Source organism: Denticeps clupeoides, chromosome 7, assembly GCF_900700375.1.
Source record: "Denticeps clupeoides chromosome 7, fDenClu1.1, whole genome shotgun sequence".
Taxonomy (NCBI): domain Eukaryota; kingdom Metazoa; phylum Chordata; class Actinopteri; order Clupeiformes; family Denticipitidae; genus Denticeps; species Denticeps clupeoides.
Window position 1 is genome coordinate 5,233,912 of NC_041713.1, and position 72,089 is coordinate 5,306,000.

Consider the following 72,089-nt stretch of genomic DNA (forward strand, 5'->3'; position numbering starts at 1 on the left):
TGGTACATAGGCGAGTGTGTTACACACTAAGCTGCTACCACCTCAGTGTGTTTGTGTGTGTTTCAGGCTGCTTTATGAGGCCAGGAACCAGAAGAAGGAAGCAAAGGAGCTTGCTGTGATCCAAGCGATAAAGAGTCGGGAGGAGGAGAAGGCCAAAGAGCGAACGCAGGCTGTGGCGTAGGACACCGAGACACACCCTCACCTTCCCAAATGGAGATTTCAGAGACTGACTAACCCCTACAGACACACACAAACAAACTCTTGTACTGCAATGATGGGTGGCCAGTATGAAGGGAAGTGAAAACTTTCATCCAAAAGGACACTGATTCACTCAGGTTTATGACAGGAGAGTGCATGGACACACACACACAGAATGGCAATGCTTCTGTATACCCAAGTGAAAAAAAGTATAAATTCAATGGTAAATACCAGATTATAATTTAATGGGCACATTTGTACCTAAATAGAAAAAAAACATTTGCATATCTGGGGCCAAGGGACAGCCACAATGGCAAATAGCACACCTTTTGTATATTCCCAGCTGTATAGTCCAGGTCAGGTAACGCACTGACCAGTGATCTCTCCAAATCATGATGCCTCCCAACATACACATACTCATTTGGTGAAGCGTGCTCAATATCCTTCTTTTTTTTGCGATGTGCGATGCACTGTGCTTAACAGAAATTACTTGAGCCCACTTTTTTGGTGTGTTTTTTGGACAGTCGAGGTCCATGACCTCAGAAGGTCTCACACTGCCAGTAGCATCAATGCTAAGAAGAGGTTGTATACGGGCTGGACTGTACAGCTGGGCTAGGGCTCGGTTGACATTCTGGCTTGCAAACTTATTTGTATGAAACATTTATTTTGGTCTTTACCTTTGAAGTGGACACGTTTGGGTTTACAATGAAGGAATGGAAATGGAAAGAGTACAATTTATTGCATCTAAACCCATCTAAACACCTTTTGACCTGCAAAGTTGAATTTGAAACCATGCAAAAGCACACCAATATCAGTTGACCCAAAAGAAGCCTCGGACCTTAATTTTTAAATACTTTCACTGTTTTATGTATGCCTTTTCTTGAAGCTAGCAGATGCTAACAAATAACGAGAAATTGTCTTTAAATGCAACAAATGTGTTTACTTTAAAATCTGGTGTGTGTTTGTGTGTGTCTGTGTGTACGTTTGTTAGACCAGTATTCTGATTCTATACACATGGCTATACAATTCTGATTCTATACAAGTGGCCCGTGTGTGTGTGTGTGTGTGTGTGTGTGTGTGTGTGTGTGTGTGTGTGTGTGTGTGTGTGTGTGTGTGTGTGTATATATATATATATATATATATATATATATATATATATATACACACACAACTGGACTGTAGTGTTGATCAACTCCATAGATGAAGTGTTTCTCTTGGTGTGTTTCCTCGTTCTTCCTGGGACCAATGGCATCCACTGGAGGAGACAAAAAAAATCAAGATATCCTAAACGAGCACAAGAGGGTGCTAGTTATTCAGATAAAAAAAAAATACATCTCACTGACGATATTGCACTGAATACCATCATGTCTGATTAGCACTGATGAATTGGCTTCTGCGAAATGCTTGGCTGTAGAGCAGGGTTTCCTAGCCCTGTTCCAGGAGACCCCCCTCCCCAGCCAGAAGGTTCTTCTCTCCAGCTGATTAAGAACTTTTAGTGCTGCGTGTGGCAGGCTGGAAGCACAGAAGGTTGGAATAACGAAATGCCAAATGGGAACATTCGGCATTTATTGCAGTGGCGAAATGATGCTGTTTTTTTTAGACCTAGCAATCATGTTCCTGGACACCCCCCCTTCCTTTTCCAACCATTGTCAGGTTATTGTCAACAGCCTAATGATGTACAAGGCAGGTTGAAAGCTCAGCAGGTTGGCCTCCAGGAACAGGACTGGGAGCCAAGCGTTCCTCAGACCTCAATTTGCTGCTGTGGATCAAATATAGATTACGTGGACATATGGGTCAGAGCAGATGAGAGTAGAAATATTTTGCCTTGAAATATGACCCAATTGAACTGAGATGCCTGCAATGCCAACAGTAGGTGGCATTTGCCTGGTCCACCTGGATCATTCTGGATGTGTAGACTTCAGGCAGCTTCTACCATGTGCCTGCCATGTTTATTTATAGCATTCGTTTTATGCACAGGTGTCAATGTTATAGATGGCATATCGGACCACTTTTTAGCCTTCTCCATCTGAAAAGCTGTGGGTAATATTTAAGAGCTCTTTTTTTTTATTTACAGAAATAATAATAGATTATATATTTCTCAAGAACAACAGAAGCATTGGTCAAAACCAGTGTGGAATAAAAAAATCAGTGTTCATCTAAAGTGTGTTTAAAACAATATGTATCTGATTGCTTTTTCATTTTTTCACTTTTTTGCAGCCTTTTTTATACCTTTCCCAGCAAGAGAAACATTTTCATGTATGCTCACAAAAGCCACAAATTACCAAGGACACAACTACTGGCCTGTTGTAAACGCTGTATAGATCTTGTTTTTCTTATGTTGTAGATGAATGTAAAATGAATTTTAAACTCATTAACCTCAATTTAAAAAATCTAATGGAAGCTTTTGCGGAGTACCCCTCTCTCCTTTAAGCTCAACTTGATGGCGTGCAGATGCAAGTGAAATGGCGGTTTTAATTGCAGTGTTAGAAAATGTTTTAACTGTCAAAGAAAAAAAAATGTGAGGACGCACTGGGTGTTTTGTTGCACTGTGTAACATGACTGTCATTTTAAGTGGCTAAACTCTGGGGTAATAAAAAAATCAACTGACTTGTCTGAGTTCCTCTAAAATTACATAACAAAAAAACAATTGAGCAAGAATGCAGCGGTGTAATAATTTCAAGTTCAAGTTGAGCTCTACTGTTATTTCAGCTACATACACGATAGACAGTACATAGTGAAACCTGGTGCTCCATGTAACAATTCAACAAAGTTACATACCGACATAAAGTGTACGTGTGTGACAGACAAACCAGCTACTTAAAGTGCGAACAGAGGACACAGGCAGTGCTAAAAATGTGGTCACGAAGGTGCAGAGTAACAATGTGCAAATAATGTAATAGAGTTTCAATTCAGTGAATTCACTGTATCCTTCGTTAGCCTTCAGCAATTTGTAAAAGTCTTTGACCTTGAACTTGTTTTGGTCTTTGTTTTGACTAGTCGCCCCTCTTGTTTTGTCTGCAGTCTTTATTTAAATTTAATTGATGCCTGTTTGGCGTGATGCTCGTATAATCTTTGCGTTTTGTCCCTTTTGGCTCTCATCATTGCCTGTCTAGGTTACTTAGTCTCCTTGGCTGCTTTATTTGGGATCCTCGTTTGGACCTGTTTGTCTCTGCTGCTCGTTATTTGTTGGAATTCTGCCTTTTGGAACCCACCTCATGTGTTTGTGTCCCCCCTCAAACGTCTCCATCTGTGGAACTTTCCCACATTTATGTGGTCATGCACAGCTCAATAATAAATAAATAAGCCGCCAAATATTGGCAACCACTAACGAAGCATTATTATTTTTTAATACATTTTGAATTGTTTGATTGAGGCTACAATTTAATTAAGGGTTCTTGGAAACATCTATGTATGGACTTAATGTGAAGATGTTTTGGCTCAGTATGCATACAGAGAAACTGCATAATCATCTTCATAATCTCTGTAGAACATCTTCATGTCAGACACTTTTCTGAATTGGCAGTTCAGATGTCCTTCCCGCTGAGCCTGCATTTTATTTTGGACGTAAGTAAAGTTAACGTGTCTGACATCACTCGCACTCCTGGGAAAGGCATCTGAAGGCAGTGAATATTTGCAGCACAAATAATTCAACCTTGTTCATCGCATTTCTGCATACTCACTCTTTCTGGTCAAAAAAGTACATACTACATGTCCCCATATGTAATTTGCCATTATCCATCCATCCATTTCGTCCCTGCTTGACACAGGCAGAAAGACTAACGTATCATCATCAACTAATATGTAGGTTTTTGGTCTGAGTGAAGCTCCATATGAACAAATGGCAAGTATGTTCTTGTTAAAACACCCAGTCTAAAACCTTGCGCTCCACCATATCAAAACGTCAGCATTAAACCATTGGTTACCTTCAAATAAGTCATCAACATTTTCAATACCATAATGTACTATGCTATAAGAAGCGTGTTGGAAGGATAAAATGCTGTGCTTACTGACTCCTTCCTCTGCAGGTATTATTTATCTTCTAATCTAATCTACATCTTCAAATGCAAATGGGGACCATAAGGGATCCTCGTACCTGAAACAATGGGATGAAATTAAGATGTGAAACGTGTAAAATGTAACTTTTACAGCTAATCTTGTCTGAATTTATTTAGTCCACTGGACTGCAGGAGACTGGATTTGAATCGAACCTCATTATGAAGACCAGCGAACAGAAGCATTTCCGTTCACATTCAATCCAGAGCAATTTACAGTTTGTAGTTACAGGGGCAGTCCTGCTGGAGACACTCAGGGTTAAGCGTCTTGCTCTGGGACACAATGGTAGTAAGTGGGGTTTGAACGTGAGACTTTGTGTTCTTCTGGTTCATAGGCGAGTGTCTTACCCACTAGGCCACTGGGCATTTCACGGATGTCCACCACTAGCCTCTCAGGGAGGGTGGTGAGAGATAAAGGAACGTGCTGGTTCACACTTCTGGCTTTGTGGGTTTTTGGTTGCATGGCTGAGTCTGTCAATAGTAGATCAAACAGTGAGGAGAACAGTGTGAGGAAATCGGGGATTTAAACTGAAACTCAAACCAGCAAAGGGAATCCAAAATACCAGGTCCTTCATTTAAAAACTTTTCATTAGAACAACAATAAAAGCGTGTACGTAGACCATATAGACAATATCTGTCATTATAAATGATATGGCGATGTTAAAAAGCTCAAACCATGTGTTAAGCCATATGCTTGTCTGGTTTGTGCACATTCTGATATTGCAGTTGCAGAAAGTAGAAGTTCGACTGAATCATCTGGATTGGCTAATTGGCAATTACCTGGATTCTTCTGCTAGAAGCTGCTGTGCGGTGGCAGCTGGCAGCAGAAGTAAAAAATTATCTTCAAAAGTAATCAGCATCTGCAGACATCGGGTTCTGCTGCAGCTTTGGCTGTTTCTGTGCGTTTATGATGCAACACAGGTGCACCGGTGACCTTCAACCTCACACTGGTGCCTGGCGATGAGTGGTGGCGCTCGGCGGGAGGGCCGCCCTGTGTGCGAAATGACTCTGCTGGCATTTCCAGTTCAGTCAGAGCTGTGGGTCTGTTCACAGGAAGGAGCGTCGATTAGCACATCCAGTTCTCAGACGGTTGTGTTTTCACGCGGTCATTTTGAGGGACGTCAGGTGACATTGTATTGATTGACTGTTGAGGGTTCATTTTACTGTTTTCAAACTTTTTACTTCATTTTATTTTCCCAATACCTTGGGGCGTCAGAGCTCCAATTAAAATCTCTGGCCTTTCTCACTCTACGTGAGCTCTTTGAAGACCTCCATGCAGCTCATCTCCGCCCTGGTCCGGCTCATTTAACAGCCACTGCAGTCCTCACACGGAGTGACGGTGACGAGAAAAGAAGTGTGACACTGGCCGAAATGTGAGTGTTCTTCAGCTTGGAACGACACAGGCTGCAGCAGCACAGTTCTGAATGAATTATGTTAAAGTTTAAAGTACTAGCAGCTTGCAGTGAGGGTCTTTTCCTGGATCAGAAATTGGAAGCCCACACCAGGATTTTATGTCAACCATAAAAAGTTAATCATAGACCCACTGCCCGGCTTTTTTGTGTCCAAATTATGCAAATTAGGCAACCACTGGATTTGTCGGGAATGCCAATTTCTGTCTATTTCGCTTGTGAGCAAAGGTGTAAATGGGCGTCACTGCTGTTTGTCATTTGGCTTAATTTTAACACAACAATGCTGGGATTTTGATGATGAAAAATCGAGTGAAATATCATGACAATGTGCCTCAGAGCATGGAGCACGTGCATTTCTTTCAAATGGGTCTTGAAAGAAAGGTCTGTTGTTGGTCACAAATTGCTATTTCACTCATTCATGCCTGTCTCACTTTCTCCCTCAAACACGCACACAGCCAGTTCTGCAGAGTACACCAGCTTGGGGGCCATGGGTACATTTATTCAACTTCTTTCTATAGATGATTTTTTTTTCTCTTTCTAAGAAAAATAACTCTATGTCATGTAGTGTTAATAATTCACAGATGGCTCATACCTACACACACAGATGTGCGTGAAGAAAATGACTCACTCCAAGAAATCCAAGTGAAAGAAAGCCAGTGTTTGCATTTAAATGTCTTTTCTGTGAATGTGTTAGTAGTTATGGTGAAATGATGACAGAAAGCGACAGAGATAAACGGATATAATTTTATGGACACAGGACTCTGCAACACACAGCTCAAACATTCCCTATTTCTATCAATTATAGAATCATTTTTTTCAGTTCTTTGACTTGTTTTTAAATCTGTAATATTTGTAATATGTGTTGCTGTTCTTAATTAATTTTTGATCATGCTGCTGGAGTTACTGTAGAGGGGAGCCTTCCCAAATCTCAACACACACCTGTACCACACTGAAAAATGCATGCTCTCGATCTGCCTGCTGGCTTCGGGTTCCACCTGCTCTATGAATAATGTCTGCGTCCTGAAGTTTCAGGTGGAATTAAAACAGCGAGAAAGTTCTCACACTTTATCCTCCCTCCCTCTGCCATCTCTCTCTGGTGCCTGTTGCAAGCATCTATCTATCTTTCTGAGTTAATATGGTAAAATTGAGTAAATCCGATCCTTACAAGGAAACTGACCACTGGTAAGCTGATGAAACTGGATTGCATTTCATTCCATCTGAATGTTTTCTAATTATTCATGCCCTCATAGGAAACAGTGGAATATTCATTCAACTTCAATTCTAAATTAATATCAATCATCATTTTATTTGGAACTGCCATTATATTCATATGTCGTTATCTATATGTCGGATGGTATCATGCAGGGGGATGAATCAGATGGCTGAAATATTGATGAACGGACCATCTAAGTCCCTGTGCCCTGTCTCCATAGTTTGAAAATGAGATAAAATGAATGAGTAAATAAGGGGGATCGGATTGTGGAATATAGAATTCATTGTTCCTTGGTGTAATGTGTGCAACTTGCGGCCTGTCCTGATCTACCGCTCTGCCTCGGGCGGATGATGAGAAGGAAGGAACTCGGGGTGAGATGGGGCCTGCGGGGCAGTCATAGCTGCTCACACCTGCAAATGGGATACGCCAGAGATGGGAAATAAAACTCGGCTACGTGTTACTCCCCCAGGCCTGGCTGGGACTCCCACACACACCCACACATTTAATTTTTCTTATTTATCCGGCGGGTCCTGTGGTATCTGTCCAGGAAAAAAAATATTGCACACAGACTCACAAGTGGTGTGATGTCATTTCATGAATCCTAATTAATTTTACCGGGTAGATAGAGCAGCCTGTGAGGGAGCAGCACAACACACCGGACGAAGGTCGCCCTGGTCTGTAATTAGTGCGGATCTGTATACGGCAGCGGCCAGAGGGAGCCGAGGAGGCGGCTTTAACCGCCATGTTAATTAGACTCATTTGGGCGGTTATGTGTCAGTATGTGAGTCACCGGCGGTGCCTCGGGATCGAGGGGGGAAGGCTGAACGCCAACTGCGTGCTGGGGGTAATTATTGCTCAGTTTGTCCACGTAATTAACTGTCGTGGGTGTCTTTCATCTCAGAAAATGACGGAAAAGTAGCCAGTTGTGCGTTGATTCTATGCAGCTATTCCATGTATTTCCTGAGTAACATAGAAAAGCTTTGACATTTGTTTCTGTGCTATGACATTTCATGGCCATGAGGGCCATAACATTATGACCCACGTGATGTGAATTATATTGAAAGTGAAATGATTGTCATTGTGATACAGTGCAGCACAGGACAGCTTTTAACCATCACCCTTGGTGAGCAGTGGGCAGTGTCACATCCCCATCCAGGGGTTGGGAAACATGACAACAAACAAGGGGAGTGTGTGACAGGGAGCTTTGCTCAGTGGCACCTCAGGATTCGAACCGGCAACCTTCTGATTATGGGGCAAATTCCTTAACCGCTAGGCCACTAGACTGATTTAATTTTAGGTGAGATAAATTAGGCAACAAGCGTACGGATGAAAAGGCTTGAGAACACACAGTTGTGACTGGAGCTGCCTAGCCACAGGCCAGTCATGGTGCCCTGCCTGCAAAAACCTTGGCTATAAACCAGAAGAGCACAAAGTCCCAGTTTTAGACCCCACTAAGTACCATTGTGTACCTGAGAAAGACACTTAACCCAGATTGTCTCTGGGGGGGACTGTCCCTGTCACTACTGATTATGCAGTGTGGGAAGATGCAGTGTGGGGTGAAGACACTTTAGGACTTGCAGTCATGTGGATTTTACTTTGATACAAAGCACCTTCCTAAACACTGTTGCACTGGTACAAATGACCAAAGCAGTACCTACTCAATGTTAGGCAAGTGGTCATTCTGTTATGGTCAATATGCACCATTCAGGAGGAGAGCGGTGTTAAGACCACACACTTGTAAGCAGAAATTTTTGTCATGAGGAGAAAATGTTGGGAGGGGTGACAGAACTTCCCAACATTTTCTCCTCATTTTTGTTGCGACTGCCACAATGTAGCTGACATTTTTTTTTATGTGGGTTTTATTTTATTTCTTCATTTATGTATATTGCTCTTGTCTTGTGTTTTGGCATGTAAGTGCAATAATTGCATAAGCAACTTAATTAATAAAGTTTTCTGAATCTGAAGATTTTGTATTTTTGTGTTTTAATCACATCATCAGAAATTCATTCATTTACAAACATGTGAACTGTACATCCATGCGTCTGAACACACAGCCTTCACATTGACCTTGACCTCCCCATTTAAAGTGATTATACAGAGTTATGAGGTGGAACCAGACAGGTGATATGTAGGGACGGACCAATCAGATCAGCGAAGCCCAACTCTGTTAAAGAGCCACCCTGTCCAAACCGGCAACCCTTCCTCAAAGCACAGATACGTCACCAATAAAAAACACTACAGGTTACAACACAATCTGGTCGGTGGCCACGATTGGGAGATCGACAAGCGTTCATTATTCTGCAGGGCTTCATGCGCTGCTGTCACAGTCCCGAGAGTCCAGCGAGAGGAAGATGTGGCCCGTGCACAGAACCAGCCCAACATCGTCCTTCAGCAGCTCGCAGCTCTGCAGGTCTGGAGATACGTCTCTGATGCAGACTGACTGAAAACAAGCAACACAATTCCTTTCCTGTTATATATATATTATATATATATAAAACCCTAACACATAGAACACACATGTAAATATATAATTACATATATAAATATAATTTGCAACAAACAATTTTGTTTTGGCCCAATAATGAGTGTGTGAACAAGTGAATTATATTATGCAACAGTTGTGAAAAAACAGCATACAGTAAACGTCCTGAGCCCATTTTACTATACGCTTATCAGGCTGTTTTGACCCAGCTTTATGAATATTTGAAATACTAAAGAAATGTTAGTCACAATAATTTTATGCAATACTGTGTATTAACTTAATATTATTTCAATCCAATCCACTTACTTTAGAATTATAAACTAGCGTTGTTGAAGAACGTACTTTAATTTTTTCAATTACATTTATTATTAATTTAGCATATTACATATACTTAAGCCTAAAAAAGTTTGATAAAACAATGCCAAATAGTTTATTTTTTTCTTTTTAATATTCTACAGAAATATTTGCAATTGAACTGTATTGAAATCTGGAGGTGCTGAACGGACAGCTCCGCTCCTCCACCCAACCTGCTGAAAGCCTCACCGCGCTCCTGAGCTCCTTCCCCACCAGGTTCTCCGCGGACCCGTCAGACTCCGGCGACGTGCGTCGGGCGTGGGGAGACCTCCGCAGCCCGGACAGCAAGCCCGACGCCCGGCCGACGGAGTGGAAGCTGGGGCCGGTCCCCTGCTTGTACCACGCCTCGGCGGGGCTGGAGGTGGACAGCAGCGCGGAGAGGAGCCAGAGCAGCAGAGCCGGCGACCTGACGGATGCGTGCATGACGGAGGGCGCCTGGAGACACGCTTTCCCCCGTCCTGCGGTCCCCCTTTTTATAAGCAGCGGGGGCTCCGGCGTTGCCAGGTGTCGACAGAACTCCCCCGCACATATCAAAGAAATGTGGATTTGCATCATGAGTCACATCATTTATTGTACGTGCATGCGCCAAACTTTTAAGTTGGACACAACTTGTCACAACTCTGACGTATCAAAATCAGGTAATAAATTAACCAAACTGATGCAAAAATAAGTAAGTAAATAAATTCTCAATAAACAACGCTACGTAAAATATTGACGATATTAAATTAAAAAAATCTCGTGAGGATTTGCATGGATTTTTGGAGGTGATTTTGAATTCAGATCCAAAATTGCGCCCCCGGGTGGTGTTTTTTTCAAAACTAGCAGTTTATTTCTTTTCATTTCATTTTGCTGCATCAGACCATCCCACACTTGTAAACGAACTTTTAATAATGATTTTGAAGGTGACTAAGATATACAATTTTAAAGTTTGGGTTTCATTACATCCCACATACTTAGTTGGAAGCTAAAGTGACTCACTCACTCACTCAGTGTGATGGGTTAAATGCAGAGGACAAATTTCACTGTGTGCTGTGCTGCTATGACAAGTGACACTCACTTCACTTTATGAGTAAAAACAAGGGCAGAAAAATCACAGGGCAGCTCAAATATGTTTTAACCACTTCCATTTACATTTACAGCATTTACCAGACGCCCTTATCCAGAGCGACTTACAATCAGTAGTTACAGGGACAGTCCCCCCCTGGAGCAACTTAGGGTTAAGTGTCTTGCTCAGGGACACAATGGTAGTAAGTGGGATTTGAACCTGGGGCTTCTGGTTCATAGGCGAGTGTGTTACCCACAAGGCTACTACCACCCTACACACCACCTTAAACTGACTAGTTTTCCATTAGCTGCTCTCTTACCGGTGGTCGGGTGATGTGCAGCAGCGTTGGTGGCCCACCCAGCCCATTAATCTGAGTTTGCTTCGTTGCTGCTGCCCGGACCAAAGTTCGCGGTGAAAACACCACTCCTTAAAATCAATGTTTGGTCCTACACAAGGACCCAGGGTACGTCGCTGCTGTGCCGATACAGAGTCGTACAGATGAGATCTCATGTGGCAACACTTTGTCCGAGGACTTAGATCAATGGAATTGAACGTGCCTCTAAAAAAAAAAAAAAAAAAAGGGCTAACATTTGCTCATTTTGTTCTTTGTTAAGATTTCTTTCAGATTCGTCTGCCAGTCACTGTGGTGTTGACGGCACCGAATCATCCAGGGAGCGAGAAAGCTTTCACCGGCTTTGCTGATGTAAGCTATGCTGCCCTTTGACCCCAATTGTGTGTACCAGAATGCCTGAGCTCCCCACATGATTCACACCTCGAGCGTTCAGTGATTCTTATACACAGCATTTACCAGATGCCCTTATCCAGAGTGACTTACAATCAGTAAGATTGTGGGGACAGTCCCCACCCTGGAGCAATTTAGGGTTAAGCGTCTTGCTCAGGGACACAATGGTAGTAAGTGGGGTTTGAACCTGGGTCTTCTGCTTCACAGGCGAGTGTGTTACCCACTAGGCCACTCCCACACAGTTTCTACGTTTCACGGACACATCCGATCGCTAAGGCCCAGAGGGCTTCGGTGGGAACATGTCCCCTCTCTGCTGAGTCACAGTGACCGAAGAGAAAGTATTTTACTCCGGTATCCCCCCACCGGGAAGTCCCCCCCATGTGCAGCTTATCTGGATCAACCTGGCCAAGACGCTGTTATTCCTGCAGCAAATGCTGAGCAAGCCACAGCGGCACCGTATCAATAAAGTAAGTAGGAGGGTCACCGCTGAGTAGAGATGTTTTAATGACAAGAATCAGCATTGGAATTCCCTGAAACTTTCAGTTCCTCCTGTTCGATGTCACAAGGCTTCATTCGGACTAAAGGTCACCGTGCAGCTGCTTTATAGCTGCGTAGTAATTTTATTTTTTATTTTATTTTACTTCACTGGTGATTGGCCCAACTTTATCCTGTTGAGGTATTTGAGTTGTGCGCAGTAACAAGTGCATCGGACAACAGCGCCCGGGTCCGATTTATTCATGCAATTTGACAAAATGCGAGTGCAAGAAAACAAAAAAACAAAAAAACTTTGATCCATCCGGAGATTAGGGTGCGCCCGGCAGCCCGGGTCCCCCCGCTCGGCTCGGTGTCGCCCGCAGCCCGGAGAACGCCCATTTCCAGGGAAACGAAACGAAACGAGCACCGCAACTCGTCTTCCTTCCGCGTCGGAACACGGGCGGCGGCGGCGGGCAGCGGCGGGGTCGCTTCCACGGCGGGCCGGGCTCGGTACTCACGGCATGGGACCCGGCTGACTTCCTGTCAACAGACGCCAGGTGAAGTGCGAAACACCGCGCCTCGGTTATGGCGTTTTGTACTTTGTCATCTAACGGCGGGCGTGTGGAAGTGTGGCTGCTTTCCGTGTTTTTGCGTGGCGTTCGAAACGCACACGCACCAATATATCTAAATATGTGTAAATGTATTTTTTTTATTGCACAGTGTTGGGCCAACTCGACACAAACGCTGCGGCTAGCGCGCTAACGGCGATGCCCGCCAGATCTCGCGAGACTACGGATAGAAACGGGCTTCTGGGGGGGGGCAAAGTATACATTTTCATGTCACTTCTCGCTGAAAAAGTGACGTGTGGCGACGCTGACCTTTCATCCTGTCCGAGGATAATATTCCAACTTCCATAGTCGCCTGGCGCGCTAATAACACTTTAACAACACTTTCGCGCGGCTTTTACTGCGGCTGCGTGACTCGCGTCGGGCGAATGTTTAAACCCAGTTTACAGCCCACACGAAGGGAATCGCCCGGAGCTTCCCGGTTATGTCCCGCCCTTCTCCGCCATTGGTCAATGGTCCAGCAGGCGGACTCTGATTGGTCGAAGTCCTAAATCGATTACAAATTTCAATGTCGATAAAGTGTGTGTGTGTGTGTGTTTTGGTCACGTGTCTTGCGCCGTGTGCGGTCAGCATTCGTTTTTTTAAACAGGTCTTGTGGTTTTTTTTTAACCTCAGTTTGTCTCGAAAGAGTTTCGTTCTCTATTCGCTGCGAATAGAAAGGGAAAGCATGCGGGGTGGTTTCCGCTGTCATGACTCCACGCCCCACCTGAACCGACACTGGGAAACGAGTTGATGTTCTCTCGTTTTCTTCGCAGACGACGGTGAAGGCTGCAGGATGAAGTGCAATGGCTGTGGCCACCGATGTGTGGAGAAGAAGGCCAAGTTTTGCAGCAACTGTGGTGGAAAGCTGCAGGATCCCACCACACACACTGCCGGTAAATACTCGAAATCGCCTCCTATTGCACAAATATGTGTTGTAGTAGTCAGTTAGTAAGTGCATTGATCAGTTCTACTGTGTGCATGGCCACAATTTTCACTTTTCCCAGGCTCTGATGTGTCAACGCAATCAATGACATCAAAAGAAGAGATCTCGGGAGTGATAAGTGACTCGTCACTGGATAACCAGCAGACTGTCACGTCTCCGAAACGTCCCCATGAGGAGAATAGCTCCATCCCAAAGAAAAAGGTGCATATTTCTGCTATGCATTTTGAGGTATGATAACCGAAGGGGCAATGAGTGAAAGGCCATTTAACCTTTACGGGAGGAATGAGTCAAATAATCTAAGTTGTTTAAACGATTGTCTTGTAATATATGCAGAAGAAAAAGTTTAGTTTGGCATATGTATACTTACATTTACATTTACAGCATTTATCAGACGCCCTTATCCAGAGCGACTTACAATCAGTAGTTACAGGGACAGTCCCCCTGGAGCAACTTAGGGTTAAGTGTCTTGCTCAGGGACACAATGGTAGTAAGCGGGATTTGAACCTTCTGGTTCTTAGGCGAGTGTTTTACCCACTAGGCTACTACCACCCTGACATATACTAATTTAATCATTTGTGCCCCCTTGGTTTGTCCTCCCTAGTTATACATTACAGGCCAAAAGTTTGGACACACCTTCTCATTCAATGTGTTTCTTTTATTATCATGACCAGTTATATTGGTAGATTCTCACTGAAGGCATCAAAACTATGAATGTGGAGTTATTTACTTAACAAAAAAGTGAAAACTGAAAACATGTTTTATATTCTAGTTTCTTTGCTCTGATTACTGCTTTGCACACTCTTGGCATTCTCTCGATGAGCTTCAAGAGGTCGTCACCTGAAATGGTTTTCCAACAGTCTTGAAGGAGTTCCCAGAGGTGTTTAGCACTTGTTGGCCCCTTTGCCTTCACTCTGCGGTCCAGCTCACCCCAAACCATCTGGACTGGGTTCAGGTCCGGTGACTGTGGAGGCCAGGTCTCCACTTTTTGTTAAGAACATAACTCCACATGTGTTCATTCATAGTTTTGATACCTTCAGTGAGAATCTACCAACGTAAATGGTCACGAAAATAAAGAAAACACATTGAATGGGAAGGTGTGTCCAAACTTTTGGCCTGTACTGTATGTGTATTGATTTCATCTTGGTTTATCCTCCCTAGATATATGTCTGATCAGAAAATTTGCTAAAAAGCTGTATGGCTACTGACTCTCAACATTCTCTCCTATGCAGAGAAAAAGTCGAAAAAAAAGGAAGAAGAAGGGGGACAAGATTGGTGGGGCTCAGTCGCTGACCTCTGACCTGTCAGACATTTCCTTAAATGACAATCAGGTAACACAGTCTGGCGACGGCGGGGATGCTGACGATGACTCGGACAGTGAGGATTCAGGGATGGATGAGGCGCCCGACCCTGTCCCTGACAGAGGTGACGTTTCTGAGAAAATAGACCTTCGTAATGTCGAAGACACTAAAGTCCAATCTGTGTCTGACACAACAGAAGGGAACATGGTGGATGATCCACCGTCCAATATCACCGAAGATCCTGTCGTCCAGTCCCAGGTGGAGATGGATGATGTTGAACAAACCAATGTAAATTTGGGTGCAGGCCCTGCTCCTTTGGACACAAAAACAACCACCAATGACAAAGGCAAGAAGCGTCCCTTGTCAAACCGCTCGGAAAAAATTGCACCCCAGGCTGCTCAAGCTTCGAAGGGACACTCCCAGAGTCTGCCAGAGCAGCAACAGCAGCCAAAGGGCTCCAAGGACAAGAAAGATGATTCAGACAAAACCCAAGAATCTGTGGATCTTGCCAAACCTACAGAAAATCCAGCCGCAAAGGTAGAGAGCAATAAAGCAAAACCTACTGAAAATCCAGAACATGCCACAAAGGGAGAGAAGAATAAAACAAACTCCCAAATGGTTTTCGGGCCACAAAGCCAACCTGCAGCACATCAAAAAACGTCGGACACAAAGGTGCTCAAGTGTATTGTGTTACTTTCATACTGCGTTGATGTCGTAGATGTAAACACTCACTTTCCCCCTTCCACTTTTACCAGCCATCCGCAGCAGGACAGGCCCAGAGCCAGCAAACTAAGCATCCCAAGACCACCAAGGGCACGAAAGACCCCTCAGAAAACTCCCAAGCACCAGTAGACCAGAACGCCAACCTTACAGAAACCGAGCAGCAGCAAAAATCAACGAGAACGAGCCCAGAGGTGCAGTACATTTACAACATTTACCAGACGCCCTTATCCAGAGTGACTTACAATCAGTAGTTACAGGGACAGTCCCCCTGGAGACACTCAGGGTTACGTGTCTTGCTCAGGGACACAATGGTAATAGGTGGGATTTGAACCTGGGTCTTCCAATTCATAGGCAAGTGTGTTAGGCTACTACCACCCTATGAATTTATTTGGAGTGTGTGACTGTCCTTCACCTGTACTGGGTGCAGCAGTAAATGGGCTAAAGCGTTAGAGGTACCTAATAAAATGGCCATTGCATGCTGCATCATATGAGGTAGGGGCAATAGCTGCTGCTGAGTTGTTTTGTTTGAGCGTAGGGGTGTGACTTGTGCATTGGGGCAGTGGTGGCCTAGCGGGTAAGGAAGCGGCTTCGTAATCAGAAGGTTGCCGGTTCGAATCTTGAATCGCCAAGGGGCCACTGAGCGAAGCACCGTCCCCACACACTGCTCCCGGGGCGCCTGTCATGGCAGCCCACTGCTCACCAAGGGTGGTGGTTTAAATGTAGAGGACACATTTCAGTGTTTCACAATGACAATCACTTCACTTTCACTGGCTGGTGTCTTTTTTTTTTTTAGATGGTCAGCAAGAGCACCAGCATAGATCCTGAAGGCGGGGCGAAGGTTAAGAATGAGGTGCAGCGGTCTGACCAAGTTGGAGGAGATGGTCTTGCAGGCTCCTTAAAGAAAGTGGAAAAACCTACAACTGGAGGTGACAAAACACAGAAAGAAACCCCCCCTTCACAGCGGTGAGCTTGTTTTTTCTCCCCTTTTTCGTCAACGCTACCTCTGCCCCCTTCCCGAGCGATTTTAATTGATCGGAGCCCTTCGTAACTTCAACTTCAACGCAGGCTTCCTACACGCAGCCAGAAGATCAAGGCAGAGGACAGACTGACCATCTACTTCCACGCTGTTCTGTCTAAGGACTTCAAAGTGTCCCCAGAGGAAGACAGAATTTTCATCCGCGCCGGAGGATGCCTTGGCGGTTGGGATTCCGATCTCGCAGAGGTTTTCATCTCTCGGTGAGTTTGCAGTGTGCAGCAATGTGCTGTGGTTTAAAGATTTTCATTTGTGTCTTTTCACGGTGACAATACAGTTGAAGTTTGACCTTTTTTCTCACGCAGAGATCTGGGGAAAGATGGATTCCTGGTTGAGGGTAAATTTGTGACCACTAAGGCCTCAGCATCAGAGTCCATACCTTACAAATACGTGGTGTACAAGATGAAGAACGATGAATACAAATATGAATACATCTATAAACTGGACTCGCAGAAAACCACAAACAGGTGCCTCTTTATCAAACCGCATCTGCTGAATGAGGAAGGTGAGAGCTGAAATAATTGAACATTGTGATTGCTTGCATCTATTATCTATTTATACCCTGATTAGCCCTGAAATTAGCACCATTTACAGGTAAAATGAATTTTATTGCTTATCTTGATACAATGGTGCTTGGCAGTGGGTTGAAAATGTAACATTTGGTCCTCAAAGTTGATGTGTTGATGTGATCAAGTTAAATGTAAATGATTTCTAAACCTCAAAATTTTTTTATTTTCACTCTACCTTAAATGATGACACATTGCATTCCCTCCCCAGGAGAATGGCATCAATACGATGATATAATCTGTGCTGAACCTTCCAAAGGCATAATGAAAAAAATAATGGACAGAGTTTGGCCTGAACCCAGGAAGAATGTAATTGAGGGCCGAGACATAGCAGCCCAATTCATGCTGCAGATCATCTTTGACCTCTTAAGGGACTGGACTGAGGTCAACCTGAAGAACTTCTTGAATCAACTCCGACAGTTCTACCAGATCTACGCAAATCCGTTTGTGTATGAAGAAAAACAAGAGAAGTGGATGGCTTTAGGCTATGATGAAAAACACGTGAGTTAAAAGGATTTCGGTCTTAAATTCAAATCGTAATTTCATGTTACATGTTACCATTATTTTAGAATAAGTCTAATCATAGATTGATAATACACATACATGCCCACAGCCATTCTGTTATGTTTCTACCCTATATTGCTAGAAATAGTAAATAATCACGTTTATACGGAAAATCTGAATCTTGCAGGTAAGCAGACTACTGAAGAGGTTCATGCTGGACTTTGTGACCCCTGAGCTGCGGAAGGAGGGAGAAGGGAAGAGAGAATTCATCAAGGACCACAGGAAGGCTGCAACAATCATGTTGTATGTCTGGAAGAAGCACGACCTGAAGCTGGACCATGGGGAGCTTTGCAGGCTCTGCACGGCTCTCTGCTTCCCAAAGCTGCCCAAAGAAGAGTTCCTGTCCTACTGGGACGACTTCCAGCGATCATTCTTGTGCCTTAAAGAGTGAGTGGGTTTTCTGTACAGAACACAATGACATGCACTTCAGTCATACAATCACTTTAGGGTAGTAAATGTCCCAGTATTATCCCCTGTTATGCAAACTTTTTCTCAAATGTCAAGGGGACTATATTTATTCCTGTGCTTTTTTAAATGTAAAGATTTAATTTTTGGACTTAACAATCTCAATTTGTCACCTTTGACATATAATGTTGATGTTCTAGTCTTTCTCCTGTGGTTATTTTTTTGTCCCCAGGCTGCCAGATTTGGTGCAGAATCTAATCAGCACAGTAAAAGGAGAGAAGATGCCTCACTGGGTCCTTGTCCTGCCCATGTTTCACCTTCTGCATAACCTGTCCAAACCATTTGAGCCCATTGATTTCACCGTCAGCCATAATAATAATGAACAATCCTGGGCTGGACTAAGCAGCCTGAAGTTTGGAAATACATTGTACTACTTTGAGCAGGATCGAAGGTAATTTGAGCCGTTCTGTCCCCTTAGTGTACATGATTTTTTTTAATGCCAACATTTCTGTATTATTTCTTTTCATTTGGCTCATTCATATTTATATATCATATTTATACCATAATTTAAAAGCACATCATATTTGTATCATAATTTATTACTCAAATATTACAAATTGTAGCAGCTTACGGCTAAGGAATGTTCTCAAAGGCTTTTTTGTGTCTGTGTTTTTTCACTTTAGAGCTGTTTTAAACTTAGTGAAGAACCATGACTACCTGGTGCAGGTGGACCGATTGCTTTCAAGATCAGTGATGTGGCTTCTGGATTTGGAAGAACTTGTTGATAGCAGCTCCATCCTCCAAGCTGAACTGGGTGACATTTTACATGTCTTCACCTTGAAAATTCGGGAAGCACTGGAAAAAATGGGAAGATGCATGAATTATGACGTAAGACAAACACAGACTTGTTTTGCGATCTCACTCATACCTGTTACTCAGATGCTCTTTGTCTTTCTCAACAGTGTGTGGCTAATACCCTGGCGCACATTCAGAGCAAGCTCCTCCAACAAGAATACAGGTAACATACTTGTGTTTTACATGTTCAATACTTAGCAATAGTGACTTTGTAATACTGGACTTTCAAAATAGGTTCTGTCCATTTGGTAGAAAGCAAAGATACATACTGAAAGATAATTAATGCATACATTAAGAATGCAGTAGTATTTCAATGCAACAATCTTTTACACATCCTGCTTCCTCATTCTGGAAAGTTAAATTCCAATTGAATTGTTATTCAAGATACATGAATGTTTCAGCCCACAGTCACACAAATGCACAAACACACACACAAAATTGCTGAAATGATCTGAAGTGCTCAGATTGCTTAACTTTATGTTAATGTTTGGGTACTTTCTCAACAAGCAATATTTCCATATATTTTTTCCAAATATTAAATTTAGACCTTACAACATGCTAATCCAACACACCCAGCTTTGTCGTATATAGCGTGCTGATTAGATTGTTGTTCTGACGTGAATCGAGTGACGTGATGCTAATGACCCCAATGCTTATTATTGCAGATGTTTTTCTGAAGCATATGGAGCTGAGTGTTTAGCCACATCTGTGAAGCTGCTGAAGAACATTTGTAAAGGAGTTCAGAATGCCTACATAGGGAATGACTTCACAGAGCTTCCTGTTACTTGCATGAATGTGGTTGCAGCTGTTTCAGACTTCAGCATTTGTTCCAGTCCAGAAGTGAGTTGAAATATTACAGCATTTTAACTCTTGAAGCTTGAACGTGATCCAAAAAATCAAGCAATGCCTATTGGCAATGCCTATTTAAATATTTTAAATGAAATATCTCTTGTCTTTGAAGTTTGTAGTTTGAAGTTATTGAAATATTATATTTATTTATTTGCTTCTGTTCTAGCCATACCACTATTTAGCTGATCAATGAGTCACAAACCCAGTCTAAATCCATTCTTGGAGAAAAACTGTGATTTATGGTCTGTGATTTGGTACTTTTTTTAACCCCAGAATATAATCTGTATCATGTAATTTATGAATTATTCAAAGGTCAAAAACATTCTATCTGGAAAGAGCCTGCAGCTGCTGTCTGAGGCCAAAACTGCAGTCCGCAACTGGATCAGCAAAACGTTCAAAAAGGCGCTGCTTAATTCATACTCGCTTTCTGTTTCTTTTACCAGAGAGATTGAGGTAATTATAATGTTTATTTATAACAGCATGATTGGATTGAAAATGTAGATTTAAAGAAACAACATTTTTAGTGTTGTCATTGTGTTAATGTGCTTCATTAATCTGCAAACGTGCTTTTAACTTATCTTAATCATATGATCCCAATATTTTTTCAGAATTGTGTCATGTATTCTTTCAGTATGTATTGGTATTGCTGATTATATTAGCTCTTTTATTTATCATATTTATGTTCTATTGAAATTTTATTTAATTCAAAACCTTCAACCTCTCAACCTCAACCAAGTATTGTGTTTATAAACTAATAAGGTGGGCAGTTCTACTGTGTGAATTTTTAGCTGATGTGATTTTTTTTTACCATGTGTGAATTTTAACTGATCGTAGGTAACAATCTAAAAGTTAATTATAACATTTTTTCATTGTCATCCACATTAATCCAAAGATATTTCACTCTTGCGTTTATTGCACACAGCATATATTGCACAAATGCATTCAAATGATGTATTTATTTTTATTTTGCAGATGTGGAACAATATCATCTCTATTAACTTTGAAAATGAGGATTTTACTAAGGAATGGAGGCAGACGTTTGCCAGAGATTTTGAAGGCAAATTTACCCAGGTACACATCAAAGTGAAGGTCATTGTGATTGTCATTGTTGTCATTTGAGCCCCATTCAACCAACCTTTAAACTTTCACAGCATTGAGTTGTAAACAGGGTGCCTATAGTTATTAAAAACCTGGAAAACTTATTGTAAAGAGAATTTTCCAGGCCTTGAAAAGTTTTGGTATAAGAAATAAACATATAAAGTGATGTAAAAGTAATTGAAATCTGATTGACACATGAATGTATAATGAAGTACATTAGTTCTTGTAAGACTGTGTGAGAAAGGTTTACAACTACAACATTTAAAACTAGTGCAGGTCTATAGTATCTTGGTTGGCTTTACATAGTGAACAACGTCTCATGGTGCCGCATGCGTGTTCCATATTCCAGCCCCTCTGCAGCTGCATGTCTCCTTTTAAAAGTCATGTAAATTACAGCTGATGCTGTGTGCCTGAACATGATGGGGTCCATTTTACTCAGACTCGGGTGTCGTTTAAGTTAAGCTTTTCAGGGTTGTCATAAATTTAGTTAAACAACTTTCTGGTAAATTTGACTTTTTGGGATTTAAATTTGTCTCACATTTGCATTGAAATTTCAGAGAATATATGAAAAGTCATGAAAATTCTTTTGTAAAATGTGTAAGAACCCTGAGTAAAGTGCAGCTCTGTATGGTTTTGTTGTATTTCCAGGAGAAGCCTATAGATCAGGTGGATGCCTACTGCTCCAAGATGGAAGAACTGAACAAATCACATCCGCATATCGCCTGCAGTGTAGAGAATTGTGCCCTGCAGGCAGTCAGCACTCTCTGTCAGGTATTCAATAAACAGAATGGCAAATGTTAAATATCAGTTACCAGGGGTGTGGAATATGCTTACATGTATGATGGTGTTTCATTAGGAAGCATTTGGTGCTATTTTCCAGTGCTGCACCATAAGTCTAATCGCAATCGTAAAATTACATGAAAATGATGCGATTTATATTATGAGTTCATGGACTGAAGCGACAATATATTATCTGTTATTCTTTTGAAGTTTACCAACTGACTAAACTAAGACTGCATATACAAACTGAACAATGCATATACATCATATATAAAACTCTGGGGCTATCTCCTGTTCTTCCGTTTTCTCCGTTTATAACCACATGTACGTGTGATGTCACAATGACAGCCCAGGTGGACATGGATATGGTTATGTCAGGCTATGGTGAACTGGTAGTTAAAAATGCTATTTTAATAGTTGGCACTATTAGTTCAGTAAAATATTGTATTTTTACTTAAATTATTTAAATGATTGAAAGCACCAGGTATTTAAATTGCTATAAATATTTTTTATTTTTGTTTTTACTAATTGTATGTGAATTTTTATTGATATGCAAGCAGGTGCCATTTACGGGCATACCACCTAGCTTATGGCAATTCCACCCAAAGTACGCTGATCTCGTTAGCTCAGGGTTAGCTATGGTGTGTCACATGTGACAATTAATCCCTTTGACTATAGAAAACCACAAGAATTTGTGTGGTGCAGGAGAGCACTTGGCAGGTTGTGGTGTAGGGCTATATACCTTGGAGAACCTGGCGATACGATACATACCTCGATACACAGGTCACGATTCGATACATACCTCGATACAGAGCTGTCTCGATATGATTTGATACAATGTGACACGATTCGATACGATTCAATAAAAATACATGGGCCAGAGCCAATTAGTTAATGCTGAACACATTTACTCAACAAACAGAACTCAATTTATTGAAGACAAAAGTGCATTATAACAAAGTGCATTTTGCTTAAATATTTGCAACTTTAAGTGATCTGATTAATTGTACACAAATTGTACTACTCTGGAAATTACCACAAGTCAACATTTAACTTTCCAAGGGTACAGTCTGAGCTCACACAAGCACAAAATCTTCTTCTTCTTATTCGTAATCTTCTTTTTTTTTGGGACATATTTCACTATGAAATCACTTAAATGCTATATCTTGCTTTAACATTTGGCACAACCTAAGCTCGTTGGACAGAAGAGCAGCGGAGACAGCGGGTCGCTGCTCAAGAAAGCGCTCGAGCATATCATGCGCGTCACGACATCGGTGATCAGTTTATGCTCAGGCAACTCGAGCAACTTCTGCTTCTGTCGAAGTACGTGGCTGGCTGTGGTACTGCGCTTAAAAAAGGTGGATATCCGTCTAACACGTCCCAATAAACGAGCGACAGACAGCAGGAAGCTTCAGTGCACGCTGCGAGGCCAGGTTTAAAGTGTGAGCGAAGCACCTGGAATGCAACATACCGGCAAGCTCCCCTGCGACGATTGTAACAAAGGCTTCCGTGGCTCGCGATGTCCACCCATCACAAGTCAGTGCCACTCGTGGGGCAGAACTCAGGGCTGACTTAACATTGTCTTTGTCATATATTCTCGGTACTGCTTTGTCGGTCATGTAGCTACGGGTAGGGATCACGTAACGGGGATCTAACGTGTTGATCATAAAGCGAAAGCCTCGACAACACTGTAGGGACGTAAACCTTTGCAAATATAATGCACCACAGACTCCGTAATCTTCTGTGCACGGACTGAGTTAGATGGAAGCTTGGATGTTGCGTTGTCCAAAGTAGTTTGCGTGGGGTCCCGTGTTTTTTTGGGCTGCGGTGAAGCTAGCTTGTCCGCATGGTGTCTTTGCAGGTGGGTGCGCAGGTTAGTTGATTTACCGGTGTAGCGTATAGAAGCCTGGCAATGCTTGCAGATTGCATTTGTTTTATCGATCCCTTGGTTTCCTTCCTTTGCTTTAAAACCAAAATGTGTCCAAACATCTGCCTTTAGGGACAACGGCGCTTCTAAAATCTTCGACATTTTCCATGAGATTTTTGACACTCGCGGGCGCCGCTGCGCCCCCTAATGGCTGGGCGGAGTATCGATACTAAGGGCTAGAATATCAATACTGTATCTTTTTTTATTATATCGGTATGTATCTAAGAATCGATATTTTGAGCACACCCCTATTGTGGTGAATGTAATGCAGTTAGACACAAGCCCACATTGCAGGTAATGAGTGACAGTTTATTGGACTTACACAAGTTGAGAGGTTGCATGAGGGTTTAATTGAGACATCACAGTGGAATATGTAATGTAAAGAAGACTTACAGTTCACAAACGCACTCATATGAGACAAGTATTGTTCCTAAACATTCACACTTGCACTTGTCATATCGCAGTCGCATAACGCAGATATTGATCTCATTGATCCCCCCCACCCCCCCAAAAGGGTGAAAAGCATGAAACTGTTGATCACCAGGACTGCCTTCTAGAACCATTGTCCAGAATCTCTTGTACTTTATTTCTTGTGATTTATTTAGTTGTTTGTAATACATTTTCTCTCTGTTGATTTGATTTAAACAGACCAAGTCTGAACGGACTGTTTTTCTGAGAATCCGAAATTACGCCTCCAACTGGCGGTTTGGAAATCTGGTTTCTGCCATGATTCAGAAATCCTGGCCCAGAGACGAATCTGGGGACTTTCATAATGACCAGGAAGTGGTCATTAAACATCTGCTTAACTGGGCTGTGGCTAAGAATGTCTTTGAGTTGCATGGTAAGTTCCCTCTATCACCATCTCTCACGTGTCTCACTGTCTCTGTGTCACAGTTATGATGCATTTTTTATGCTTATGATTAGGACTCCTGAAATGACTCATGCAATGACTCTAGGATTTCACATTATTAGAAAAATGGTCTATGTTTTAAAACAGTTAAAATTCTAATTGTTGAATAAGTTTAGTAAAACTAATTTTTGAGGTGCACTAGTGTGATTTCCATTGCTTTGAATCTGTGCATGTGCAAATATTATGGATCTTTGAGTGAGGATTCCAGAAGCAGAACCTTTTAATACCATTGGAAGACGACTGACTATAATTTGTTAAATTAAATTTCTAGGTGCTGATAAGACACTAACTGACCAGCTCTCTTATGAAGCCAAGGAAAGGATCGCTGTGGCAGCTTCATCTTTCACAGACATGACAAGGAAACTGATTCACGGCAACATTCCCCTGAAGTTCCTTCGCCACATTCTCCAGAAACAGAGTGTATTCACAGAGCTGCTCAAAACTGGTGTGTGGAAATGTTTTATTTGGTTAGATCTCTTAGCCTGAGCCTAGAAGCTTCTTTAAGGCACCAGTTACTTCTACATCAAATGCTCTAAAGCAGTGGTTCTCAATCTTTCCGAACACAGTGAATACCACATCAGAAATTATAAATGAAATAGTATACAAAATACAATACTGTAGTTTAGGGCTGCAACTAATTGTAACGAATTCGCTCAAAAGGAAATATCTATAATTAATTATAACTGGTTATAATTAATAATAAACATTTAGATTAGATTTTGGGATAAACTGTAGCAGAATTAATGTTACAATTACTTGATCTGTCCGTCCACGGAGCAGATAATATAATTATTTATCAATTCTGGGAACGATTATCCCCCCTTTTGCCAGGAAAGGTAGCTTTCCCACTCTGCGTGCTAGCAGTAATTTAGCATGTAGCTTAAAGGGTCAAACGTTCAGTGACTCCAGATGTGCGCAGCACACAGAAACAAACGATTGTGAATTTAAAGAATTTAATAAACACGGCTATAGCTAACATACAACAATTAGACAAACATATACATACAGGGTAAAGGAAAGTGATGAAAAGAGAATGGCAGTATTACACATCAATTAACCACAGCCTAATGAGAATAGTCAGAGAATCAAAGTTCACCTTAAAAAGGGGTTTAAACGTGCATCTAAATAGTTACTTGCATTGGTCCTTGTTTCATGCAAAAGAGTCCTGATGCGGTAGGGTCACGATCCTCAACCTTTAGGGCCTGAGCTGGAGGTCTTCCTTGATGTTACTTGAAGGTAAACTTGCCAAAGAGTAAGCCCAAAAGGTGAGCTTAACAAAGTGTTGAAAAAAAAGTGTCTCAGGAGGAAGAAAAAGTTTCTGAGCAATGCGTGCCTGTGTGAAGTGCTTTTTGATGCTTTTCTGGCATGCCCATCATGTGGCCTGAATGGCCAACCACAAGTGTGAATTTTTGGCGGGAGACGTTTCCTTTGTCTGGGTTTACGACTGATTGGAATTTTTATGGCTGGCCCAGAGAGAAACGGTAGTTCGTTGCAGTTACAATTTCTACCTTATAGAAATTGTATGATGCATTTTGTGACCACATAGTATGCATCACTGTTTCAGTAATAAGGAGAAGTTCCTTCTGACACCAAGAAAGGGACCTTTAGGAGGTAGGAAAGTAGAGATACACTTATACACTTAATTATAGGTAATTAGAGTTTACCTAATGCAAAATAGAAAGTTGTAACTAGTATAATTCATACAAGGGAACGTACACACAACGTGTGCATATACGGGATCCACTTATAATCACATATTCCTAGCACAAGATACAGACAATGTGTTTAAGTGTGTGCGTGATTGTGTATTGCAAAGATGGGGCCAGGCAGGAGGTCTTTATGGAATGCTTTGAAGCTTGGAACCCCAATGAGCAGTTTGCAGACCCAGTCTGTTTAGCATCATGTTTGTGACAGTGGGGGAAGACGGGACAATCAGGCTGAGGGTCCGGGTTTGTAATTTATATGTAAATGTCAGAGGTCAAACGGGGTCTTTGAAGATCGGCCATCTGTGATCCTACGCAGATGCTACATAATGATTATTTTAATAATCAGTTAATCTGATGATCATTTTTTAAATTAATCATAGAATCAAAAAACCAAAAAAAAGAGGCATTAATTTCCAACCCTTTGTTCAAAAACAGAACTAAAGTCTTTAGAAAGTGTACAAACATATTGCTCCTTGAGCTGTTATAATAGTAATAAAATAAGGTACAAATGGACTAAGACAAAAATACATAGACATATATGGTTTACATCTGCCAAATATATAGACTGTAATGTAAAGTGCCACCTGAGCTGCCAGAACAATAATTAATAAAAAAATGTCAGAACTTGTTCTCTACACTATACAATAACAAACTTACATCATCATGCTATTCATTGGGAGTCTATCTTCCTCTTCATCATCTCTCTTTACAAGGCCCTCTATGTCACTCTAATGTCATCAAGAAAGTGCAGGGCATCTTCAATAATTAACATCCTTTTATTTATTAGTAATAACAGAGATATTTATAAATTCTGAGTAATTATATGGTGTAAATATCACATTTCAGTCTGTAAATTGTGTAATTGATCAAAACACTGTGTTGTGGACTATGGAAGACAAATTTAAGTAACATCCTGAAGAAAAAAGATTGATTTACATCTAAATCCGGCTCTATGTGAGAATTGTTGTAGTACAACAGGGTATCCAACAGGGAACAGAAGACAAGCATTAGATTCCATGCTTGGTAATGCAATTGGTCTCAGAATGTCTCAATTATGAAATACACAGCATTAAAGGGTTAATGGGGTGGTGTGATCATATTTCCTGTGTTATCGGCATAGCATTGAAAGTTAATGCTGTGTTTATGAATAACGTAGCCTAAAGGTAACATATAAGGAGCAGGCAATGGACCTAAGATGGAACCTTGTGGATCACCAAACTGAGAAGATGAATTACCATTAATGTCCACAAATTGATACTGATCAGTCAAATATGACCCGAACCGGGAGAGGGCTATTCACTTAATCCCAACAACATTTTCTAATCTCAGGATGCAGCCCTGATCATAGGGTAACAACAGGTCATTAACCACTCTAACCAGCGCTGTCTCAGTACTATTATGATGTCTAAATCTTGACTGATACCACTCCATACAACTCTTGGCATACCACTAAAAGGTAGCCTAGTACCACAAGATTTCTATTCTGGTCTACTGTGAAAACATGTCAGTAACCGTGGAAGATAGACTCTGCATGTATCTACATACAGTACAGTACATACATAAAGGGCTTCTTCTAAAGTCACAAATGTTATTCAGAGTTATTGGTGATTACTTATGAATACTGTGTTTCATTTCTAATCACAAATTAAGCTAAATGTATTTTAGATTAATTAGTTTTTCCTTATATGTCTGGTAATGTGAACTTGTGTTTTCGTTTAGAGTGTCTGTGTGAGCAGGAGATGCTTCAGAAGGCTACTTCTGTGAAGAGACTGCTGCAGCACAGACAGGATGAAATGAATGCCGTCTACCATGAAAAGAACTTGGTGGATGGCCTCATCACGATGTGCCACAAACTGCAAGACCATTTAACAGGTAGAGTGTTCAGTTTGGCAGTGATGACATTCACTTGCTGATTCACACGGTGACAGATGGTGTCCGCTTTGTGGGCTTTGCATTAATAGTTGTATTGTCCTTTTCAGTTAATATCGATCAGCTGGAACAAAGAAACCAGATTGTTCTTGAAACAATGCCTCTGGATGCCTTCATGGAGGTCCATCAGTTGGATGAGATCTCTCAGAATGCTGGGATAGTTACATATTTTGACCTAAATGAGGATGTGAGGACCATGGCAGAGGTTTTGTACAAATTCAAAGACAGTTATGTCTTCACATTGTGCTGGGATAAGCAGGCACAAGTATTTTCAGCACAAGGGGACAGCGAGGATGAATCAGATCAGGACACTGAATTTGAAGTTGGGACGCTCAGTTTGATCCATGAGGAAATCTTTCAGCCATGCTACAGCAGGTACCAGCAGACCTATGCCCAGCTGAAGAATGGGACTCTCCAAATGGGGCAAGTGGATGTATTATTCAAGGCGTACAAGGGCAAATATGAGGAGCTTGCTGATGATCTGGCCATCATGTGCCAGATTGACCCGGTAGATGACAAACGCTGGATCCAAACAAGGGTGCAGCAGATAGAACAGTATCACGAGCTTCACTTGGCTGTGGAGTCTGCCCAGGTGGTCATGATGGTCAAGGAGACCCTCTGTCTTCAAGGAGACTTTAACGTCTTGGATTTGCTCCTTGAAATTGTAGGTGGTTTTCTTATTTACATGCTTGTCTAGATGAGCAACGATAGTGGTATCCTCAATATAATCTCTGCTCTTTTGTCCCTTTTCTCAGACTCAGGAGGACTTTAAACAGGAGTGTCTGACTCGCATTGATAACAACTTGATGCAGGCCAAGAAAATTCTGGTTGATATCACAGAGCCCCGTAGGCTCTGTCTTCAAGAGCTTGGTCTCAGGAGGCTTTTTGTGATATGGGTCAAAGAAGCCCTGGAAGGTACTGTGGAAATAGCTTTTAGCTTTGCCCATAACAGGATCATTTTGTTCCAAAGATGTTAGAAAGGAGACCATTTGTCTTTGTCTTTAGACATCAATGAGCTGAAGGTGTTTGTTGACCTGGCCTCCATCTCTGCTGGCGAGAATGACCTGGATGTTGATCGTGTGGCCTGCTTCCATGATGCGGTCCTTGGCTACTCATCAGTGCTGTATGAGCTGAAACCTCAGGCAGGCTTCATGGATTTTAAGGAGGTCCTGAAGAAGCTCTGGAAGGCACTTGACAATGATCCAAACCTGCCCAAAAAAATGGTAATTTCTTTTTAAGACATATTTATATAGCACCTGTCTTTTTTTCGGTGCTTATTTCATCTTTCATTTCATTTTTTAGTGTGATACAGCTCGGCACCTGGAGTGGTTGAAGACAGTAAAGGAGAGCCATGGGTCTGTTGAGCTCTCCTCACTCTCCCTTGCTTCAGCCATCAACAAGAAAGGCATTTACATAATCTGTGCCCAAGGCCAGAAGAAGGTTTGCTAATTATTTGAATAAATTTTGACTACAAAATTTCATTTCACTGCATTGGGTATTTGCATATATTGCACTGGAAGTAATTCTCTCAAAGAGAGAAATGATCTTTAATAATTTAATCTGTATATACATTTGTACAGATTGCTTTATCTGTGTGCTTTCCAAGCCAAAATCTTGTAAATTCATCTTTTATCACTCTTTTTTTTTAATCCCTCCATCATCCCATTGAAGCTCATTTAGTTTACACAGCAAAAGTGGATTTACTTTTAGTCCAAGACAAGTACCTATGCCACAAGAAATCTAATATATCCTAACATATTGTGGCCCTGTCGATTAGCATGCTAACATAAGCATGCTAGCATGTATTCAGACAGAAAAAATATAAATGGGCTAATTCTTGTTTTTCATAATAATAATAATAATAATAATAATAATAATAATAATAATAATACAATTAACAACATAAGTATGATTTGTAATGGACAAAACCTAAATATATGTGTTAGCATTGATATATTAAATAAAACAGTTCAACATTAATTCCCTTCTACTTAGTCTACTTAGTTCATGGCACCATTTAACAAAATGTTTACAAATGCTGAAAGGGTATCCATTCCAGTTCCATCTTAAAAAGATCATATTTTGAGAAAAATGATGGTACACAATTTCCATTCTGACATTGCACAGAAAATGTTAGTGCTAGCAATAGGCTTTAACTACCCAGTAAAACTGGGGTCTTTCTCCCATTCATTTCTGTAAGTCTGAAGGCAATGTTGTGTGTGCTTTCTCTTTGCATGTTCTGTAACTGCACCTCTGCCATGCAAATCCGCGCTTAAACCACTCATCATTGCTTTCGTGTAACATTGTGCATTGGCCGGCTGTAAAGGCATGTGAGACAACTGCGAAATAACAAGCCAAGTATGTCTGTCCAGCCAGATAAAACCCGCTAGGCCAACACTAAACATTCTCAAGTAAAAGTAAAAAGTATTGTACACTTTTAAGTACACTTACGAGTACATTTTTTTTCAAAAAGCTGAAGTAAATGTAACTAATTTCTACCCACCTCTGCACGTGAATCATTGTGACCCCAGCCCATTAACATTGTTGATGTTAGCATTAGCATGTCAACATCTAATTTTTGAACATGTCCCAAACGTCACCAAATTTCACATGAATTCACCGTGTCCCTGCCCCATTAGAATTGTTGACTTAGATATTAGCATACTAAAATTATATTTTTTTCCATGTCTCAAACATCACTAAATTGAATGTAATGCATCGTGGCCCCACCCTGATAGCAATGTTGATATTAGCATTAGCATTCTAATTTTTAACATGTCCAAAACATCCTCTGATGCATCATGTCCCCGCCCTGTTAGCATTGCTGAAGTTAACATTAGCATGTTAATATGCAAAATGATTCCACTCTTCCTCTTTCTTTCTCTCAACTTTGTCTGTTTTAATCAGATTTGTCACCACTGGGATAGCTTGTAGCACTGTCCTTTTTCATTAAAGTGTTTTTGCTTCATTCTGATGCAGTTGAGCTTGGATACAGTGCTCAAGCTGCAGATTCCAGAGGAACATGATGAGGGCCATGAGATGCGGCGGTACTCTCTTGAGGATCTGAGAGAACTGCAGAACAAACTAATGCTCATGTCTGGAAAAGGAGACCAGGGCCAGAGTGAGGTGGACTATTTTGCAGAGGTAAAATGCCAAAAGTACTTTTGATGTGCTAAGTTGCTATGACGTGCGATTGAAAGAGAAATAACTAAAGCAGCAGTTGTACCTAACCATGTTTTTTTTTGCCAGATCTTTGCCAGTGTTCAGAGGTTGGCTATGGCATTCATCAGTCTGTTTGCTGCTGGGAATCCTTTGTTCCGTCAGTGGGAAGCCAACATCAACTGCTGCACTGAAAAACCCACTATCATCATTGACTTCAACTTGGATGGTGATGTGAGCATGATCCTGATTGAAGGTGACCTGGCGGAACACCTCCCAGAAATTTGTAGGAAGATGGAGAAATGTCTGGACTTCTGGCACTACTTCATGGATAGACAGAGGTCTCTGCACTACTACCTCAACTACTTTACTGCAGAGCAAATTGTTTACTTGTGCAGCAAGCTGACCCAGAGTGGTGTGGAAACCATGGATGACCAAGCTCTCATGATGTTGTCCTTTATAAAACCTAACTGCACCCACTCATCCCTGAGGGAGACTTGGCACACGATGCAGTACAAGATGCTGACTGAGTCCCCTGAACAAAACAGGGACATTGAATATCAGACTTTTGTTGAAGTTGGCAGTGGAGTGGAGGCATATTCAGAGACTGGGGAACACGTTCATCATTTTGGAAATGATGATCTTTGCAATAATTTGCAGCATGCAAATGGCTCTGGAATGCTAGATCTTATTTGGAACAGTTACATGAAAAACATGAGAAGCTTCCTTCCAGAATCTCTTGACATTGGAAGCCTTGGTAAGCTGCTAGAAATCTTGGCAAACAGGGTTGATGAGATTGTGGATAGTGAAGATGAAGAGCTAGAGCTTGACGAGACCAAGAAAAATGTTCTGAGAGTACTTCCGAAGGGATTGGCCATTGGGCGTCCTAATCTCATAGTGTGTCCACCTGCAGAAATCCTGACCTCGTGCATCTCAATCTACTTATGTAGTCCTAATGAGCCCCTGCCGACGTATGATGAGGTGATTCTCTGCTCACCTTCCACCCCATACGAACAGGTGGAGCTCTTCTTGCGACGCTGTCTGACAGGAAATATTGCCTATAGTGGGCAGAAGATCTACACCATGCTCTATGTAGACCAGCTGACCTATGAGGTGAGCTACAAAGTTGAGCAGTTTTTCCAGCGGCTGAAGATGCAGAGCAGGAAGGACTACCGGCTCATCCTGATATGCAGCTCTGACAGAGAGCATACGTACCTGCCCTCGGCCTTTAGTCAGTACAGGCTGCACATGGTGCCTTTGGAACCACTTCAGCAGATCCAGCACTACCTAAACCATCACTATACAGTTCCAGCAGAGCAGCAGAGTGCTGCTGCTGTTTTCAAAAACAGACTCTTTGCTGGTGTAGTGACATCCAGGAGAGCAGGGGTCGGTGAGTGGACTCTTCACCCATCAATCGCTCTATTATTTGGTAGTTACAGGATTAAATGCAGTACATACGTCCTTGCATTGCACACCTGCCAATAAAAGCTTTTCATGTAAGACATGACTGTTTTTTTTTGTGTATAGGGAAATCACTGTACATCCAAAGGATTTCTGAAAAACTTGAGAAACGTACCAAGAAGCAGTCTGTGCTGAGGTGCATCCGCCTGATTGAGCCCAGGGTTGATGAAAACAACATTCTCCATTCCTTGTTCATCAGTCTGGGGAAAAAGGAGCTAAATATCTTCCATTTTGATGTCACTTCTTCTGTAAGAATCTCTTAATCTCTTATGTATCTTTTCCTTGATTTCATCATATGTAAATTTGGTTTAAAAAATGCTTATTAGACATCTTTGTCTTTGATTTTTTTGGTCTGTATAGTCATTGTTAAAATGTTTGAATTTTTTTGCAGGTGCAAAAGGGACTTCATGAATTCCTCTTCAAACTGCTGATCCTGCGTTACCTGATGGATACAGAAGGGAGAATGTGGAAGTGTAGCAGCGATCACTTGTACATGATTGAGGTCCTGCAGTCTGCAGGGTCCCAGCCAAGAAATGACCAGAGAACAGTTAGTAATGTTTCGCATTTGAACATAAAACAAGTTATTGGTCAAATCCATTCTAATGTATATTTTCTCACCTAACAGGCTGCAAATGCTCCATTTGATTTCCTGGACGTATTCCCAACTGTCTTGTGCCACCCGCCAAAAAAAGTCTTAGAGCTGGAAATGAGACTTATGGAGGATCCGTATGCAGTGGATTCTGAAACCCCACTTATGGATGATCAAGAGTTTAGAAGCGAAGCCTTCCAGCGACCCTACCAGTACCTCACTCGATTTCATAACTGCGAAAACCTGGATGATTTAAAGTATGAAGGTGTTGAGGGAAGTCACGTTGAGTGTCTTCAGTTGCTCTTTATTTACTGTGGCATCATGGATCCATCTTGGGCTGAGCTAAGAAACTTCACTTGGTTCTTAAATATGCAACTACGAGACTGTGAGACGTCAGTGTTTTGTGATTCATCATTTATTGGAGACACGCTTCAGGGCTTCAGGAACTTTGTGGTGGATTTCATGATTCTGATGGCAAAAGACTTTGCTACTCCGTCCCTTAGCATCTCTGATCAGAGCCCTGGGAGGAATTTAATGAACATTGATGGGATCAATGAAGAGGACCTTGCACCATTTCGGATCAGGAAGCGATGGGAGTCAGAACCACATCCTTATATTTTCTTTAATGATGACCATGTTTCTATGACATTCATTGGCTTTCATCTTCGCCCAAATGAACAGAATATGGTAGATGCCATTGACCCTACAACAGAAAAAGTTATCAAGAAAAACATAATGACTATAGAGTTGTACGAAGGTCTCAGGCTTCAGCGAGTGCCTTTCAACACAGACTTTGACCAGCTTCCTAGAGGAGAGAAGATTGAACGTCTCTGCAATGTTCTTGGAATCCAATGGCCTCTCGACCCTGATGAATCATATGAGCTCACGACTGACAATATACTGAAGATGCTAGCCATTCATATGCGCTTCCGTTGCGGCATTCCGGTCATTATCATGGGCGAGACTGGCTGTGGGAAGACAAGGTTGATCAAGTTTCTCTGTGAGTTGCGACGGAGTGGAGTCAATACTGAGAACATGAAACTGGTAAAAGTTCATGGGGGCACAAGTTCTGACATGATCTACAACAAAGTGAGAGAGGCCGAGTCCGTTGGATTTTTCAACAAGGAAAACTATGGTTTTGACTCGGTGCTGTTCTTTGACGAGGCCAATACCACTGAAGCCATTAGCAGCATTAAGGAAGTATTGTGTGACAAAACTGTGAAAGGAGAAAAACTGACATCAAACACTGGCCTGCAAATCATTGCTGCTTGTAATCCTTACCGGAAACATACAGATGACATGATCAGGAGGTTGGAGTCAGCTGGTTTGGGGTACAGGGTTCGGGCCGAAGAGACCGATGAGAAGCTGGGTTCCATTCCCCTTCGACAGCTTGTATACCGAGTGCAGGCTCTGCCTCCCAGCATGATTCCTCTGGTTTGGGATTTTGGACAGCTCAATGACCACACTGAGAAAATGTACATCCAGCAGATTGTCCAGAGGGTGGTGGAGAGCCAGTCCATCCAACCAGGGTATACAGAGGTCATCACAAATGTCCTGGCTACGTCTCAGAGGTACATGAGAACCAGGAAGGACGAATGCAGTTTCGTAAGCCTGAGGGATGTGGAGCGCTGTATGCAGACGTTTGTGTGGTTCTATGAAAACTGTGACATGCTGCTGTCTGAGCTACAGCATTATGAGACTAAACACAAGTCTGGGCCGAATGAAAGAGGCTTGAGAAACGGTGATGACAGAAATCCTGTGCTCTGGTCTCTGGTGATGGCTGTAGGTGTGTGCTACCATGCTTGTCTGGAAAACAAAGACAAGTACAGAAATAAAATCAGCAAGCGCATCTCAGAAGACTACACGCCCGCCAAAGTGAAGGAGGAAATCTCTGTCATGCAAGATCTGTTACTCAGCGGAGTTCCACTTGGAGACACCATTGCACGAAACAGTGCCTTAAAAGAAAACGTGTTTATGATGGTGATCTGCATTGAGCTTCGTATACCCCTTTTCTTGGTAGGGAAACCCGGAAGTTCCAAGTCCCTTTCCAAAACACTGGTTGCTGATGCCATGCAGGGGCAGGCAGCTCACTCTGACCTGTACCGAAGACTGAAGCAGATTCACCTGGTGTCCTTTCAGTGTAGTCCACATTCCACACCTGATGGCATCATTAACACCTTCAAGCAGTGTGCACGTTTCCAAGAGGGCAAAAACCTGGAAGAATATGTCTCTGTTGTTGTCTTGGATGAGATTGGGTTGGCTGAGGATTCTCCAAAGATGCCCTTGAAGACCTTGCATCCTCTTCTGGAGGAAGGATGCATAGATGATCAGCCACTTCCTCACAAGAAGGTTGGCTTTGTCGGTATATCCAACTGGGCTTTGGACCCTGCTAAAATGAACAGAGGAATCTTTGTCTCCCGTGGTGACCCTGATGAGAAGGAGCTGGTTGAGAGTGCAAAAGGGATCTGCTCATGTGATGTGATGATCCTGGAGAAGGTCAGGGATTTCTTTCAGCCCTTTGCCTGGGCTTACCTCAACATCTGCAAGAAACAAGGCAAAGGGTTTTTTGGCCTTCGTGATTACTACAGCCTGATCAAGATGGTGTTTGCTTGTGCAAAATCTTCAGAGCAGAAGCCCAACGCGGAGCAGGTAGTTAAGGCAGTGCTGAGGAACTTCAGTGGCAAAGACAATGTGAATGCAGTTGAGGTGTTTACCAAAAGACTGAAAATGAAACCAGACCTGGAAAGCATTAGTGCTATTGAGCTTGTTCAACAGAACATATCTTCAATTGGACAAGATGAAGAGTGCCGGTACCTTCTCATCCTAACAAAAAACTATGCAGCCTTACAGATTCTCCAGCAGACGTTCTTCAATGAGCGATGCCAGCCAGAAATCATATTTGGCTCAAGCTTCCCTAAGGACCAGGAATACACACAGATTTGTCGCAACATCAACAGAGTCAAGATCTGCATGGAAACGGGTCAGACTATTGTGCTCCTAAACCTTCACAACTTGTATGAGAGTCTGTATGATGCCCTCAACCAATACTATGTCTGTCTTGGTGGGCAGAAATATGTAGACTTGGGACTTGGGACCCATCGTGTCAAGTGCAGGGTGCACAAGGATTTCAGGCTCATTGTCATTGAAGAGAAAGAGGTGGTCTACAAGCAGTTTCCCATTCCACTGATCAACAGGTTGGAAAAGCATTACCTAGACATCAACACTGTCCTCAAGATGGAGCAGAAAGAAATCGTCAAGGATCTAGAAAAATGGGTCGAGGAGTTCGTCAAGCTGGACAACAAGCAGTCAATGGCAGCTCAGGTGCACAAGTACCTTCCTGCTGACGTTTTCATTGGCTACCACTCTGACACTTGTGCTTCTGTGATCATGCAAGTAATGGAGAACCAGAAAGACAACGACGATGTCGATCAGAGACAGGTGCTGAAAGAAGCCAAGCTGATTTTGCTGAACTGCGCAACGCCAGATTCTGTGGTGCGACTTGACAGCACAACGCTGCCCCGTGTGGAAAGTGAACTCCTGGAGCACGTCTACTTTGAGGATCAGAAGCACAACTGCTTGGCTGACTTCATCTTCTCTCACGTGCAAAAAGAAGTTCATGGACCCACTTCCTTTACGGAGGTAGGATCCTACGAGCAGTCTAAATCCAACGTGATTTGTCCTGCAATGTTACACAATCGTATTTAGCGTTTGCATTTATTTCTTAGGTGACTACATTTTCTCGATTGCTGACGATGTCCGACCTTGTCCAGCTTCAGCAGGCAGTTAAACACGTAGAGCTCCTCTCCCTGCAGCAGTTTGATACGGAGCACTCATTCCTTAAAAAGATTAAGTAAGGATTAATAATACATGTTTTCCTATTTAATTAAAAAATTCTATTTTTAAAATATCTCACGTTTGCTATTGTAGGTGTTTATTGGATGCTGGCTCCGGTGACAAAATTCTCCTCGTTCAGACTGATTTTGATGAAGGTTCTCAGAGTTCAAACCTTATTGCATCTGCCAAGTGGGTCATGTCCTGAATTTGATATTTTACGTTAGTCAAAATGCTCTCCACGCACATTGTATGTGATGTTATCAGATGGTAAACAATACATTTTTGTCGAAGGTATTCTGCATTGAATGAAATCAACAAGTCAAAAGGACAAACCACAAGCCCAGTGTTTGTGTACTTCATCACCAAACTGCCCAGGGTGGAGGGGGGAACCTCCTATGTTGGGTTTCATGGAGGTGAGCTATGCTCGGTTACATTTCTTCAGTGGGTGGCGCTGTTTTTTTTTTTTTTTAACAAAGCCTTTTTGTTGTTGATTGTGTGTAGCTGCAAACAAACAGAAAGTACGCTAACTATCTGGAGTCTTAACTAATAAACCAGTTGCACCAGCCTCTCTGAACAGGCTCAGCTTAACAACATTTATGTATTAACCCTCGATATTCCCATAGGCCCATGGAAGTCTGTGCATATCGATGACCTCCGCAGGTCCAAAGACATGGCCTCTGACATCAAAGCACTTCGACGTCTGACTATCAGTGAACTTTTTGAGGAGAGGGAAACTCATGAAGGTTTAATTTGAATAACGTTGTTGGAAATCTCTCTTTTCACCATTTGTGCATTGAGCCATGTCACAATGATTGAGTTTTAATGGTCTTGTTATAATGTACTATGTGTCCTCTTAGCCATGGAGGTGGATGATATGTACTCTGAGACCCAGACAGAAGCTATGGATATAAGTGAACAACTGGTAAGCGACTCAATTTCTTCTTATTGCAGTTGATTCAAGAACATTATTTTCAACATTATATGCAAAGATATAGATCTAGTGCATTAGAGGGTGGGTCAGATTTTGGCTTTGCTTCATAGGTGGAGGACTTTGAGAATGTATTGGATACTACAGCTTTGGTGCGTAGCTGCGTTCAGAGTGCAGTGGGCATGCTCACAGACACATTGGGTGTTCGAGGCACCCGAAGGGTGGAGCTTCTACTGACTCTCATGAGCGAGGGTGAGGAACTCAAAGGTGAGAAATGATTATGTGAAATTGTCATATATCGCATCGTCATATGTTTCTCAGAAACAACCTTGTGATCCTTTTTTTTGGATGCAGCACTGTTAATTTAATACATCATCTTCAGGATTCAGTGTCCAAACAAGATAGGACTGCTAGCTAGTTATCTGTATCTTGAAGTGGAGGAACCCATCAAGCCCTTTTGAAAGTGAAAGTGAAACACTGCATCACAGCACATGGTGACAGAATGAAATGTGTCCTCTGCCTTTAACCATCACCCTTGGCGAGCAGCGGGCAGCCATTACAGGCGCCCGGGGAGCAGTGTGTGGCGACGGTGCTTTGCTCAGTGGCACCTCAGTGGCAACTTGGCGACTCGGGATTCGAACAGGCAACCTTCTGATCACGGGGCCGCTTCCTTAAACGCTAGGCCACCACTGCCCCATTTTAGCTTGAGTGCAGTTATTTCTGCCACCCAGTATGTCATGGTTATCTCAGCCCTCAACCATAAATGCCACGAAGCACACACAAATTTGGCAGAACTAGCTGATAATTACTGACATGTTCACATCTCATTAGCATGGGATCCTCTACCAAACAAAACTTGCAGCTAGATTATTACCACTTTATTTAAGATTTCACAAACATCCCCAGTGTGCTACAAAACAATACAAAACAATTTCATATTTGCACATTGCATTGCTGCCAGCATAATATAGTTGGGGCTTGTGGGTGAAGAGGGGCCTGAAGATGTGCATGTTTATCCACAGCTGTGTTCCTGAAGACAGTTAAGAAGCGTCTGCACTCCCTGCTCCAGGTCCATGATGGACACTCCCTCTCACCCAAAGCCTGGGTATTCAAGGAGGCAGCCAACATTGATGCATTGCAGGAGGGCGGTACTTTCAGGTAAGTGGTTTTCTCATTTCAATAAAATTATTTAGTCAACATTTGAGAGATTTAGAGCTATTGTGATCCCATTTCAGACACACTTTGTGGAAGCGGGTTCAGTCCGTGGTCACACCCTTCTTGGCTCAGCTGATATCTGTGATCGACCGTGACTGTAATCTGGACCTACTTTTGCACCCTGAGTGCAAGGAGCCACTCAAGAAGTTGTGGCTAGACATCTTTGGGAACCATAAACTCCTAGAGGTCCCGTACACCACAGTAGACCGTGGGTAGGTTCTGTGTGCTCTTGATGAACATCAGCTTTATGGATAAGATTAAGTACCAAGTATGAATCCCTTGTTTCTTCAGCTCAGAGACAAAGACCATTGTGGTGCCGAATGCCATCCCATTGGACCGAGGACTGGGCTGCAGCATGCCCTTCAGCTGGAGGATCCGGGACTTCCTGGAGGAGCTTTGGGTCCATGCCCTGCAGAGAGAGAGTAAGGGAGACATATCCATTAAAGAAGTGAAAATTATAGATCATAAATGCAGGAAGTATTTGGCTTGAGACAAACATGACTGGAGCAGTGGTGGCCTTGCAGGTAAGGAATTGTAAATGGAAGCTTGTTGGAATCCTAAACCGCCAAGGTACCACTGAGGTCTACCTCACTTGTCACTTTGTCACTTTAAACTTACCTCTGTTGCACTACATGGGTTTGCACTCTCCACCATGTGCCCTTATTTGTATATGGTGTTTTTAAAAAAGTATATTGTGTTTTTTAAAATTGTATTTATACCTTTGTATTCAATGTTACTGTCTTGTATTTAATGTTGTATGGGTCTGAGAGTAACGTAATTTCAATTCTCTGCATGTCCTGTACATGTGGCAGAATTGACAATAAAGCTGACTTTGACTTTGACTGAGGTCCCCTTGAGCAAAGTTTTTTTTCTTAAAAAAACTTTGACCACTGCACGCCATGACGCATTTTTGCACAACCAATAGAATTAAAGCATCGAAGCGGACAGAATTGTGTCTTCCCCTTCGAAACATACACACGATCTACAACACCACATTATTGTCTTGCCATGAGTTTAGAAAACCACACCTATTTTTTGTGCTGAGCTCTGAGGCAAGCACGGCGCCACTCGCGGATTTTTGAGAGGAAATGTAAATCAACCAATCAGTCAAACAATATTTATTTATATGGCACTTTTTACAATGTAAATTGTCACAGAGTGCTAACAGATGGTACAGTGCTCAAAACCCCAGGTGAGCAGGCCAGAGGCAACAGTGGCAAGGAAGATACTGGGATTGCGAAATCGCGTTGTTGCCATTTATAAAGCCACGTTTTAAAATCACTCAGCCCTTTTCGGGCGACTGATAAATGCTGTAAATAAAAATGTACATTTATATCTGATTTATTGTTCACAGGCCCAGAGAAGACGTTTGAGGAGTTCTACCAAGAGACGCCTCTGGGCAGGTACATCGGCCAATCAGATGCTGAGATGCAGGAAGAGATTTTCCAGCGGTACCTTCAGGATTTCATTGCTATGACGATGACTGTGACCTCAGAGGGAGAACTTAAGGTAAATGTGTACAACTATCTGAGTCTTAGTAGGTGGTAGGTGGTAGTAGCCTAGTGGGTAAGACACTCGCCTGTGAACCAGAAGACCCGGGTTCAAATCCCACTTACTACCATTGTGTCCCTGAGCAAGACACTTAACCTTAAGTTGCTCCAGGGGGACTGTCCCTGTAAATACTGATTGTAAGTCACTCTGGATAAGGGCGTCTGATAAATACTGTAAATGTAAATGTAAATCTTAGACACTACAGAAGTTTCTTACTTTGTATCTCAAAGTACTTTTAAAAATAGTTGTGTTACAGGGGTTAATTTTGTGTATTATCTGTTAAATCTGTTTTGTGTGTGTTCTTTTCCCCTCAGCTGTTGTGCGGAGCTCTCACATGCTGTGTGAACGAGTTGCGTGCGTGTGAGGAGGTTGAGGTATGCGAGGTTTCGGCTCTGACCTGGGTTCACGCTGCCTACCACCGCTACAAGACTCGCCTGCAGAACCTCTCCAGGATGCTGTCGGTCGAGCCAGATGTGTCCCACATGCTGTTGGGGAACACGCACGCCTGCGGGGGCAAAGAGCTGGTGCGGCCCTATACACACGCAGCATAACGCGATCATCAATGTTAATTCTCATTCAGAAGGAGGGCGGGGCTGTTTTGGTGTTGAGCGCAGTTCGGTGTGTGTTGCAGGTGTTAGATGTGTACGCTGCTCTAGCTTGTGTGGAGTATCTAGAGCCGACATCTCTGAGCTCAGAGGCGGAGCGCGTGCAGTGGCTCAGACGGGTGAAGCGGCTGCAGGTGCCGGTGGAGCTGGTGTGTGCTGAGGAGAGCATCAGACACTACAAAGGGCAGAGCAGGACCATGGTGCAGAGAGTGCAGTGAGTTTTATATACACACACACACACGCTCACACACAGATTAGAGCAGTTTGATGGGTGAGTCCTTGGTTTGAATCTCACTTTTGGGGCAGTGGTGGCCTAGCGGGTAAGGAAGCGGACCTGCAATCAGAAAACGCCATGGTGCCACTGAGCAAATCATCTTCCATCACACTGCTCCCCAGGCGCCAATCATGGCTGCCCACTGCTCACCAAGGGTGATGGTTAAATGCAAAGGACAAATTTCGCTATGGCACTGTGTGCTGTGCTGCTGTGTTTCACAATGACAATCACAATCAGACCTCTGGTCTGGAAAGTATAGTCAGTTGTATTCACACACTCAAAATACACCCAACCTTGGAAACTGAAAACTGTGTGTGTCTGTGTGTGTAGACACGGCTGGAGTCGCATCTTCTCTCTGTCCCTGTTTGTGGACCACATGCTGCTGGATATAGAGAAGCTGGATGTCAAACTTGTACCCCTGGTACTGGAGCACGTCAGGAAACTGGGACAGGTGTGGCCTCCTCTCCATCACCTCTTCATGTCCTCTCTGTCTCTAGACCTTCATTTTATCTTTTATTTGTTTTTTTTGTGTTTAGGTTCTGGAGAAGAACTCAGATGTGAAACAACAGCTGGCATTTGAGGCCGTGATCCAGATCCTGAAGGGTTGTAAGGAAGGCGCCAGCGAGCGCATTTTCAAGTGAGGAACCCCTAGATTTACTCCATGCTACATTACACATGATCAGCCCCCATCATCGTGACTTAATCCTTTTCAAATGTTCTACTTGCCACCTTCATTGTTCATTTCACTAGTTTTGCACTGTCTTGTCTTCTTTGTAGCACATTTTGTAGCTGGATTGTCTTTCGCACACAAGTACTTTATGTCAGCATTAAACTTTGTTTAAATCAAGAAACATTGGAGAAACATTGTTTAGTTTCACTAAAATGACAATAAAGCTCAATTTGAACTTAAACTAACCGCACCTGCTGTTTTAACCTGTGACACAAAGCATTTGGGTTAAAGAAAAAAATTCAGTCAGATGATTTGTTTTAATTCATTTAATTCATTAATCCTGCAGGACCTCTACCATCTGAAATTCCTGTTTGAATGTGTCCAAATGCCAGTGTCCACTGCTTGGGCTTGCTTGGAGTCGAGTATTCCTAGGTAAAGGGTTTTTATTTTCTTTATTCTTCAGGTTTGGTGCTCAGCCATGTCCAGTGTGTATGGGGGACCCCAAAGACCCCCTCAGTCTGCCGTGTGAGCACATCTACTGCCTGAGGTGCATACGGAAGTGGATGTTGCCTGGGCAGATGTACTGTCCATTGTGCATTCAGCCAGTGCCAGACGACTTTGAACTGGTGCCTTCAGCGGAAATTCAGTATGTCTGTCACACACACACACACACACACACACACACACACACACACACAGGTGGACATATATGTACACATGCTCAAATACATACTCTGTCCTGCAGGTCCCTGGTTGATCTGAACAGAAATTTCAGACAGCGGTGTAACAGTTTCTTCATCGCACTGGTGTCCAGTGTGTGTTTCAGTCATGGTTCGCCGCCATGCTCCCCAGTCATCCTACACCTGCTGTCCCTGCTCATGGTGGAGGCTGGACCTGTGCCTGGACTCGGACGTAAGAAAGAAAAGCATACATGTGTTTAAAGATCAATCTGTCTGTCTGTCAAACTTATTGAATATTATTTAAAGTTGGACAAATGAGATCATTACTACTAGTTCTTGTGTGCACATCTGTGTTACCTCCTCAGGGCAGCAGCACATGCTTACTAAGGCTCTGTCACCATTCGATGACTCGGTGGATAAAAACCCTGTGGTCCGATCTGTACTGCTTAAGCTGCTGCTGAAGTACAGGTCAGACCGAAGAAACATATACATACATGAACACTCAAACACGCAATCACAATTTTGGTCGTAAGGAGAATTCGAGAGAGCAGAATTATAAGTGTGTGTGTTTGTCTTTTCCCATTCAGCTTTGATATTGTGAAGGATTACCTGCAGCTCCACCTGTCTGCTGTGGAGAGAAGTCAAATCCTTGAGGAGAGCGATAAATCAGAACTCTATTCTCTATACATCAACTGTCTGGAGGTAGGTGTGTGTGTCTATGCTATTTAACACTAAGCAGCCAGTCCAGTTGACCTTAGGGGCAGTGGTAGCCTAGCGGCTAAGGAAGCGGCCCAGTTCGAATCCCGATCCACCAAGGTGCCACTGAGGTGCCACTGAGCAAAGCACCGTCCCTGCACACTGCTCCCCGGGCGCCTGTCATGGCTGCCCACTGCTCACTCAGGGTGACTTCATTGTTTAAGTATTGATATACTGATTGTATGCGTTTCTGTCGACTTGTATAGGACTCCATGTTTGAACGAACTCAGGGGCACTCTGTGACGGAACAGCTGGCGTTTCTGCGTGAGGAGACCCCCTTCCTGCGGGACATCCTGCAGTCGCAGCCTGTGTCTGAGCAGGTCGCCTCCATCGAGAACCTGCAGCAGCTTGCCCGTCTGCGACTCTGTCTGGACATGGCTGCACAGTTCGTTGCTAATCTGCATGAAGGCACAGGTAACCCTGGCAACATTTAGATTTATTGCTAATGTCAATTGTCTTTGGTGCAATACGGGGTTAAATGTGTTTGGGACCTTGGGTACAATGGCACATACCCACCATGTACCATGAATAAACAGATGTAAGACAGGGTCAACCCATTCCATCATTTCATCCAGCCGGAGCATCTTGTGTTACGTATCAGTCGTGGTTGTGTTCAAAATTTGTCAACCTTTACACTTGACAGAAGAAGTGATTTGATAGACATATTAAATTTTGGGGGGTGGGTTGGGTGCTCCCTAGCCCTACTTCTTATTAGATACTATTTGTGGTTAATTGAGCTATTCTTTTTTTTTTTCTGTGTGTATGTGTGTGTGTGTGTGTGTGTGTGTGTGTGTGTGTGTGTGTGTGTGTGTGTGTATGTGTGTGTGTAGGTACTCAGGATGGGCATGCTGATACAGAAGCGTTCTTGAGCGCTGTGCGGGACGTGTGTGTGCATGGCAAGAACGATTGGTACCGAGTCTACCTCATCCGTAAGATCCGCAGTCAGCGCGGCGTAGACTTCGTCCAGAGGCTCCTGACCGTAGAACAGTGCCGCTGGATGTTTCCACAAGAGGTCCTACTGCAGGTGGGGTCTGTTATGGGTGTGGCTGTCAAGATTTCCGCCTGAGTTGCAAATTTGGAAATCATTTTAAGCCTGAAGAGAAGATACAGAGTCCAGTGGACTGAGGGCTCATTTCAGAACATGTCCAATGAATGGACAGTACAATTATTTTTGTGTCTACAGTGGAGGATGGAGCTGTTTTTCATTCAACCCTCATTGTTTTGTACTGGGTTTTGGCTCTGATTCAGTGAAACATGATTTTATTGGATTTTTCAAACCTGAAAATAGTTGTTTCAATTTTGCATAAACGATGAAATAATTTCCTGTTTTTCCCTGGTCAGTCTGAGTTGGGCCTGCAGATGGACCAGTTCCTGGTGTGTGGAGAAGAGTATAAAATCATCAGAGAGGCTGTTGCCAAGGTGATGATGGAAGGGAACGTGCAGAGGATCCAGGAAGCATGTGATGTAAGTATATGTACTTTTTTAATATATAATTTTAATGGACTATAAGTATAACTTGTAGTGTGTGTGTGTGTGTGTGTCTCTTCATGCATATGCACAGGGCTGCAGAAATCCTCGACTGAAGAGGTGTGTCTTGGTGCTCTTGGCTTTGTTCAGAGAGGTCACCTGCCTGTACAGAGCCTGTGATGTACGCCTGCACCCCACACAACAGGTACTTGTGTACCTTACAACAGGTACTTGTCTAGACTTGAAAAACCTGAGTATGTGCCTGTGTGTTAACGTGCTGTTGTGTGTTTCCCAGCAATGCCGGGGTCTGGAGGAGTTCATAGAAGGGTGTGATGTCCTGGTCAGTCCTGAGCAGAAGGTGTTTGCCAAGAAGCTGGTGCAGAACCAACTTGGTGCCCTGAGCGTGCGGCCGGAAACCTCGGGAAATCAGCAGACTGCCACCGAGCTGTGTGTGCACCTGGCTGCAGTTCTGCTTTCCAGCCAGCAGGCGGTGCTGGGACCCCTCCACGAGCTCGCCATCACCCCAGCCAACATGCAGGTATTACTAACAATATTGCAGTGTTATTTTATAGAGCACATACCTGAATCTGAGGAGCACAGCTCACCGTTAAATTATGCCAATGCTCATTAATACATAAAAAGATACCAAATGCTGAAATTAGAATTTAAGATGTAACACATTCTCAGATCAGTGACACTGATACTCTACTAAATGTGAATAATTTCTTTGTTTCTTATGTTTATTTGCTGCCATTACACCAGTAAATGTTTTTCTGTCTTCAAGGGATCCTTCCTGCCCACAATGCCTGACGACATGCTTGCAGTGGCTCAGCAGGCCATGGGTCATCTGCACTGGTACTGTAAGTACTTCCTCAATAAGTCTCTGGGTGTCTGAAAATGACTGGACTGAAAATTATTAATTACTATTATAGTTATTATTAAAATAACTTTTTTCTCTCTTTATCTAGTCTGCCCCAATGGACACCCCTGTACCATTGGGGAAGTAAGTGCACTAACGAACAGAATATTTACATGCTTTTCACTGTTAGCTATGTACTTTATCAATGTCTCTCTCGTTTTCTCAGTGTGGTCAACCCATGGAGCTGAGTCGCTGTCCAGACTGCCGTGCTGAAATAGGAGGCGTGAATCACATCCCTGTTACTGGTTTTAGAGCTGTCCAGCTTCAGTAAGTGTTTGTACTGTGTGTTTGCATGTGGTTGATTCTGTTTGCATACCATTAGTTGTTTTCAGGGACGTCAGGTCTTCCATTGGAATAAACATAATGCATTCTGTAGCAGTGCAACAGAATGCAGATTTTCTCTAATCACTGTATTTGCCACTTTTCTATGTGAATGCTTTAACTAATGGTGTGTTTGTGTGTGTGTCTACATAGTGGTGATCGCACGCAGCCAGGACACATTCTTGGCGCACCAGAACGCAGGGATCAGCCTGACATGCAGGACACCAAGAACATGAGCCCCGCCCCCTTCACTTTGGTCCGCCTCCTCACACACACAGCTATGATTCTGGGAGCCACCAGCCACCCACAGGTTCTTGTTTACCAGAACACACATGCCAGAACACACACCTCATACACTCTGGGGCAGAGTGGGGCAGTGGTGGCCTAGCGGGTAAGGAAGTGGACCCGTAATCGAAAAGTTGCGGGTTCAAATCCTGAATCGCCAAGGTGCCACTGAGGTCCAATTGGGCTAGGTACCATCCCCACACACCGCCCAGCCTTTCATGGATGCCCAGTAGGAGTTACTGTATGTGATCTACTGTATGTGATTCTGCGCTATACAAGAAATAAATGTTGTTGTTGTTTTATGTCACATGTGACAACTAATCACTTTCACTAAACGTGTCTGCAATTTCTATTCTTGCTAGAATTCTCTCATCATTTCTCTCTCTCTCTGGCTGCAGCATATTGCGGGGATAATCGTGCCCCCTGTGCCGCACCCAGCTGATTTTTTTGGTGGCTCACCTGCAGAAGGATCTGCAGCAGCTGACCCAAGCCCTGGGCAGGGGGGCAGATGAGACGACAAGCACCGCCCACCTCATCATCGACTCCCTGACCAATCCCCCAGGACACTGTAAGGAGTAACACAGTAACACAAACACACACAACTTCAAATTGAAACTCTGAAATACTGAAGTGTGTGTGTGTGTTTTATGGTTTTCACAGGGCCTGTAGGCTTTGACCATCGACTCGCTTCCAAAAATGATCGGAACAACTGGGAGACGTGTGTCGCCAACAACATCATCAGCCCTCAGCTCAGGGTAATGAATGAAAGCAGATAGCCAATCCGATTACTGTATTCAGTTCAGCAGGCAGCCTGCAAAAGGGCGATAGGAACCGCACGCATAAAAAAAAAAAGAATATACTATGCCGTCCTGGGCAAAGGCCCATATCGGCCATATAAAAAACTGCCACTGGTAACATCTAAACCAGTAATATTCCATAAAATAATAATAATAATGGAATTTAACTGAAGCTTGAGATCACCGTTTGTGGTGTCCACTGGCAATGGCATTTATTATGGGTGTAGAATTACTAGGGTTGTTAACTGGAATGTGTTAATCTGTGTTAGACCTCTCAGGGGTTTATTTATTCTCTCTGCAGAATCTGGACGAGCGTCTGCAGCAGGTGGCTGACCGAATTCGCCGGGACGAGCGTGTGAGCTCCAACCCCATCATGAAGCTGACTTTCGGGGACCCCCGGATGTTTTTGCGGAACCTGCCGCAGGTTTCCATCCTCCACGGCCCCTCAGTGTGGAGCTGCAGGGAGAGGGTCTCTCTCCCAGGACTCACCCACATCGTAGAGCAGCACGACGGCCGCGAAACATTTCCTGTACTCTGGAGATTTTTGCAGAAGGTACCTTCAAACACATAAAGACTGAATACACAGAGGAATTAAATTAATATGAAATCAGGGAACCAATTTAATAATTTAGACAGTTGTATTATGTATGTCTTACTAATATAAGGAACAGTATAAATAAAGTTAGTGATTGGTTGCTGTTGATGACTGACTCTGAGGTCTGTGATTGGTCAGGAGGCAGAGTTGCGCTTGGTGAAGTTCCTCCCCGATATGCTGGTTCTTCAGAGGGATCTGGTAAAGATGTTCCAGAATGCTTCAGAACTGGCAGACGGAACCATTGCTGACTTCCTACAGAGCCCGAGAGCAGGTACTACGACTGGACATTCTAACTTCAGAGTTTTATACATCGACCTAAAATAAAAACGTCCACTTTGATGTTCTCTTCAGCTTCCATTACTACGTTGTACCAGCAACGCATACAAATGTTCCTGAACACCTGGAACCAGCTCAGGGTGTCTCTTGCCACTAATGGTAAAACACACACACACACACACATGCAATTACACTCCTCTGCAACATGCTAGATGGAAATATTAAGGATTGTAGAGATTCTGCAAACTTCTGGATATTATAACATATAGTAGGTTTTGTTTACTTTCCTTTGTGAATTGTCCGATTTACATTCGTAAAAAGCTGAATGTTGCATTTATGTTTATTTTAATTTATTAGAATATTAAGGACATTATTTATGTTCAGTTGCCACGCTTATGTTTGAGTTTTGCATTATATCAGATTGGTCTCCGTCTGTGTTTTTAGGTGAGCTAAAGCTTCCACCTGAGTACTGTGAGAACGATCTGGACATGAACAGTAGCCTGCAGGTGCTGTTGCCACGGAGACAGGGCCTGGGCCTGTGCTCTACAGCGCTCGTCAGCTACCTCATTGCACTACACAATGATATGGTGTATACTGTGGACAGACACACAGGAGAAGAGACCAGGTACATAAACACACACACACACACACACACACACTCACTTGACTGTTTGAGTTTCTTGATGAATATGGATATGAAAATCTCTCTTTCAGTTACTCCGTGAGCCCAGTGGATCTGACGGAGCTCCATGTGATCCGGTTCGATCTGGTTCTGCCGCTGGTTCTGTCACACTGTCAGTACAACATGGAGAGCGGCCGGGAGACCCGGCCAGAGTACGACCTTCCCAAGATCCAGCAGCAGCTGATCACGCACTTCCTGCAGGGAAAACCACTCATCACTCTTAATGTGAGTCTGTCTCTCTCTCCCTCCCTCTCTCTCTCTCTCTCTCTCTCTCTCACACACACAAACACACACTCTCTTGTGCTTTAGCTATTGCAATTGTCTTAACTGAATTAACCCCTTCCCACAGGGAATCCCAACTCTGGTGAATAGACATGAAAGGAATTATGAAAACATTTTCAAAGACGTGAAAGGAAAGGTTGAGCAGGTGAGAGAAAGAAAGGATTTTTTTTGCTACAGAATCAGTTTTGGTATCGATTTTTTTTTTTTTGTTCATCCTGGTGTGTGTGTGTGTGTGTGTGTGTATCGATGTTTGTTCACAGGAGTCTCTGCCGTCCCTGACCCTGACGTCTCTGGCGGTGGAGTTGGCTGCTTACTGTGACGTGTGTGAGGCATTGGCAGCCGTGGAGGTGGCTCTGGGCTTCCTGGCGATGACCGGCGCCGACCCGCACATGCAGCTGGGCGTCTACCTGCAGGACGTCCTGCGGATGGGCGACCACACCCCCCCACACATCATCAAGGCTCTGAGTCGGTGTAGTGTAAAGCACGCGGTGGCCCTGTGGCAGCTCCTCTCATCTCTGAAGTCAGAGAGCATGCTGCGCCTGAAGAGGGTAACGATCTTCTGCGTTTAGGGTTCATTTACAAAGCGTTGAGCTGCTTCAGCTTGTGAGCACATTATATGTCCCCATATTTATCCATCTGCAGGACCCCTTTGTCGGAGTGAGTGTTGAGTATAAGATGCCTCTGGGTGAAGAAGATCGCATGCAGCTGACCGGCTTCCTCTCTAAGGGCGGGGCCGACGGCTTCCTGTTGGAGATGCACGAGTTCATAAAGCTGGTTCTGAGAACCGGCAATGCTCTTGAGACCTTCCGCCCAGACTGGGGGTGAGAAGATCACACAAACACACACTCACTCACGTTATTCCACATTTATTACTAAATGAATAAATTAAAAACTGGGCATGAGCCATTGATTCGCTTGGATCTCTCTCTGTCCACTCACCAGGCTGAAGGATACACTGGTCTCCTACATGGAGAGGAAGGACCTGGACGTTCCGCTGGAGGTCGAACAATCCTTCCCAGAGCAGATCCTCCTGTCCCACTGCATCTCCACATGGCGCTTCTGCATGGAATACCAACAGGAGCGGAACCTGAAATAGTATTTTACAATTAGTGTGTGTGCGTGTGTGTGTGTGTTTGGGTTTGAGTTTGAGTGAGTGTGGCAGAACGAAGTAAAAGGAGTGGCCTTGTGTTTACAGATGCCATAGTTTATCCACTGCTCCAGTTAGTGATCACAGCACAAGTGCCTTTGTGTTGACTGTGCCATTCCAATCGTGTGGCCACGGCCCTAACTGCAGTATGACGAAAGTTTGCTTATGTATGTTAAAAAAAACAGCACCTCGGTTTTGATAACTTGTTAGTTCTTTCTCATGTTTCTTTCTGCACAAAAACTGCTAAAATTGTTCAGAACAATTCAGCTGTATTATGAGAAACACATATATCAATCACTTGTTTGTACTCAGGGACACGGGATAAAAATGTGAAAGGGTTGCGGGGAATTGTGCAGTGTTTACTACTCGAGGCCTACAATGCACCTGAAAAAAGTAACGTCAGTTTCTGTTAACATGGCTGGAAATTGTGTTAATCGATAGCTGTTGCTGTCATAGAATCAAATCATCTTCACAGAACAATGCTCTCTTCAGTCTTTCTGTATTATTGCTCGGCTGTATTCAAGGAAAAGGTTTTTGGTTCTTGCTGTAAACGTTGTTAAGCACTCTGTATCAGACATTGTGTGTTTTATGGTACAATTTGCTCATAGTTTCTTGTGTACATTTAAATGACCAATATGCAATTGTAATCATTCCTTCATTGTTCATCTTGCTATAAAAATGACCTCGGTTTAATAAATCTGTCTGATACTTGAAAAGGCTTTAGTGTCTTGTGTGTTTAAGTTGTTTGAAAAGTACATGAGTCGTTAAACAGCGGCATTAAGTATTAAGAGCACACCGGAATTTTCAGAAATGTAATGTTTTTCTGACTATATTTCTTGCTGTATTGTAAATTTGAGACGCTTATTATAAGACAGTTTTGGACTGTTGCTTTGATACTAATTGATGCACAGGGAGGTGTCTTCCGGTGTCTTTAGTCATGAAGTCAGTTTGGTACAAAATCCACATTTGACATCCAATGTTTTATAGGAAATTTAAGACAATTGGATGCTAGAGGGAATTGAGGCAAGTTCTGTCATCAGAAGAATGACACTGCTGTATGCAGTTATGAATCTAAATATCCTCTCTGATGGAGTTCCCCAAGGATCAGCTTAATTCTTGTATGCTTCCTTTAAAAATCTTTTCAGTTTAAAATAAGATAAGATGATCCTTGAATAGTCCCTCAAGTGCAAGACACTTTTACATTGTCATGGCAGAAAGTGGACAGTACAAGATAAGAGCAGCAAAAAATAAAAAGCATGGAGAATATGCCGACCGCATAATATAAAAAGTTCACTATACAAATAAAGTAAAGTGAAAACATTTAATTTCATAAATTAAGGCACACCTTATTCAACTTCTGTACTTACATTTACGGCATTTATCAGAGCGACTTGGTCAGTAGTGACAGGGACAGTCCCCCCCTGGACTTAGGGTTAAGTGTCTTGCTCAGGGACACAATGGTATTAAGTGGGATTTGAACCTGGGTCTTCTGGTTCATAGACAACTTTACTTACTTTACTTTACTTTATTTAGCAGACACTTTTATCCAAAGCGACTTACAAGAGGAAGACACCAGCAATTCTCATTCGATTTCTATAGAATATTGAGTTTACAAACTAAGAGCCCTGATAAGGCTTAGACTTGTCAGTGAAGAGCATGCTCAGAGATTGTTAGGTGCTAGACTAAGAAAAATTATAATGTATTTATACATTTTTGTATTGTTTGTGCAATGTGTACGCATGTGCGTGTGTAAGTGTTAGATTTGTCTGTAATATTTTTTGAATAAGAGGGTTTTCACCTGCTTCTTAAAAGTGGTGATAGTCTCGGCTAGTCGTGTGGAGGAGGGCAGGTTGTTCCACCAGCCAGGGACAACAACGGAGAACAGAGATGATTGGAATCGGAGACCCCGTGAAGAAGGATTTTTTAGTCTCATTTCATTTGCTGATCTGAGAGAGCGTGCAGGAGTGTAGCTAGGTAGTAGTGTGTTGATGTAGGAGGGCGCAGTCCCATTTACAGCCCTGTAGGCAAGCATCAAGGATTTGAACTCAATGCGAGCAGCTACCGGGAGCCAGTGGAGGGAGGTAAGAAGAGGTGTAACATGGGTGTATTTTGGCTGATTGAAAATGAGATGGGCTGCCATATTTTGGATCATCTGGAGTGGTTTTATGGTGACTGCAGAGGCTCCAGCCAGGAGAGTGTTACAGTAGTCGAGTTTGGAGATGATCATTGCCTGGACGAGGAGCTGCGTAGCCTGTTGTGAGAGAAAAGGCCGAATCTTGCGAATGTTGTAGAGAGTGAACCTGCAGGATCTGGAGATCGCAGCAACATGATGGTTCAAACTCTGTTTGTCATCTATCCAAACTCTAAGGCTTTTTGCAGATGCCGTGGGTGTTAACAGTAGCGATCCAATTTGAATTGAAAGGTTTTGCTGAGGGGAATTGTTGCCCCGAAAGATCAGAATCTCGGTTTTGGATAGGTTGAGTTGGAGGTGTCGCTCAGACATCCATGCCGATATGTCTGAGATTTTTGTTGCTATAGTAGCATCTTCTGGTGGGAATGACAGATAGAGCTGGGTGTCATCAGCATAAGAGTGATAGGAGAAGCCATGTGATTGGATGATGTGACCAAGTGAGCGAGTGTATATTGAGAATAGAAGGGGGCCAAGGACAGAGCCTTGTGGAACCCCTGTGGTTACCCTAGAGAGGACAGATGTCTCACCTCCCCATGATACCTTGAAGGACCTGTCGTAAAGATAAGAGGTGAACCAATCTAGTACGGTTCCTGTGACTCCTAAATCAGAGAGTGTGGTGAGAAGAATTTAGTGGTTAACTGTATCGAAGGCAGCAGATAGATCAAGTAGGACAAGGACAGATGATCTGTGGGCAGCTCTTGCAGCACGAAGGTCGTCCAACATTGCCAGGAGGGAGGTTTCAGTTGAATGCCCTTTCCTGAAACCAGACTGAAAAGGGTCGAGAAGATCATGCTTGTGGAGAAATTTTTTGAAAGAAAAGGAAGGTTGGAGACTGGGCGGTAGCTATCCAGTAGAGATGGGTTTAATGTGGGTTTTTTGAGCAGGGGAGCAATGACAGCCTGTTTGAAAGCAGTGGGGAATGTTCCTGTTGTGAGTGAGGAGTTTAAGACATGTGTCAGAGCAGATAATATGGTGGGCTGTATGGACTGAAGGAGGTGTGAGGGGATTGGATCCAGGGAGCAGGTGGTGGGGTGACTAGACTGGAGAAATTTAGACTTGTCTGATTCAGAGAGGGGAGTAAAGGAAGACAGATTCCTGGTTTCAGAGGTAACAGCAGGACGGGGTCTGGGGTTAGGCGGTGAGAATTGTTTGCTAATGTCAGCCACCTTTTCTGTGAAGAAGGTGGCGAAGTCTTCAGATGAGAGAGAAGTGGAGGGGGGAGGGGGTGGAGGATTCAGGAGACGGTTGAAAGTCGAGAATAGTTTTCGAGAGTCATTGCAGTTACAAAGGTCTTACCCACTAGGCCTCTACCATCCCCATGGTAATTGTTATGAAAAGTGAAGTGATTGTCATTGTGACAGCACGCGTGCACACAACAAAATGTGTCCTCTGCTTTTAACCTGTCACCCTTGGTGAACAGTGGGCAGCCATGACAGGCGCCCGGGGAGCAGTGTGTGGGGACGGTGCCTTGCTCAGTGGCACCTCAGTGGCACCATTGCGGCTCGGATTCGAACCGGCAACATTCTGATTATGGGGCAACTTCCTTAACTTCAAGGCCACCACTGCCCCTATCGCCCAGTTCTTGAGTTGAATGAGGTCTGGTGGACCATGTGAAGATCTAAGCTGTGCAGGTCTGGTGCCCTCTAGGACCAGGGTTGATCACCCCCCTCTTAGAGGAAAAGAGTGCAGAGCTGCTATGATTCTGTTGAACCCAGTAGGCGGCGCCAAACCACCAGGCGATCCTGACCTCGGCAGACACCGTAGCACCATCGGTCTCAGGGCCCATTACCTCCGGCACAATGCTGCTTGAGCGTGTGTTTAAAACTGCTGTCCCCAAGCTTCCCTGCAGTTGGCCAGACCCAACGGTGACCTGGGAAAATCTCAGCCCCTCATCTCCGGCTCTCGCTAAGCTGCAGCGTTCGCACCTCGGGGATCCAATATCGGCCTCGCCTCAGACTGACGCTGTGTAGTCTGCGTGCAGCGGCCGGGCCGGTATGTTAGTGATTACGCCGCGAAATCATTACTCCTCTGCCTGCGGCGTCTCCTCGGCAGGCTACTGTAGAATCTCGGGGGGATCCTCCAGCTCTGTACTGGGCGGTCTGGCTAAATGTTTTCTTTAAATTAGCCCTCCGGGGTGCCGCTGTTATTGCGTTATTATCAGATTAGCGTGGTTTAATCGCGACGTCACCAGGACTGTATGTGCCACCGGGTCAGATGGGGGTGACTGGGGCGAACGGCCTTCGGCGCGGTTCTCGCCCCAACCAGGCCAGCACATCTGTGAAGCGTATTAAGGGGGCTTCTCGTCGCCACCGCTCTCGGTTCACGAGGAAGAAATTAAGAAGCACGCTGCCGTTTTGTGCAGAGAAGTACGGGGAAGGGGAAAACACAATTAGCTGCTAAGTGGGAACATACCACCAGGGATTATTAGAAGCCGGCGGATCAGCCAGAAAGGGTAGGGGAGGGTGGGTAAGGGCAGAGGAGAGAGGGACTCTCCGAAGATTTCAACCTTGCCACTTGTGCCCCAGGTTGGCCAAACGTCTGTTAAGTCCCAGGCACAGTGTGGCCTTTCATTACTCCAGGAGGAAAAGGGTTTTGGGTGTTGGAGTGCTACTTCCCTTACAAGTTTAAAGACACCAGCAGCAGGAGTGTGTAGTATCCAAGTGGGTAACACACTCGCCTATGAAGCAGAAGACCCAGGTTCAAATCCCACTTACTACCATCGTGTCCCTGAGCTTGCTCCAGGGGGGGACTGTCCCTGTAACTACTGATTGTAAGTCGCTCTGGATAAATGTAAATGTAAATGAGTGATCATGTTCAACCCAAAGAAAAAATGAAGAAGTGATGCGGAGGAACGTCTGGTTTTGAGGTTGGATGGAAAGATTCAAGATTTTCATTTGTCACATGCAATGAAATTCATCCTGTTCTGCTGGATGCCTAGTAAAAAAGTGCAAGCAAATATTTATGTTAGCGAAGAACATAAGACACAGACAGCACTGTAGTGGCTATGGATTCTACTAAAGAGCGTTGTGCATAGATTGCAGGGTAGTGATGGGACAACAGATAAAGAGACAACAACAACGAACATTCAGATGGTCCTTATAGCCAGAGGATAGAAACTCCTCCTGAGTCTATCAACCCTCAGTCCAGTGGGCAGTGACACCATAAAAGTCCCGTCCCAACACACTGCTCCCCGGGCGCCTGTCATGGCTGCCCACTGCTCACCAAGGGTGTTGGGTTAAAGGCAGAGGACACCTTTTGTCGTGTCACCGTGTGCTGTGCTGTAGCCGGTTCGAATCCCGAGACGCTGAGGTGCCACGGAGCAAAGCACCGTCCCCACACGCTGCTCCCTCGGGCGCCTACCATGGCTGGGGGATGGATTAAAAGCACTTCACTTTCACTTTCAGAGTCTTTTGCCTGATTTTAAATGTGGAATCAGGCTGTTGTTTGGGACTTGCTGTCCCCTGGATTGTTACTCTGTGCACGGCAGCTGCTTGTGCTGATGTGGGTGGATGGGTGCAGCATCTGAGAAAATTTGAGGTGGGTGTGAATGGTGTGCATGCTTTTACATTTACATTTACATTTACAGCATTTATGAGACCCCCTTATCCAGAGCGACTTACAATCAGTAGTTACAGGGACAGTCCCCCCGGAACAATTTAGGGTTAAGTGTCTTGCTCAGGGACACAATGGTAGTAAGTGGGATTTGAACCTGCGTCTTCTGGTTCATAGGCGAGTGTGTTACCCACTAGGCTACTACCAGCCCATGCATATTTACTGCATGCATATTTAAGTGTTAATATCTGTACATGAATAAAAATAAAATAATCTGAATGGTTTTATTTACTGATAGGCTATTTTCAGCCTATGCAGCCAATTTTGTGTCATTCTGTGGCATCCAAACATCAGTTCAAATTTTAACATAATTGGATGGGCCTGAGAAATAGATTAAAAACTAAAAATAGAACAAGACAATGCCATTGGTTTATCTGTTTTTGCACATCGTACACGATAGATGTGTACAGCAACTGCTTCAAAGCGATGTGTTTGGACCTGTTCCTTAAAGGTGACATGAGGTCTATATTTTACATTTTCAGTATTTATCAGACACCCTAATCCAGAGCGACTTACAATCAGTAGTTACAGGGACAGCCCCTCCCTGGAGCAACTTAGGGTTAAGTGTCTTGCTCAGGGACACAATGGTAGTAAGTGAGATTTGAACCTGGGTCTTCTGGTTCATAGGCGAGTGTATTAACCACTAGGCTACAACCACCCCAGGTCCAGGTCTAGTTAGCCTTGAGCAGAAACTGATAGTTTATCCTCCTCAGGGCAACTTTTAAAGTAAATTAAGTAAAGGAGTTTGTTCAACCCTTCATCATACATTGTCCCCTCTGTAGCAAACGTTCAGGACCCTAGATGGAAAATCTCTCTTCAGGAAAGTTCATGGATTCTTCATTGTTGGATGTGTGAATGGTGGTTTAGCAAATATGGGCGGCAGACAGACAAACAATCTACATTCATTTCAGTAGACGAGAAACTTGACTCTGATATATGGCACGTCATCACACTGACGTCTCAGTGGAGCCAAAAATGACATCGTATCCACCTATCCTATCCTATCCACACACACACACACACACACATACACCCACACGTCGTCTTTCAGCAGCGTGAGCCCAGACAGAATCATTTGTGTTGTGGTAAGAGGATCAGGTGTTTAAAACCCCTCCGAAATACACCAGGCTTCTTCCAACAGCCACAAGCTGCGGAGTGCTGTGGTCCACCCCCTTTCCACATTCTGCCTCAATGCGCAGACATACACACATGCACAGGATCCCGCATCTAGCCGGCCAAATGTCTTGCCCCGCGCTGCACATTTATCAGGATCGTATTTATTTTAAGGGAAACTGTTGGGAACAGCGCGTTCAGGGCCCGGGAGGTGATGTTTTTACAGGGTGCTATGCTGGAGGGGCCCTGGGCAGGGTTCTGAGGCCGACGCCGTAAAATGTTTTTGGCTTCTGGAAAGGCACCATTTTCGCTCTCAGCCGCACCAGTGCCATGCGGTTCCCCTCCAGGTTGGGTTTCAAAACACTCAGCGAATTGTAGTTATTTTCAGTTGTGTTGTAACGCGATATATTATGAAGATCGCTCCTGCTGATGAATCAGTCATCAATCTAATAATCCTGGTATTCCTGCGGATTTTATTTCACAGCATATTTGAAACTCATGAAGCAGCATTTCCATGCTAATTCAGTTCAGCCGAATTTGATTTGACAGTGATCAGCATTTGTACTTCAAATCCCACTTATTTAAAAAGAACTGGCTCTCCTGCATGTCGTTGGTGCCTGAATTTGGCACTGCTATACCCCAAATAACATTACACTGCATTTTTGATGAATTCGTTGCCTTTTTTTTATCCTTCCATTTCATACAAATTCATAGGTATAACAGGGACAGCCAATATGGGTTTAGGAGAGGTAGATTCTGTTTGACTAAACTCCGTGAAGCAATGCAGATACTGAGTTGGCAACTGAGATGCTAGAGCTGGACCTCAGTATAATTAAAGACTGGGATTATAGCAGCCAAATGAAACTCGATGTAGACAAATGTTAGGTAATCCATGTAGAGAACAGAGCTTTTAAATCCAGGTATTTTATAGACCCAAATGAAGCCGTCTATGAGCAAGATCTGGGTGTAATTCGGGGACTTAGCTTCCATCTAGGATTCTCCCCCTTTCCCCCCGGTTGGCCATTTTAAGATTAAAAACAAATCAGAACCAGCAGAATCAATATATTTTTTTATCAAAAAGATGGCACATTATTATAGACAACTGTGGCGATCATAATCTGTGTAATGCGCCTCATGAGGGTTGGTCATGTGGGTGTGCAGATGGATGGATTGATGTTTTTGGTCTGATTTGCAGAGCCTTGTACAATGTTTAGCACCTGTCCTCTTCTGGTCCAGTTTTCTTGACCCTCTTTTCTTATTGTGTGTTCCTATTTCCTTGGCTCTCCTGTTGTCATGATCCAGTCCGGAAGGGGTTACTCCGGGCTGGGGATCCGGACCAGAGTTTCATGTTCGTCCTGTATAATGTTTCCTGATCGTGTTCACCTCTGTCTGATCGTATAAAGCTGCCCGGTGTCTTTTCTCCGTCGGGTCATTGTTACAGGTTACATGTTCACTGTTACTGGATGTCTCCCCTGTCCTGTTAATCACGTATTAAACACCTGTTTCATGACATCGTGCGAATGCGTCCTTCTTCCACGTCATGTCTTTTCATCATTCCAGATCACCTGCCTTCGCCATGCCAAACGGTCGTTTCTCATGTCTCATGTCTGCAGCGTTTATCTGGATTTTCATTCTCTTCCTCAAGCTCTTCAAGCTCTTTTGGTTTCCACTTTGATTAAAGCACCACTAGCCCTTGCTTTCAGGCGCAAGCACCAGATTTGAAATGCTTTCAAAAATGGGTGTACAGTACAGTGTCAGTAGTGAAAATGCTGTTAACATTTGACCTATTAGTTCCCAGGATAACCCAGTAGCTGTGGATGTGCGTTTCCACCCAGGGCCAGCACACGGTTGGACACCAGCGCTCAGAGCGGTGTATGGTTTCACAGATCCACCTGGCAGAGCCCCAGCATAAACACACAGCGCCATATAACCTTACACTCGAAAATATTTACACTCTATTATAACTCCATACACACTTCCCAGGGGGTGTTAAACAGAGAGGAAAATGAAGAAAAGCCCGGCGACACATATCTATTCAATACTGATTCCTGAGCGTCACGCATGTTCTACTACAGTGCAACACACAGGTTATTAGAACAATCTGTCTGGTACGAACAGCATGGGAGAACTTGGATTGTATGATGGGTGAAAGTTTTATTTTTGCCCTCAAATCTGTGACATTGTCAGTGTCTAAACTGAATTCAATTCATTTCAGTATGCTGCAATTTTACATTTACAGCATTTATCAGACGACTTACAACCAGTAGGTACAAGGACACTCCCCCTGGAGACACTTAGGGTTAAGTGTCTTACTCAGTAGTTACAGGGACAGTCCCCCTGGAGATACTCAGGGTTAAGTGTCTTGCTCAGTAGTTACAAGGACAGTCCCCCTGGAGACACTTAGGATTAAGTGTCTTGCTCAGTAGTTACAGGGACAGTCCCCCCCTGGAGACACTCAGGGTTAAGTGTCTTGCTCAGGGACACAATGGTAGTAAGCAGGATTTGATCCTGGGTATTCTGGTTCATAGGGAAGTGTCTTACCCACTAGGCCACTACCCCCCTCTCATCTTTACTGCCCATATTGTGGCTACAGAATGTAACAGTGGTGGCCTAGCGGTGAAGGAAGCAGACTCATAATCGGAGGTTGCGTGTTCAAATCCCGAACCGACAAGGTGCCTCTGAGGTCCCCGTGAGCCAGGTACGGTCCCCACACACTGCTCCCCGGGCGCCTGTCATGGCTGCCCACTGCTCACCAAGGGTGATGGGTCATATGCAGAGCACACGTATGATTGTGTCACTGAGTGCTCTACCACAATGACAAAAACAATCACTTTCACAACACGCTGAAAGTATTTTGACGGGATTTCTCTGGGTCTGTGACGTGAGCACCTGGCTCCCTTTTCTTTTCCACGCTGGAACCCCGTCCGGGGTGTCACTCAGTGAGACGCAGTGAGACAGTATTTATTCCGCCACAATGCAGCACTAATGAGTGTAGGTGCGAACATTATGCTGTCCGGAGCGGGGAGGCTGATTGCGGCGTAAACACACAGAGACGCGGCTGAGCGGCAGCGGCACCGCCGTGCTGACAGCGTGACGTTCGCCTGAAACTCCCAGACACGCGAGGGGAATAGAGTCAAACAAAATAACGCAGTCTGACAAATGCGAGCAGTATGTGCCCAAATGACCATATGATCCAGATTTTTTAATATTCTGACCTCTGACCTTTTGCTTAAGCACACGACCCCTCCTCCACACACGCAGAAGTGACGTAATGCAGTGCTTGCTGGGTGTGTTGGTGGTCACTACGTTGAGGTGTGTGTTGTTTCTGGCCAGAACCGCGCCAAGATGCCCTGGGACTCCACATGTATCATTTCGTGCCTGAACCAATCAGCCTCTGCTAGACAGCAAACTATACATTTATAGCCCTGGCCCTAATGCAAAATGAGCTTTTTTCCATCCAGTATATATGGAGTTGTAATGGTACATATACTTGCACCAAATTGTTACAGTATGGTTAACGTAGGTCGGACATTACCGTACCCAACCGTGGTTTGTGTACCATTATACTCTTACAATATATTGAGAGGTGAGAGCGATATGGGTGTAAGGGACATTTTGGACAAAATTGAAAGATACATATCAAATTAAAGCTGTTGATCGGCTCTTTCTACTGGCAAAAGGACATTAATACATTTTTATTAAGGCAAATGACTTCTAAATTAAAAATATAGAAAACTGTAATAATGTCATCCGTGTGTTTATAGAAATATGTACGCACCTTAACAATGAACACACACCTTGATTTGTGGTTCATATGAGAAAAACCAAATAGTACAGAATACAATGTCTTACAATATTTTGTATGTACACATGCAAGTTTGAGTTGCTATGTATGCATCGCTGTGTGTGTGTGTGTGTGTGTACGTATCTCAGAAAACCTTTCAGCATGAATTATGAAGGGTGGAAGAAAAACGAACTCTGTAGCAAACTGCCGACCCACCGCTTCTATAAATAAGGTCCCAGCGCAGGGCTAAACTTTTGAAAAATGGGGCACTTCGGTGCCGTAACCGGTAACGCTCTGCTGGGCCGATTTATAAACTGTATACGCAAAGATTAAACACACAATGGCAGCTAATTGCAACACGTCTTAGATTTCATACAGGCCGGTTTGTTTAATGAGTGGCTGATAACAGCGAGGTCACGTAAAATTGAGTGTTATTAACAAGCTGGGTGACTGATTGCTGTTGTCTGCGCGTGTGTGAGTGTGAGGGATCTCTGATAGCGCTTTTTGAAACGCTGCCGTTGTATTTTCATCCTCATAAAGTTCTCTTGTAATCCCTTGCACATTATTTGCAAAGTTGTTCTACAGCTAATAGGTTCCAGATGCACATTACTCTCTGGCTGGACCCCGTACAGACTTTGGGGTCTGAGGGGGGCGCTGTCTGCCTACACAGGCTGCGGTCGCTGGTAAAAATCCCTTCAAGGTCAGGATTAGGATTATACCTGAACTGGCGGATTCATTTCTTGGAAAATGTCTGTTTTGTAGGGTGCTACTCTGGCTGCATCATCAGAAGCAGAAGCAGCTGCAGCCGCAAACAAAGCAGTGAACATCTGCAGGGACCAGGTCCAACCAGGCCGCAGAAATTCAATTTTAAAGAGTCCAGATCACATCCAGTCCCAGCAACAGCATCACAAACATAACTAAACAACTAACTAAATATTTAGCCAACTTTGCCTATCATTTACTTATTTGATATTTTTCTCATATAAATGTAAGGGCCAGAATTAACATTTTTGTGTAGAATCTATTTCCAAAAAATGTAAGAAAATAGAAAATCAGTGTGGTCTCAGAAGTTGCGGCCTTGCTCTCCGCTGAGGTTTTATAAAGATGTCTTGAGACTGGCAGTCAGTCAGCAGCTCACAGCTCCCCTCATAAAGAGCTGCTTTCCCGGACTGGAGTTATGGGAAAACGTCTGGATTTAGAAAATTAGCCTTTTCTGTAACCAACAGGGGGTGTTATGTGGCACAGGAGGCAACATAATTAATAAAGAATTCATATTCATTTTGGAAAAACAAATGGTATGCCCTGTGGGGGGCGCTGTAGCTCTGCTGATCTCAGTTCAGAGGAGCGAGGAGCTGCTGAGACTCAGCAGGAACCAGCCTGATTACACAATATTGGATCCAGATGTGTAGAGCAGTGCGGGGAGTTTCAGCTACAGTTACCTTACCTGTGCAAACGCCTATAAACACACACACACACACACACACACACACACACACACACACACACACAGACAAACACCAGTTTACTCTATCCTAAGATATACACAAATCCACCAACTAGTACTTTGTATGAGCTACACAGACCATTACCATTTATTTACATATCACATATTATTATATAGTTCTCTCTCAACCTGCATCCTCAGGGGCTGTGGTGGCCTAGCAGGTAAGGAAACACACCCCTAATCAGAAGGTTGCAGGTTTGAATCTCGAAATGCCAAGGTGCCACTGAGGTGCCACCCAGCAAAGCACCGTCCCCACACAAGACTTCCCCGGGTGCCTGTCATGGCTGCCCACTGCTCACTGAGGGTGATGGGTTAAATGCAGAGGACACACGGTTATGGCACCGTGTGCTGTTTCACAATCACTTCACTTTCACTCTGCACAGAATTGCTAGAATCGTTTATAAAAAATGTATTAGATGGATAGATATGAATCTTCGCTGAAAATCTGAAAATATTATTGAAATATTAAAATATATTGAAGTATTATTAGTTACTATCAACAGAGACATTATTATTACAATTTATATTTTTTTATATATATGGGCAGTAGTGGCTTAGCGGGTAAGGAAGCGGACTTCTAAAGTAATCGAAAGTTCTTGAACAAAGTACCGTCCCCACACACTGCTCCCCGGCTGCCCACTGCTCTCTAAGGGTGATGGTTAAAAGCAGAGGACACATTTCGCTTTGTGCACCGTGTGCTGTGCTGCAGTGTTTCATTACACTGTTTCTGTACATTGTGGTATTATGTTGTTGCGGTGTGGTTGAGCAAACAGAAGCCGTACCGACATCTCATTACCACAACCTACGCCAAACCCCGCAACCCACAATGCACCCCGGCTGCTCATTCAGGAGCTGCAGACGGTAATCGGTGTGAAACGGTTCCCTCCACCACGCCGTGTCCCTGCAACGACTTCCAGCTGCTGCAAAGCCACTAATGACTGTGTGTGTGTGTGTGTGTGTGTGTGTGTGTGTGTGTGTGTGTGTGTGTAAGAGAACAGAACCCAAACTCATTCATCACATTCACTTGATACTTTTGAACAATGCAGGTCTAAGGCCTCCATTCTCACCAGATCTTTAGAAAACCTGGACCTTCATTAAATGTTATGTCTGTGAAGGTGGAAATAAAGGTATGAATGAATAAATGAATGAAATTATGACCTAATTCTGCAGCAGCTGAACCCTTTCTTAAATTATAATAATAATTTGGGGGCACTGGTTGCCAAGTGGGTAAGGACACAGACCCATAATCGGAAGGTTGCCGGTTGGAATCCCAAACAGCCGAGGTGCCACTGGGCAAAGCACCTCACTGCTCACACACTGCTCCCCCGGGCGCCTGTCATGGCTGCCCAATGCTCACCAAGGGCAATGGTTAAAAGCAGAGGACACATTTCACCTTGTCACCGTGAGCTGTGCTGTGTATCACAATGACAATCACTTTTTATTTCCAAAACCATCAGAACCCTTGCTAAATTCTATTTGTTGTATTGTGGGCTGGATGAGCACTGTTCTGATTGGCCGATATTGTGAATTAACTCTGTAACGCACAGTCTGTTCAAGTCACCTTCAGCCACCATGTCCAACGTGCAAATAATAGAAAAAGAAGCCGAACAAGCATAAATACATCCAACAATAAAAATAATAACCACAAAGCACCAAAGGCTATTTCTAATCCTCAAATAACAATAAAGCATCTTCAAGGGTTCTGATGTTGTTTTGCTTTGCCAATGTCAGAAGTGTTATGGCGATTTTCCACTCGTTATCCTAATATGCTGATAGTTGGTTGATCTGACGCACGTTTCTCGTTGGGAAGTGAAAGTCACTTTCGGAAAAGCGCTTCTGACGTTTAAACACTGTTTTAAATTTGACACAATCTGTTTATTTTCCTCGCCGCATGTTTTACTTGCCTCACTTCACTTCAAGCTGTCAGAAAACTTCACTTTTCGTACGCCCGTGGTTTACAAGAGTTGGAGTCGGGGAAGCAGTTTAGGTAATGGCTGTGTGTGAGTGTGACTGTGCGTGTGTGTGTGTGTGTGTGTGTGTGTGCTCGCCAAACAGGAAATGAAGCACTCTCTCTCCAACCCCATGCAGGCATCTCCACATCCTTCCACTTGCTGCGGAGAAACCGGAGAGCAAAGGATGCTGGGCACATTCAAGCTCCAGCTCCAGCTTCATTTCCTCATGGACCACCAAATTATTATTCACAAATAGTGATGTGACAAATTATATCTTTTATTCTCAAATTGAAGTCAGGAAAATGGTTTACACATTGAACACAGCATTTATTCCATTTTAGAACGTGGTCGGCTGTATTTCTGGGTTTGAGTGCCTGAGACTGTTTCAACAAGAAATGAAGAACTCGTAATGAATAAAATGTTTGAATTCTGTGTGTGTGTGTGTGTGTGTGTGTGTGTGTGTGTCTCGATTCTGCATTTTTCCTACAGTGTGTTTTGGAATGTATAAATATTTTCCTTGTTAATTCGGTGTCAGCGGCTTGCGCTTGAGTTTGATATTTGATTTATTCTGTCAGGCATGAAAAGCATCTTTCATGAATGTGGCTGACGCTGGCTGGGTCCACTTACTCGGAGAGAGAGAGAGAGAGAGAGAGAGAGAGAGAGAGAGGTGGAGGTATGGTCATTTGTTTTTTTTGTTTTTTTTTTACATCCTGTTTGCAAGAACATGAACCAGAAATTAATATATTTTCACATCCCTTCAGTTGCAATTACAGTGAATGTTGCAAGTAATGTAGTTTCCCTTATCCAGGGCCCATTTCAATCATGTGACCGTGGTCTTCTGGTTCACAGGTGAGTCTGTTACCCACTGTCGGAGTGGGAAGGATACGCAGAAGCAGGACATTCGGACAACAAAAACAGGCACGAGGGCCAGAAAACCGGGGAAAAAACACAATGGAACCCGTGTCCAAAATGACAGGAACTACGCAAACACACAGTGCCCACATTAACTGCTTTTAATTAGGACTCCTTAATTAGGTTCCTCTGTACCCAGAGGCCATTAAGCTAATGCCACCCTAATACACATATGTGTATGTATGTACGTGGCCGTATAGAGCGTATTGAGCATATTGGAGTGTTTATGGAGTGAATGTTTCAGGTTAAAAAAACAGAAAACATCTCCTAACCATGCTGTCCACTGCAGCCGAGGGACGCTGCCCCGCTGCCACATCGGAGTCACGGCTGCTTCCTGGCTGTTAACATGCATGGCTGTGTTATCGACTATGGCTGTCAGAGTTATGAGGTGAGAGAGGAGCTGCAGGCCTTTTCAGGGGAGGTGTGTGTGTGTGTGTGTGTGTGTGTGTGTGTGAACAGTAAATAGCAGGTAGCTGGATGGTCACACCGCTACTGCAGACCAGCCGCAGGCTCATTTCCTCTTCAGTTATCCACTGTAGCTACTGAAGCCCTGAGGTCATAGGTCAGGAGTGCAAGGGCTCCAGACAATTCCTTTTCTTTACTCAAAAAATATTAATCAAGAATCAATCACAGAATTTTTGAAGCAATAGGGGGAAAAGTACAGCGCATGTGTTAAATTGCCACTACATTTACAGCACTTATCAGACAATAAGTGGTTACCAGGACAGTCCTCCTTGTTACCCACTAGGCCACCACCCCCGCTCAGTTTGGCATCTTTTTATGAAGACATGCACCTGCGTATACATAATCATTATTTTTTAAAAGTATTTTACTGTCTTTTGCGAGAGACAGAACAACAAAGTGAGAAAGCTACCAGGGGTTGACATCTAACAGAGGGTGGCTGTGAGGTACAGGTCTGGGGAGTGACCGGCCTGAAATGATCGGTCTTCCTACGGGGTCTAACTCTGGACACTACGTAGTTATGATTAAGGAGGGGTGGTTCATGTGTGTCATCTGTGGGAAAATTTTGTCTGAGAGTATCACTTGGGTGCTCGTGCACACACACACACTCACACTCACACACACACACACACACACACACACACACACACACACTGATTTGGGTGTTGATACAAACACATGTATATCAGGAAGCCCATCTGCTTGGATTAATACCCTAAGGAACTTGATACCCCAACCCACAGAAAAAACATGCGCATACACACACACCCAGTGCAGATAAAGGTGGAATGAATGGTGTGTGATGTTTAATTCATGGCTGTAAGGAGACCCACATGTTAAACTCCTTCCATCGCCCTCCTGCCGCGTCTGTCAAATCCGCTTCTGAGTTCCGCCTTGTTCTCCAGAGATCCCTGTTGGCCTCAGATAGGAAACAACCTAACGCACGCACATACTCTCTCACACACACACAGAAATTAAAAAAATCAGGCTCCGTTTTGGCTTATTTGTTGAATTTACTACTCAATGTTTGTTGGAGACTCCACCTCTCATACTGAAATGGAGCTCATTTCCTGCCAATGGGCGGTAACCGGGACAATGGTTTGTGCGCTTGTCAACAAGCAGCATACCGCGGCATGTCATCAAATCACAATCACCTTTCTGTCACTTCCTGTTTAAGACAGAAAACACATCCACTGGCCTGGAGACACACGCTCCTGCTCTCTCACACACACAACTGCACCAACAGGGACTGACCCTTGACCTCCACAGGAAGTGAAGGAACTCAAGGAGATGGCAGGCCTGAAGGGCATCCAGATGTGTGTGTATGTTTGACATCCACCAGGTCGCTCTAGAGGAAGTGCCATTAGAAGCAGAAGGTTCATCTGTCGCTCATCTGTGGTGTTAAAGTCCATGTGCATCTTCTACAAGGTTCTACAGGGTAATTCCCATCACCGAAAGTCCGACTCAATATGACTTTAGCGTGCACATGCATCCACAAAATTACATGCAGCGAACCATACAGAATAGGGACATGCCACGAGTCCCGCTCAGCCGCCACGCCGAGAAGGGGCCGCTGTTGCCGAACTCTCGCTTCTTGACTACGGCTTGCCATTGTTTTCCCCCATGGAGCTGCTGCCTACACGCCTGCCCCGGCGTGCCACGGAGCTGCCACAAAATTAAGACCACGCGGTGGTCTTCACCTCAGCCCAAGCAGGCTTGATCCTCCTCTACCACGCACACAGACATCACCTCTTCTCACCTCCTTTTACGCGTCTGCGTCCCCCAACCTTCCTCCTGACAGTACTATAGGCCGAAAGATATATACAGCTCAGATCTATACTTATATAACGCTGAAAACCTCAGAGCAGATACAACTCCAGGTTCAAACCCCACTTACTATTATTGTGTCCCTGATCAAGACACTTAACCCTGAGTGTCTCCAGGGGGACTGTCCCTGTCACTACTGACTGTAAGTCACTCTGGATGAATGCCGTAAATGTAATCCATCTCGCTCTTCTGAGGGTGTCGCGTATATACACCAGTATACCCTCGGCATTTAGAACTGGACTATGAATATTTTCTTTAAGTAAATAATACTTTTTCATTAAACCTTTTGCTTGTAGTATTATGTCTGGAAGACGTGTTCATGCCATGAGACTTGACGAAGCCTCATGAAGGTCTACACCACTGACGACAGTAAGGTTGTGAACGGCGGATTAAAAAAGAAGTGGGAATTATGATGAATGATCGTGAAATAATTTGTTCACAATGACCCTGTCGCCAGAAGGTGAGACCGTACCTGCTGTTTGTCCACCGCTCCGCCCCGAGTGTGTATACGAGAAGTGGTGACGGGGCCTGGCAGGGTGTGGGTCCTGCTCTCGCTTCCATGCGCTGACAGCATTACTGGCGTCTGGAACCCTGACAATCTGGGTGTGTATGTAGCCGAATGGTCCTGGTCCTCATAAAAACCGGCTTCTGGTCTCGCACAGGTTTCTGCTGTTTGTGTGTCTCGCCAATAAACGAAGGCCCTCAGGGTTCGAGAAGAGGGAAACGTCACTCTCTCCAGTCACACGGCTGTTGGTTCACAACACATACAGGTCGCGGGGTGTGGGGTGATGCCCTTTCTTGGAGGTGGGGAGAGGTCCATCAGAGGTAATCATCTCCTAAAATGGACAGATTTAAAGCCCATGGGGCTTTAGACAGCTAATTAGACCCTCACTAAATTTTACTGTTGATGCACGTCCCATTAGCCACAATTTTTTTTCTTAACCTTTACTTTAAGTGACGATGCGCCGGCATTCCACTATAAAGCTGTCAACTTGTGAACACATTTAAACAAGGAACATTAATATATACTAAAAGAATGGTTCCTGCATTAGAAGCCTTAAGAACCAATTGCATGATTGGGGGAAAAGTATGGCAAGCCTGTGTGATGTAATTATAGCAGCACTCAATCAAAATCTAATACAATCTGAAATATAATTTAAAGAAAAATAAACATAATCCAAAATAAAATACAATATAATTTACTTTGAGCCCTGTCGTAAAACACTTGGAACAGGTTTGCTAATGCCACATCAAGTAAATCTTCAGGACCTGCAGAAATAAACACAGACAAGAAAGGACTGCTTGCTGATTATCAGTATCTCAGAGAGCAAGCACAGACCTTTTTGTTTGACTTTCATTAATTTATGTAGATTTTGAAATGGGAGGATGACTCTCAAGTGCCCCTCACATACCCTACTTCCTCATTCTGTGTGGTTTAAATAAAATATATCAGATGAGCATAGTAGCACAATCAGCGTTGCCAGATATGAGCTATTGCTGTAGTTGTAGTGTTGTAAGAACATGTAAGAACTTGCAGACATAATTTTAATGCTTTTATTCAGATTCAGAATAAAACTAGTTAACCTGACTAGTTAACCTGACATTTGTAATTGTTCCCAGCGCAATATGTGTTGTATAGATAGCACTATGAAAATATTTCCCCTGATGTCAAACTATTAAAGCACACATTGGAATTCATAAATGAATGGTGTGTGGTGTATTTTATACACAGTATATTGTATTTTGTGCACAGTAATTACATTATTATACCCAACCTTATAGTGTTTATAATAAGAATGTTGTTTTCTAGAGTACTTTCTTTAATTCTCACAACCATTTTTATGAAAGTGATTAATAAGAAACACACAGCAATAATAAAGAACCACTCACTGACATACTGGTTTCCAGAGAGCAGAAAACCCCAGGTGCATTCCACCGACTAGAATATGACAGAACTCTTCGTTCAGTGCATCTCAACCTCATCTGAGGCTGCAGAAAAACGCCCTGCAGTCTGTGGACGGAGGCTCGCCTGTGCGGAGGTCTCAGCCAAACAGTACGGCGCCTGTTAGCTCAGGCCGTGCCCGCGGTTCACGCCCTCAGTGACTGGAAAAAGTGACCGCGCCGCAGTTCGGCATGCGAAGAGGTGTGTGGTACGGACCCCAACGCGCGAAGCCGAACGCGACCGCGGCATCTCACCTGTGATTTACGTCGCAGTGTCTTGGACGGGCCAGACCTCCACAGCCCGTTTTAACTGGACTTGCACACTTCTTCATTTCAGCCGCTGACACACGTGCACTTAACCAGTCACTCATACATAGACGTGGCCTGTTTTACTGTCGGAAAGGTCTGGTGAATAAACCAAACTATTTCCTGTGGTGGAAATGGAGTTTTGGCGGGTCCAGCCATCGTCCTCAGCGTAAACCCTGCCAAGGTAAAATGGCAACATTATGCGATTCACTTTCTATTAACAGAACCGGCATTCATTACCTGGGTGACCAGGAGGTGGACGACCTGCAGCCTGATGTATGACCGCTCACAGCTCTTCGTCTGGCTCGTCCTGCATGGCATTCTGGGAAAAAGAGAACTCAGCACTACTCGCCCCGCCGTAGGCCAGGCCTATCTACTGTGACATCAGCTACAGCAAGTGACACTCATGAGCCATGTATATTTTAAAGAATGACAGTAAAACGTCTGGAATTTATATAAAGGTGCTTGTGCCACATGTGTAGCTTATAATTACATAATAAGCAAAAAAAAAAGACTGAAAGTTTTTGATAAAGTTCAAATAAATGTCAAACATTTAAAAGTGAACTGCCAAGGTGCCACTGAGTTGCCACTGAGCAAAGCACCGTCCCCGACACTCTTTTACCTGGGCGTTTCACAGTGACAATCACGCTCAACTGACCCGAACTGATGTTTGATTTAAGACGATCGGTTTATTTACACAAACAGTGTAACCTCGGGAGGTTTCGTAGGCACGTTTCATGCATCTGATTCCTCAGATTTTTTATTTTTTTTAAGCGAAGTGATTGTCACATGTGATACACAGCAGCACAGCACACGATGCACACAGAGAAATTTGTCCTCTGCATTTAACCCATCACCCTGAGTGAGCAGTGGGCAGCCATGACAGGTGCCCGGAGAGCAGTGTGTGGGGACGGTGCTTTGCTCAATGGCACCTCAGTGGCACCTTGCCGGATCGTGATTCGAACCAGCAACCTTCTGATTACGGTTGCCGGTTACGGTAACCGCTAGGCCACCACTGCCCCAGTGGTGGCCTAAACTCATGTTACTAAACTCATGTTTAGCAACATGATTGAAGGAAAAAGTCACCAACAAGTTCTCAACGTTGAGAGAGGGAGAGAGAAAAACATGACAGATGCAGCTTCGTATGTTCATTTATTTCTGTTGTCTACATAACCTCGTGGGTGCTATTTCATTGTTTTTATTTTGTACCGCCGTGTAAAAATAGTCCGAAAAAAAAAAGAAAAGATCCAGACTGTATAATAAAGAACCACATGTGCCGTGACTCTGCCAAGTTTATGTAGAAAATCTGATTTATATCCCTGACGTTCACAGTTTGTGTAAGTAGTATCACCTTAACGTCAACCGGCTTAAAGTCCACACGCCGCGGCCTGCCGCGTGCTCTTGTGCGGGGGCCGTCACCGTAATCCGATCAGACACATGCGGCAGCATCTGCCAGCGACGTCGGCAGAATGCAGCGCGTCTGGACGCTGATTCTGTTTCCTTGGTGGCCCGAAGGTCGCGGCGATGTTCGGACCTGGTCAGCGGGCCCGAACACAAGTCGCGACTGTGGGAAGGGAACACTGATAAGGGAATCTGCTCCACGGACGCCAAACCAAACAATCGCGCTCCTGTTCCACTTGATTCTCAACGATGGCAGTGGAACATCTCTCTAACGTGCTGGAAAAACATGAGCGCTTGTGTCCGTACCGTAGGTGTTACTTTCCTCTTCCTTCTCCGAGTTTTGGGAACCCAGAGTTTACTTTTCATTATGTTTGCACAGGGTCGGGTTGCATATGCAATAAAAGGCTTTCGTGAGCCGTTCCAGTCGA

General features: G+C 43.7%; 3 protein-coding genes across 5 annotated transcripts in view; 2 read left to right on the forward strand and 1 right to left on the reverse strand.

The window, feature by feature from the left end:
• The window catches only part of LOC114794786 (ethanolamine-phosphate cytidylyltransferase-like), an 11,599-nt gene extending 8,794 nt beyond the window's left edge, over positions 1–2,805 (forward strand). For both annotated transcript variants that reach the window (XM_028987572.1, XM_028987573.1), the window contains exon 13: positions 67–2,805. In XM_028987572.1, the coding sequence (XP_028843405.1) occupies positions 67–181 (115 nt within the window). In that variant the 3' untranslated portion in view covers positions 182–2,805. The remainder of the gene's footprint in view (positions 1–66) is intronic.
• Positions 2,806–8,838: 6,033 nt separating this feature from the next.
• On the reverse strand, positions 8,839–13,003 carry LOC114793608 (neuropeptide B-like). Of its 2 annotated transcripts, none has more exons than XM_028985631.1 (3): positions 12,848–13,003; positions 9,898–11,312; positions 8,839–9,312 (listed from the first exon to the last, which is right to left on the reverse strand). In XM_028985631.1, exons 2-3 carry the CDS (start codon positions 10,261–10,263, stop codon positions 9,181–9,183), a joined length of 498 nt encoding a protein of 165 aa, XP_028841464.1. In that variant the 5' UTR covers positions 10,264–11,312; positions 12,848–13,003; the 3' UTR covers positions 8,839–9,180. The 2 variants fall into 2 exon arrangements, with proteins under 2 accessions (XP_028841464.1, XP_028841463.1); XM_028985630.1 differs by having other exon boundaries at positions 12,488–13,003.
• LOC114793607 (E3 ubiquitin-protein ligase rnf213-alpha-like) lies at positions 12,313–51,372 on the forward strand. The gene is given in 69 exon segments (XM_028985628.1): positions 12,313–12,526; positions 13,351–13,470; positions 13,582–13,748; positions 14,750–14,942; positions 15,015–15,490; positions 15,574–15,732; positions 16,335–16,504; positions 16,607–16,777; positions 16,880–17,079; positions 17,352–17,641; positions 17,832–18,091; positions 18,342–18,560; positions 18,793–18,997; positions 19,072–19,127; positions 19,630–19,804; positions 20,126–20,266; positions 20,786–20,884; positions 21,560–21,682; positions 24,267–24,459; positions 24,800–24,973; positions 27,954–28,106; positions 28,214–28,827; positions 28,919–29,078; positions 29,169–29,386; positions 29,466–29,603; positions 31,143–31,307; positions 31,413–32,712; positions 32,850–33,031; positions 33,175–33,330; positions 33,409–37,011; positions 37,098–37,222; positions 37,300–37,395; positions 37,498–37,619; positions 37,830–37,949; positions 38,064–38,128; positions 38,248–38,401; positions 39,157–39,292; positions 39,370–39,561; positions 39,641–39,771; positions 40,704–40,858; positions 41,215–41,424; positions 41,532–41,719; positions 42,110–42,230; positions 42,316–42,416; positions 42,913–43,095; positions 43,195–43,361; positions 43,495–43,597; positions 43,717–43,831; positions 44,092–44,299; positions 44,716–44,909; positions 45,227–45,349; positions 45,447–45,557; positions 45,648–45,890; positions 46,137–46,212; positions 46,321–46,355; positions 46,438–46,538; positions 46,746–46,902; positions 47,276–47,317; positions 47,319–47,445; positions 47,538–47,632; positions 47,976–48,227; positions 48,408–48,540; positions 48,621–48,704; positions 48,990–49,170; positions 49,260–49,452; positions 49,577–49,654; positions 49,770–50,057; positions 50,152–50,330; positions 50,452–51,372. Coding segments are annotated over 68 exon segments (15,798 nt in total). The 5' UTR covers positions 12,313–12,526; positions 13,351–13,370; the 3' UTR covers positions 50,606–51,372.
• The last annotated feature ends 20,717 nt before the right edge of the window (positions 51,373–72,089 follow it).

Bases quoted from the DNA above. Each gene is read 5' to 3' on its own strand.
- LOC114793608 (XM_028985631.1), bottom strand. From the start codon at position 10,263: ATGATGCAAATCCACATTTCTTTGATATGTGCGGGGGAGTTCTGTCGA. The intron at 9,313-9,897 runs GTGAGGCTTTCA...GCTTGTTTTCAG, and splicing joins GGAAGGAGCTCAGGAGCGCG to TCAGTCTGCATCAGAGACGT.